General features: G+C 55.8%; 3 protein-coding genes across 3 annotated transcripts; 1 reads left to right on the top strand and 2 right to left on the bottom strand.

Annotated features, from left to right (window-relative positions):
* Nucleotides 1–812: 812 nt before the first annotated feature.
* Nucleotides 813–5,069, bottom strand: MYD88 (MYD88 innate immune signal transduction adaptor). Its single transcript, XM_056129533.1, has 5 exons — nucleotides 4,716–5,069; nucleotides 3,654–3,788; nucleotides 3,153–3,333; nucleotides 2,503–2,594; nucleotides 813–2,278 (listed from the first exon to the last, which is right to left on the bottom strand). Exons 1-5 carry the CDS (start codon nucleotides 5,029–5,031, stop codon nucleotides 2,124–2,126), a joined length of 879 nt encoding a protein of 292 aa, XP_055985508.1. The 5' UTR covers nucleotides 5,032–5,069; the 3' UTR covers nucleotides 813–2,123.
* A 1,586-nt stretch (nucleotides 5,070–6,655) lies between these two features.
* Nucleotides 6,656–17,510, top strand: ACAA1 (acetyl-CoA acyltransferase 1). Its single transcript, XM_056129240.1, has 12 exons — nucleotides 6,656–6,933; nucleotides 7,119–7,212; nucleotides 8,184–8,241; nucleotides 11,507–11,586; nucleotides 11,845–11,887; nucleotides 14,398–14,496; nucleotides 15,117–15,197; nucleotides 16,101–16,291; nucleotides 16,431–16,610; nucleotides 16,781–16,836; nucleotides 16,951–17,096; nucleotides 17,230–17,510. Exons 1-12 carry the CDS (start codon nucleotides 6,757–6,759, stop codon nucleotides 17,303–17,305), a joined length of 1,281 nt encoding a protein of 426 aa, XP_055985215.1. The 5' UTR covers nucleotides 6,656–6,756; the 3' UTR covers nucleotides 17,306–17,510.
* A 322-nt stretch (nucleotides 17,511–17,832) lies between these two features.
* On the bottom strand, nucleotides 17,833–58,707 carry DLEC1 (DLEC1 cilia and flagella associated protein). The gene is made up of 37 exons (XM_056129344.1): nucleotides 58,324–58,707; nucleotides 57,269–57,419; nucleotides 53,993–54,103; nucleotides 52,130–52,329; nucleotides 51,698–51,915; nucleotides 49,740–49,818; nucleotides 44,392–44,479; nucleotides 43,130–43,303; nucleotides 42,514–42,650; nucleotides 42,137–42,229; nucleotides 40,339–40,429; nucleotides 39,728–39,890; nucleotides 38,686–38,878; nucleotides 37,963–38,021; nucleotides 37,145–37,313; nucleotides 36,679–36,772; nucleotides 36,395–36,525; nucleotides 36,149–36,307; nucleotides 34,243–34,382; nucleotides 31,181–31,334; nucleotides 30,627–30,737; nucleotides 29,842–29,972; nucleotides 29,276–29,467; nucleotides 28,344–28,414; nucleotides 27,183–27,334; nucleotides 23,479–23,597; nucleotides 23,073–23,143; nucleotides 21,581–21,777; nucleotides 21,383–21,499; nucleotides 21,175–21,300; nucleotides 21,000–21,094; nucleotides 20,726–20,804; nucleotides 20,357–20,533; nucleotides 18,911–19,072; nucleotides 18,342–18,495; nucleotides 18,046–18,169; nucleotides 17,833–17,959 (listed from the first exon to the last, which is right to left on the bottom strand). Exons 1-37 carry the CDS (start codon nucleotides 58,705–58,707, stop codon nucleotides 17,833–17,835), a joined length of 5,193 nt encoding a protein of 1,730 aa, XP_055985319.1.
* Between the last annotated feature and the right edge of the window lie 989 nt (nucleotides 58,708–59,696).

The raw sequence follows: 59,696 nt of genomic DNA, 5'->3' as shown, positions 1-59,696 counted from the left end.
CCGTCTGTACTATCTCTGTAGATTCCATTTAAAGAGAGCACCACATGACAGTACAGCAATAAGATGCTTGCCTTAGACGTGGCCAAACTGGGTTTCTATCCCTGGCAACCCATATGGTCACAGAGCACCACCGGGAGTAATTACTCCATATAGAACCTGGAGTAACCCCTGAATATCACCAGGTGTGACCAAAAAGTCAAAAGAAAAAAAAAAGGATAGCTTTACAACCTTAGGATTAACACAATCCCCAAAGATCACTTTTCTTTCTTTCACTGTTGTGTGTGTGTGTGTGTGTGTGTGTGTGTGTGTGTGTGTGAAGCAAGAAAATTTAGATTGAATCTTATTTAGAAAGATGTGAGCGGAGGAGAAAGGGAGAAATATATGCTTGAGAGAGAAGACAGGCTTCTCCAGAGTGGACACAAGCAAGCAATGAAACATAGAGATGCCCATGCAAGATACATGTTCAAAGGAGTAAGTGGGTTGGAGGAGCTAGCCAAGATCACCATTCTTTAATGATAGCTGAGTTCTCCAGAGATCTGAAGGTTGGAATTGGGATTCTCTGGAATCCTAGAAAAGCAGTATCCACCCACTGGCTGTGGCAGGCCCCAGGACCAGGCCCCTAACCCAGAGAAGGCTAAGTGTTGAGGCTTGTGCACCCTGGTTCTGCCTGGGGTCCCAGTAAGGGGTAAAGCCATCATGCGGGCCCTGCCAAATGAGTTGAACCACGTCAAAAGCCAGTTTTCTTGCCTAGGAGAAATCTCATGTTACTATTTGCAGATTCTGTCCAGACAAATGAAACCTGATGCTCCCAAAGTAGATAATTCTTTATTTAAAAAAAAAAAAATCAGGACACAGAGGGAGGCATAACCAACCAGTGGTACTAGGAACCCAAATAAAACAGGTGTGAAAAACATTTTTGGACTTTCGGAAAAACACTTTCCAGCAGCACAGCAGGGCAGTCTCAGAGAACTAAGTACCTCAGAACCAAGCAGCAGCGAGGGTCCCTCCCAAGGCCCTGACAGGGGCAGTCCATGCCCATTCCAGCCTGACTGTCGGTGCACACACTTCCAGCGAGATTTAGGGTCCTGGGGTCTGCTCAGGAACACAGACCTCTGAAACTATGACATTTTCTCCCCCAAGGAGAACTTGCAGGTAATATCCAAATCCCCTTTGGAGAGAAAACAGCTCTGCCTGTGATTAACTTGCTCGAGTTCCAGCTCTCCCCCGCCTCCCTCTGCTTTCCTGGCTGCTTAAATACAGCACACTGGGGCCTCTCCAGAGTTTCAGTAAGTATAGGAGAAAGTAAAGAGAGGAAAGAGTGCCCCATCTTGCACCCTGGGCTAGTCCCTGCATCGGGGAGGCCTTTCCCAGACAGTCATTTCGTTTGTGTGTGCCCGCACTCCTGTCTCTCTGTGTGACTGTCTGTCAACCTTCTATGGGCAGCTTGAGGAGGTCAGCCAAATGTGCTGGCTGTGCCAGAGGCTGGAGTCCACCTTAGGTCCGGTACATATGGCCACAGACATCTCTGAAAGAGAAAGTGAAAAGCTCTGGCCAATCTCTTGGGAACTCGTTCCCTGAACAGTGGGCAGAGCCTGGGAGGAATCAGAAGCATGTGTGAGTGGGATCCACTGGAGAATCGCATTCCTAGTGGGCTCCCCCCTGACTGGGCCGGCAGACAGGGGGAAAAGGGAGATGAGGTGGGCAAAGGCATCCTAAGGTACCACTGTGGCAGCAGCTGTCCAGCAGTGCCCTGTGCCAGAGATGTCCAGCACTTGGTTTATGAGCCAGCTCACCCTTGGCCAAGACTGTTCACTCAGAACAGTCACAGGTTCACTTTCCACAGCGAGCTGAACGGAGTACTTGCAGTCTCTCTTCATCCTACTTAGTCCTCAGGCAGAGACACCGAGTCCCACTGTCCTCTTCTTCATCCCAGCTGGCGCTGTTTTCACTGTCCTGGGACCAGCAAGTGGACACGCTCTTCGTAGCCACGGGGCATGCAGGATGTAGGGCAGGGCACCCAGAGAGGGACAGCAGGTGCAGATCTCTGGAAGGTGAGAGGCAAGAGGAGCCCCTCCATCCCGCCAGGCAGATACACCCGCACTCCCAGGGCCCCAGGGCCAGCTTCAGGGAAGGGACAGGGCCTTGGCAAGGCGAGTCCAGAACCAGGACTTGGTACAGGGGTTGGTGTAGTCGCAGATGGTGATGAAGCGCAGGATGCTGGGGAACTCGTTCTTCATGGGCTTGTACTTGATGGGAATCAATCGCTTCTGATGGGCGCCTACAAGCCAAAGGATGCAGAGCTGACACCAGGTGCTGGCCCACAGAGAGAGTGGGGGCCACTCCTGGCCAAGCTCCCCTGGCATACATCTGCCTGCACCAAGGACACATGCGTGCATGTGCACTCGGTGTGAGAGACCGAGAGGCGATCCTCAAAGCAGCAGAAAGGAAGACCGGCTTCCTGAAGCTGGGGGGTGGAGGAGTTGAGAGCAGGGGTGAGTTTACCTGGAGAGAGGCTGAGTGCAAACTTGGTCTGGAAGTCACATTCCTTGCTTTGAAGGTAATCGTCTGAGACAACCACCACCATCCGGCGGCACCTAGGGGTAAGAGGGCAGGTTACAGGTACTGAAGTACCATTGCGACCTGCCTCATTCCCCCTTCCCCCACAAGTCTCTGGAAGACCCCTCTGTGCTCTGGGCAGAAGCATCATGCCTGAGAAGCCAGAATGAAAGTACAGTAGGTGGGGCTGGAGCAATAGTACAGCAGGGAGGACATGTGCTTTGCACGTGGCCAATCCAGGATCGATCCCTGGCATCCCATATGGTACCCTGAGCACCATCAGAAGTAATTCCTGAGTGCAGAACTAGGAGTAATCTCTGAGCATCACAGAGTGTGACCCAAAAAGCCCCGCCCCCCCCAAAAAAGAAAAAAAAATACATCAGGTAGGGTGCTTTCCTTGCACACAGTTGACCTGGTTTTAATCCCCAGCACCAGATATAGTCCCCCAAATACCATCAGGAGTGATTCCCGAGTACAAAGCCAGAAGTATACCCTGAGCACAGCCAAAGCAAAAAACATAAAAGAAGGGTCCAGGTAAGAGAATCCCCAGACAGCCAATGGTGCACACAGCCCAAGTCCCCTGCCACCCTGCCCACCTCTTCTCAATGAGCTCGCTGGTGATGGACCAAACACAGGTGCCAGGCAGGACATCGCGGTCGAACACGCACAGCTTCAGCCGATAGTTGGTCTGTTCCAGCTGCTGGATCATCTCATACACAAACTGGATGTCGTTGGGGCAGTAGCAGATGAAAGCATCGAAAAGCTCAGGCATTTGCCCTGGTTGGAGAGAACCAGGGTGAGGGTGCAGGAGTAGGTGAGGGCTGGAAAGGAAGCCTGGGGAGGAGGGAAGCAGAGAGAGCCGTGTCCTGGACCCCACCCCAGTCCAGAGATGACAGGGCTGAGAGAAAGTGCCCTTCCCAGGGGCAGAAGGATGAGCGCCTGCCCATCTCTGGACACACCAGCTCTGCGCCATCCCTAGAGGGGATTGTTACTCTGGGTCCTGGGTAAGGAGAGGGAGGCTTAGACATGAAATGACTGGCCCACAGGAGAGAACCTCTGTTCTCTAACCCCCACACCCCCAGGCCTCAGCCGCTTACCCAGGGGGTCGTCCAGGGTGGTGATGCCTGAACGCTCTGGTGTCCGAGGATTGCTGCTGCCCACCTTGGGCACCTGGAGGGGCTTCTCAGACTCCTCCTCCTGCTGCTTCTGAATATACCTTTTGCAATCCTCCTCTGGGAAGAGATTTGGGGTGAGGAAGCTAGCCCGGGGGTGCCCCTCTCCCACCTCCCTGGTTCTCACTGTGCTCCAGGACCCCTCCAACAGCCAAAAAGCTGGGTCAAGGGGGCCTCCCAACTGTATTGGAGCATCTCAAAGGAATGCAGTGGGGTTTGGGCCAGCAGGGAAGCCGGTAGGGTCAGGCTCTGGTTTCTGTCCCAGCTCCCCTTCCCAGAAGGGAGAGAGGTGGCTCCTGAGAATGGCACCTGCAATCAGGTTCTGGGATCTGTGAGTCTGGGGGCTGCATACTGGAAGGGCCTGAGACCCACAGGTGTGTGTGTGTGGGGGGGTGTCTGTCCAAGTGGAAGTATGCCCAGACAAGCAGGGTGTAGTGGTCTGAGCCTCTGAGCCCAAATGGATGCTGTGATGTGCACTGTATGGGGGAGCTGGGAGCGGACAGTATGGTAAATTCCTGCCAAGCAGGTTTCTTAAACCCTTACCTGCCCTGTGATTCTAAGCTGAAGCCCCCACCCCAACTCCTGGCCCTCACACAGGAAAGCTTCCGTCTAAGCAATCTCTCCCTCCTCAGCCTCTTCTTCAATCTCCCTATCTTTCCAGATATTGAAAACAGGAACTGGGCTCAGAGCAGTCCCCTCCTCCACCCCCTCATCTCAGGCCTGAGACTGGAAGGAAGCTGTGGCTGGCCTGCGGCATCCCCCTTGCAGGGTGTGTGTGTGTGTGTGTGTGTGTTGAGTGAGTGGGAGCGTGTGTGCGTGCGTGTGTGTGCGCTGGGAGGGTGTGTGTGTGTGTGTGTATGTGTGTGTATTGAGTGAGTGGGAGCGTGTGTGCGTGCGTGTGTGTGCGCTAGGAGGGTGTGTGTGTGTGTGTGTGTGTGTATGCGGGGAGGGTGTGCGTGTGTGTGTGTGTTGAGCGGGGGTCCTCACCGATGCTGGGCCCCAGCTCCTGCAGCACGTCGTCGCGGCCCAGCTTGGCGAGCAGCTCGAGCAGGCGGCCCACCGAGGCGCCCGGGCGGCCCTGCCAGGCCTCCAGCAGGTGGCCCGTGGGGTCGGTGCGCGTCTCCAGCAGCCGGATCTCCAGGTACTCGAAGCCCATCTCCTCGGCCAGCGCCGTCCAGTCGGCCGCCACGGGCGTGGGCACGTTGAGGAAGAGCGCCAAGCGGCGGCGCACCCGCATGTTGAGCGCCACCAGGGGCAGCGAGGCCAGGGAGCACGCGAGGAGCGCGGGGTGCCCCTCTGCCATGGCCGGCTCGACTAGCGCTTCCTCTTCCCCGACGCCGCCCCGCGCGCCCGGCCCGCCCGGACGCCGGCTTTCGCTTTCCGAGAAGGGCCGCCCAGACCCAAGATGGGCGGGCACGGGGACGCCGCGTGCCTGGGGCGGGGGGTGGGGTTACAGGGAACGCCCCCCCAGTCTCTAGGTACACCCCCGCGAATATCCTTCCTCCAGGCCTCTGATGGGGCTGTGAGGGACCAATCTCCCCCCTCCCCATCCCGGGTTCAGGTCGGCGGGAGCGGGTGGAGTTGGGAGGGATGGTTGATCCCGCCTCCGAGGATGGAGGAGGGTCCCAGGGGGCAGCGCTGACTATGCAGCCTCCCCCCCTTCCCACCCGCCACCCCCCACAACACGCAACCCCTAGCACCAAGTGCAAGGTGGAAGAGGCCTTCTGGAATCTTCTACAAGCTCTGCTTGGAAGGGGGCAGGGGTGGGTAGGTGGGGGGGGGGGGTGCAGCACGACCTTACCCACCCCACCCCCAGTGCAGAAAACCCCGGTTGAAAGGTACACTAGCCTTTGGGAACTGCAGGGAAGTTAGTATTGCTTCCCAAGGTGGAGGGGGACACATTGAAAGGCATCCAGAGACCAGAACCTTTGCTCTCCGGTGGGCATAGAAAGCATAGCCCTGGCTATTTGCTTAGCCGACAGGTGTTTAAGGAGCTGCTTACTAGGCACCAAACATTTGCGGGTACCCTGGGAGAGAAGGTGCGAGTCAAGTGGGGGTGTGGTGGGCACGGAACAAATAACCTCTCGGTGGGAATCACGCCACATCTCTGCACCTTGTACAAATCCGTTCTCTGACCACCCGAGAAATCAGATTCCCTTGGATTTTTTTTTTCCTGCACTTTCCAGAGTGTTCAGAATTACTTAGAAACCCCTGCTCAGACTTGAGGATCCTAGAAGCGGCTGGGAGGATGGGAAGGGGGAGTCGAAATAAAGCACTGGCACTTCCAGCCCCAGGCTCAGCAGCCCCGCCTTCTGCTTGCCTAGCCCGCCAGGGTGCCCAGGAAGAGAAAGGAATTCCGACCTGGTGCTGGGTGCTATTTTAAAGACGCAGCACGGTGGTGAGATCGGGTGCTGGTATGCCTGAAACTCAACTATGAATAACTTCGTAAGTCTAATGTTAAAAAGCTTTTTTAAATAAAGACGCCCACAAAGGGGGCGGGGAGAGTGCTCCAGGGGCATAGAGAGTGCTTTGCATCGGGGGGGGGTGGGTCTGATTCGCTACCCGCCACCACATGTCCCCTGTGCATTGCCGGGGGGGAGTCCCCGAGCGCCCCAGTTGTGTCCACCAAACTCGTCCCAAAAACGTAACAAGAGCTGTCAAAAGAATCTCCTCTAGGATTTGGTGGCTAGCCGAAGGTTTTCCAGGTTCCGTGTCTGGGCGGAGCTTCAGGAAAACCCGCCTTCTGATTGGTTGTGTGGCTGACGATAGGCGGGGCTTCAGGCGGAGACTTGTAGACTTGGCTTTCCGCAGTTTTGGGGGAGAAGGAGGGACTTCGGGCAGATGCACCTTGTGATTGGCTGAGGTGGGAGGTGGGGCGGGATTTCGGAGGATGCGTCTGTCCCGCAGGGCTGTGGGCGGTGCTGAGGCTACTAAGCCCAAGTTTCGGTTGCGCGCCTGCGCGGGGCGCGGCTTGTTGGTTCCTGCGGTCGGTTCTGGCCCAGTCGGGTCTAGCAGGCCGAGCTGCGCCATGCGAAGGTTGCAGGTGGTGCTGGGTCACCTGAAGGGCCGGCCCGATTCGGGCTCCGAACCGGCAGTGGAGGCCGAGCCATGCAGGGCCGGCGCTCCGCAGGCGTCCGCCGAGGACGTGGTGGTGGTGCACGGCCGGCGCACGGCCATAGGCCGAAGCGGCCGCGGTGGTTTCAAGGTGAGGCCGCTGGATCTGGCTTGGGGGTCGGGCTCTTCCCTGTTGCACGCACCCGAGCTGTGGCGCTCCTCGACTGTGTGTGAGGGGGGTAGGGGGGGGCGAGGAGCTGGGGTTCCGGGAGCCCCGTGCGCTGCAGACGGATCGGCGGGTTCAGGGGGTGACCGCTGCCGCGCCTCCTGCTGCAGGACACCACCCCCGATGAGCTGCTCTCGGCTGTCATGACCGCGGTTCTCCGGGATGTGAAGCTACGTCCAGAGCAGCTGGGCGATATCTGCGTGGGTGAGCGTCCTCCTCGGGCCGGGTGCGCCAGACCCCTCCTCTGCCTCCCGAGGCCGGCTCTCCCCGAGCGAAATGTCAGAGTCCACGCAGTTCTGATTCAGTGCCCCTGCAGGACTGGACTTCTCGCCTGTTTCAACTCACTTGTTTTCCTCCCCTTAGCTTCTTGTCCCTTCCCCTGCGTCCCCCTCTCCTCTGAGGCCCCCTCCACCCGGCTAGGTCCAACCCAGTGCCTCACCGTTGTAAGGCTGGTCGGAGTGATGGAATGGTGGGGACGTTCTAATGCAGAGGCTCTTAACATGGTCTTTCGAGAGTGCCCATAGGCTCTCGATGTACTCTCATCCCTGTGTGTACCAGGCCAGGATAAAGGGAGCACCAAACACCATCTTGTTCAGCCCCTCATTTGTGGGTGGAGAAACTGAGGCCTGTGGAATGGGCTGCAGAGTTAGACTCAATCTCTTATCCTTGCATGCAACCTTCGCCTCCTGCTCCAGGTCCTCTAACCTGGAAACTAATGGGGGTGATTGTGCATGCCACCACTGGTGAAAGTCACTGTTCTGCCTCCCCAGGGCCTCCCAGGTGTCTTTTCAGAGGCGAGTCCCTCCCACCACCCCACCCAACAGAAACAGTTCCTTAGCCCACAAGCTAAGGAACAAGCCCACAAGCCTGGCACCACATGCTTTCCTTTCCATGTCCCCTTTAAAGGCATACATCCACCCAGTGGCTGCTTGTTGGGCAGATCAGGGCAGTGGGGAGGGTAGCTGGGCCCCTCCACACAGACCAGGCTGAGTGACCCACCAGACCGTTGCTGTGTGACTGCCCCGCTAGCACCCCCACACCTGGACTCCAAACCCTGAAGTTCTAAACACTCAAGTGAGCCTGCGCAGGATTCAGTTTCCTGTAGAAAATCATAGCTGCCTTAGTGCCAGGCCCCTGCCGCTACCTGGCACTGAATCGATACTTGTCATCTGCAGGAAATGTGCTTCAGCCGGGGGCTGGGGCCATCATGGCCCGCATCGCCCAGTTTCTGTGGTATGTATGCGCTTTTGATTGGTGGTATTGGCTCTATGTGGGTGCTGGCCCCACTGGTCTCAGCCTATGGGCGTTGGGGGACTGGACACTGGTGTGCCCAGGATCCCCTGTGCTCTGCCCTGGTGCCTCTCACCTTTCCCCTACTTCTGGAGGGGGGTGTATTCACTGCCCAGAGCCAGAGAAAACAAGGCCTTTGGGACAGGAGCAACTGCACTGATTTTCAACAGAGCTGATTTTCAGCCAGAGACGCTCGCTGCTTTGCTCTAGTAGGTGCGGACTCTGCCCTTTGAACTTTCTGCTCTTTGAGCAAGCTGGTACCCTCCACCTTTTGCCCATTGGCAGAGACTTGAAACAGGGCAGAATCCTGGAGCAAGGGGTGGTGACTCCTGAGGGCCCCTGAGAGCCAGGGAAGTGTGTTAATGATCTTCACACAGCAATCTGAGAACTAGTTAGCTCTGCCCTCTGCCCATGTGAAGAAACCATCGGGACATTGAATAAGAACAAGCAGAACCTGTAGGGACGGGGCAGGTCAGGGCTGCTGGGGCTGGAGTCAGAGATCAAACTGGACTCCCACGGTTTGATCCCACCAGCCTTATCTCCCCACCTCTCCATTCCCCCTGCCACCACTGCCCTGCTGACTTCCTGGTCCTGCCCTTACCCTGGAGTGCTGGCTGGCTCCTTCACTCTGCCCTACTTACAAACCCTGACCAAACAGTTTCATCACCCTGGTCCTCTTCCCCGAGCGCCTGGGCCTCCTCTCCGCTGGCCGGCCATGTGCTTCCTGGCCAAATGGCTTCGCCTCTGCCATTCTGTCTCTGCTGGTAGATTGATCGTCTCTGTGAGGCTCAGGCATCTCTGGGTCAGTGTTTCTCAGCCTTTTTCTGATCATGACCTCCCTCTGATCTTGTTTCCTTCCTGTGGCCCTCAGTTTTACTAATTGGTCCCCCTCCCAACCCATTTACATAATTTTCACCCCTCGGAATTTTCTGGGGTCCCCAGGGGCTTGTATAGTTGCTCTGGAACATTCCTGAGAAGCCTGTCCACACCCCACAGTTGACCCAGACTCAATGTGCGCTGACTGCCTATGGGTCAGGTAGATGGGGATTGATGCAAGGTTGGGGTACCGGGAGGGGTTAAATGGGGCTGGCCTGAGAGGCTTTCAGCAGGATCTGGACTCAGGCTCAGGTTGCCTGGCTCTGACTACAGCAGCATCACTGGGGAGTTCCTGCCCCTCAGCCCTGAGTCCATGGGACTGGGGGGGTCACCCCAATGCCTTATGCCCTTGACCAGGAGGAGCAGATCCCTAGTTTCCAGGGAGGGGGTTTACATGAGGGGCACCTGCTAGAACAGGGGTGTTAGAGCCCACCAGCCTTCAGGGTTCTTTGTCTCATTGGAAAGAGGATTTCCAGGGATAGAGAGGACAGACAGCGTTAGCCAGACAGTTTCTAAGAGGGCTGAGGCGTGGGGATGTTTCTCTACTCAAACTGCAGCCGTTTCTTTCATGCTAGTGCTGGGACCCAGAGTAGATTCTCTTCTCTTATTGGTGTGTGTGTGTGTGTCTGTGTGTCTGTGTGTGTGTGAGTGTGTGAGTGTTGGAGCCATACCTAGTAACGCTCAGGGGAGTGTGCAGTGTTTGGGATCAAACCTGGGCTTCCTGGGGGCTGGAGTGAGAGTACATACACATTTGCCGTACACTTTGCCAACCTGGATTCGGTGTCTGGCACCACATACGATCCCTTGATACTCACTAGGAGTGACCCCGGAGCAAACTCAGGAGTAAGCCTGACCACTACCCTCTGCGACCCCCTCAAAACAGTGCCAAAACCCTGGGCCTTCTGCATGCAAAGCACATGCTCAGCCTTTGATCTCTCTCTCTCTCTCTCAGGGCTTTAAAAAATAAAATAAAACACAGACTTGTTCTTCAAGCCCATGTTCTCCCTTGGACATGTATATCGCTTTCTTGTCTCTGTGTTCCTTTGCTTGTGGAAACTGTGGAGAAACCTGTGTTTGTTCTCTCTTGAACACGTTTCCTCTCTCTCCTCTCATATCTTTCTAAGCACATTTTATTCAATAAAAACTTGCTTTGGTGCTGGAGCGATAGTACAGCGGGTAGGGCATTTGCTTTGCACGCAGCTGACCTGGGTTCGATCCCTGGCATCCCATATGGTCTTCTGAACCCCACCAGGAATAATTCCTGAATGCAGAGCCAGAAGTAAGCCTTGAGCAACACCAAGTATGGCCTCAAAACAAACATCTTGCTTCACTAACCCCCTACCCCCACCATTTAATTTTTTTTTTTTAGCTTACACAGTATTTATTTTACACTGAATTATGAGCTTCTAGAGAGCACAGTGTGTACCTGGCCCTGAATAGGTAGGATTCAAGAAGAAAAGATCAGGGCCAGCTGGAGAACAGACAAACTGCAGAGTGCAGAGAGGCAGGCATCCAGCTCGATGGAGGGGGTCTTGGAAGAAGTGCAAGTTTCTTTGCTTCACTTCTCCCATTTGAAATTTTTGTGGTGGGGCTGGAGTGAGAGCACAGCGGGTAGGGCATTTGCCTTGCGCGCGGCCGACCCAGATTCGATGCCCAGCATCCCATATGGTCCCCTGAGCACTGCCAGGAGTGATTCCTGAGTGCAAAGCCAGGAGTAACCCCTGAGCATCGCCAGGTGTGACCCGAAAAGCAAAAAAATAAATAAATAAAAATTTTGTGGTGCTGGGGATCCATACTAAGGCCTCACACATGGGAGATTTGAGCTAAAGCACTGGGCCTTCATGGGCTGCTCTATTCTTTGGCGGAAACAGATGCATAGTCTTGAGTTTTGAAACTCCATGAAGGATCCCTATGGCCCCAGCAACCTTCCAGTTCCTTTGGGCTCAGCTTGGCATTGGTTGAGTTGGTTGAGAATCAGAGCGGGTGTGTGTGTGTGTGTGTGTGTGTGTGTGTGTGTATGTGTGTGTGTGTATGTTTGTGTGTGTGTGTGTGTGTGTTTGGGCTCAGCTTGGCCTTGGTAGAGGGTGTGTGTGTGTGTGTGTGTGTGTGTGTGTGTGTGTGCACACGCGCGTGTGTGTAAGTGGGGCAGAGGTGTATGTGTGTCCCTGGGGTGCAAGTCCCTGCAGAAATAGGTTCTGCCCAGTACCAACCTGCCCTGTGGTGGGAGCTGTGCCTTGCTTTCCTCGGGGGCATGAGGGGGTTACATGGTCATGCTGGGCAGTAACTCTGACTGCCAGCCAAGCTAATCCTGCGGTCTCCCCTTCCGTTGCAGTGACATCCCTGAGACTGTGCCCTTGTCCACAGTCAACAGGCAGTGTTCCTCGGGGCTGCAAGCAGTGGCCAACATTGCGGGTAAGTTGGGACTGCACCTCTGCACCCACCCGTGGTCCTGGCTCCTGGATGGGCGTCTCTGGGCCTGCACTCAGGATTTCTAAGAGGACGTAGGCACAGAAAGCGTGGAAATGGCCTTTCTCTGGACACTCCCTGGACTTCTGTCTCTGAGGCTGTGGCTGTGGTTGAGCCCCACCCAGAGACAGGTGGGGAAGAGGCGCCTTGACCCCCCGAAGAGACGCTCTGGAGAAGGATATTTATGAAATGCTTTTGTTGCAGGTGGCATCAGAAATGGGTCTTATGACATTGGCATGGCCTGTGGGTAAGAATTTCTTTCTGCCAGAGCTTATTAACCAACTTGCAACAATGAAACTAATTTCATCCTCTGTGGTCCTCAGAGGCACTGATTTGGGGAGTGCTCCCTGAGCCCTTTTTAGCAGCAGGCTGACTGGGAGCGGTTCCCAAGAAAGCAGCAAGGAAGGTCCCCCTGATCTCTCTCTCTGTCTCTGTCTCTCTGTCTCTTGTCTCACCCTCTCACTCTCCTCTCTCTCCCTCCCTCTCCCTCCATCCCTCTTTCTCCATCTCTATCTCTCTCTCTCTCTCTCTCTCTCTCTCTCTCTCTCTCTCTCTCTCTCTTCCTCGCCTCTCCTCTCTCTCCTCTCTCTCTTGTAGTGTGGAAATCAAACTGGCCTCTTGAAGGCTTTTTTTCAGCCCAGGCAAACATTGGGTTTCCTTTGTGGCCCTTGGCTTCTCAAGTTCTTGAAAGAAACAGCTCCCCGAGAGCTGTGGGAGAACCTGGAGAACCGCTCCCTCTCGTTGACTTCTGCTCTCCTGCCCAGTCACATGCCCCGCTTTAGAGCAAAGAAGGGAATATTCATCTGCCTGCTGGGTTCCAAGGCACATGGCTGCATCTGTGATGGGTGGGTCACTGCAGCAGATGGCCACAGAAGCTGTGAGAACTTTGCGGGAGGATACAGGCTCGGGAGCATCCCCTGGTGGTGGGGAGTGCTGGCACAGGCATGCTCCTGGAGTTGGGGGGTGTAGGCCTAGGAAGGCCTTCTGGAAGTGGGGAATGCGGGCCCAGGAGCGCCCCCTGGAGGTGGGGGTATAGACTCAGGAACACCCCTGGAGGTGGGATAGTGCAAACACAGGAGCACCCACAAGTTGGGGAGTGCAGGCACAGGGACGCCCCCTGGAGGTGGGGGGGTGCAGGCTCAGGGGCGCCCCCTGGAGTTGGGAGGTGCAGGCACGGGGCAATTTCTGGAGGAGGGGAGTACAGGCTCAGGAGCACCCCCTGGAGGTGCAGGCACAGGGGCGTCCCTGGAGGTGGGATAGTGCAAACACAGGAGCACCCACAAGTTGGGGAGTGCAGACCCAGGGGCACCCCCTGGAGGTGTGAAGTGCAGCCACAGGGGCACTTCCTGGAGGTGGGGAGTACAGTCTCTGGAGCATCCCCTGGAGGTGGGGGTGCAGACTCAGGGGCACTCCCTGGAGGTGGGGATATAGACTCAGGAGCACCCCCTGGAGGTGGGGGTTGCAGGCCCAGGCAAGCTCCTGGAAGTGGGGGTGGGGGAGGGGAGGAGGGGAGAGCCAGAGCTATCACGCCCCCTCCTCTCAGGGTCCTCTGGGTTTGATGAGTGTTGTGGAGTCCCCAGCGCTCAGTCAAGCCACAGAGCAAAGTACAGGGGTTCTGGCAAGGCCCACAGCACCCCTTCTTACAGGGAGTGTGTGGGGGTGATGGGAGACAGGTGGGAGCCTTGGAGCGAGCTCCCAGAGGCCTCATGTGCCCAGGCTGGGTGGTGCTTGTCCCACAGGTGCAGAAGCTTCCTGTAAGGACCCACCTGTCACAGGCCAGTGGCCTATAGGGCTATTACGAAGAGTAGCCCAGGGCAGCCTAGCTGAGCAGGGGCCCTGGGACTGGCCCTTATTGACAATGGATAACTCCCTGGGCATTGCAGCCTGCAGCTCACTAGACTCAGGGACAGCAGGGGAGGGTGTGACACCCTCGGGACTGGTGGCAGTGGTGCAGCATTAACTGTGTGTCAGAAGCATAAATGTCAGTAGTCCTCAGAACCTGTGTTACCTCCATCATAACATTAAATTTAAGTTAAAAAAAAAAAGTGGGGCTAACTGCCTGAGCCTTCCAATTGAGGGCAAGGTGGACAAGTCTGTGTCCACTTTGGGACACAGCTCCTGTGACTGACCACTAATGCCTGAGAGCCCCACTAATATGGCACAGGAGACAGTCAGCCAGGGCACTCTCTCGTAGGTCTGCCCCTGCCACCGTCTCCTGCAGGCCCTTTTGACCCCATGGGGTTGAGATGGTACCTTCCTTCAGCTCTTTCTGTGTGTGCTGGGCTGATCTGATCGCTCTGGAGTGTTGTGTTCTGGTTCCCGGTGCTGGGGATGGAACCCAGGGCCCCTCACATGCGCAAGGCACATAGATGCTCTCCCGCAGGGCTTCTTCACCAGCCGCTGCTGATCACTCTGGGATCTAATCTCCCCCTCCACCCCTCTGAATCCATGGTCCCTGAAAGGTCACGCTTGTCCCCACGTGTAACCCCCCCCCCCCCAAATGTGGACCTTCTTGGGGAAGTTCCTGAGGCACCGATTCTGTAATTGGCGTGTGAGCAGCCGGTGCTTGGCCCCGGGCTCGGGGTGGAGGCAGAGCTGGGGCTCAGTGAACCTGTGCCCCCAGCCCTGCTGGCCAAGGCCCCACCTGGGGCTCCTAGGCAGCCCCCCGACTTCCCAGGAGTCCAGCTGTTTGCAGCTGTGCTCTCCTGGGGAGCGGTCCTGGTGATGGCCTCCTGGTCCATCCTTCCTCCCACGCAGGGTAGAGTCCATGTCTCTGGCAGACAGAGGGAACCCCGGGAACATCACTTCACGCTTGGTGGAAAAGGATAAGGCCAGAGACTGCCTGATTCCCATGGGGTGAGTGTGCCCAACGCCCCCGGTCAGCAGCCCACCCGGGGCCGCTCTCCCACCTTGTCCATCCTGCTGGGCTCCTTTGAAGACCCTGCTCTTCCCTTTTCCTTCTCCTCCTTCCGTGCCCCTCTCCCCCAGATATTTCCAAACAGGTTCCATCTCTCACCTAGGGGTGAGAGCCACCCCTCAGCCCTGGGGGCTAGCAGGTTGAGGAAGGGGGAACCTGTGCTTACCAGGTGGGCTAGTGGGAGAGCTGGGAGCCAGGCACCAGCCAGGCCAAAGGGCAGGCCTGCCGGCCTCTGGGCTCTGCGTCTCTGGCCAGGTGGGGGAAAGGCCCACCGCTGCGGGCCATGCAAGGTTTCAGGCAGCGGCGCTGGTGTCTGCACCTCCAGAGACCCATCTCCCCGAGGGGCCCAGCCTCTGCAGGTCAGCTCCAGCCCTGGGGTGTGGCCTTTCTAGCCCCCCAACCCCAACCATCATTGCCCTGGCTGGAAACCGCCAGGGAGAGGTAGTTTGTGCCTCGCCCCCCCACACCCTCCATCCCAGACCGCTGCCAGCCCCAGGATCTGTGACAGTGCAGGGGGTTGCGGGGACTCCACCCACATGGTTCGCTCTCTGCGTTCTAGGATCACATCGGAGAACGTCGCCGAGCGGTTTGGCATCTCACGGGAGAAGCAAGATTCCTTTGCGCTGGCTTCCCAGCAGAAGTGAGTGCAGCGGGGAGTGGAAAGTGAGGTCTGCGGGCTGCCCTCAGGGGTCTGGGCCAGAGCTGTTCTCATTCCACCGAGGGCCAGGGCAGGTGGCTGAGCCTCCTGCGCTCTAGGGGGTGCAAAGGAATGTGGAGGCCACGTCCCGCCCCTGTCTGCTCAGCGCCACTGTCCTCTATGGCATTGGGCCTGTTTCCCCAGCTGTGTGGGGCATATGGAGGGACCAGCACTAGGGGATGGGACCCAACGGCCACAAGCCTCTCTGGATAGCATGGACTGTGCGGCCGGCAGTGCTGGGGATCCTGGGCGCATCCTGAAGCAGGACTGGGGGTGACTCCAGGGGATGCCACTGCTCAGGCCTCAGGCAAGGGCTGGGCTGATGTGGAAAAGTCACAGGAAAGGGCGTGGACCCCGCTCCATGGGGGCAGGGAACCGCCAGGGAATCTGGCAAAAGCTGAGGTCTCCTCCCAGGCACTCACACTCTGCAGCATGGCAGGGGCGCCCTATAAAGTGTCTCGTGCGTCAAAGCGGTCAGACCCAAAGTCGGGGGAGAAGTTCAGTGAACGTCGCTGTAGCTCTTTGGAAGCAGACAGCCTAGCAGCAGGCCAAAGCCGGGTGCCGGGACTAGAAATAGGGGGCAGGCCCTGGGCTTGTTCACCCTCCCACCCCCCAACACACAGACATACACAGCAAACCAGCAGGCGGGTCTCTCTCGAGGACTCAAAAGGGGTCCCACCAGCCTTCTCCTTTGGGGTGGGATGGTGAGGAAGGCCCTGGAGGCTGAGCGGGGGGGGGGGGGGGGGGGGCAGAAGAGGTGGGAACCCATGCTCATCCCCTGGCAGCCTTGGTTGCCCAGCCCCTGCCCCCCAGGGCCTGAGCACAGCTCTCTCCATGGTGCGACAGGGCAGCCAGAGCCCAGAGCAAGGGCTGCTTCCGCGACGAGATCGTGCCTGTGACCACCACGGTGCGGGACGACAAGGGCACCGAGCAGAGCATCACTGTGGCCCAGGACGAGGGGATCCGCCCCGGCACCACCATGGAAGGCCTGGCCAAGCTGAAGCCGGCCTTCAAGAAAGGCGGCTCCACCACAGCGGGTGCGTTGGGGCAGAAGGGCGGGGCCAGCCCCTGTCGGCCCAGCCTGGGCAGGGGGGGGGGGGGGGGCACAGGAGGGGCTGACCCACCTGGGCCCTGCCCTGAAGCCTCGTCACCACCCTCTGTGTGCTTTGCCACTAGGAAACTCCAGCCAGGTGAGCGACGGGGCGGCCGCCATCCTGCTGGCCCGGAGGTCCAAGGCGCAAGAGCTGGGCCTCCCCATCCTCGGGGTCCTGAGGTCCTACGCAGTGGTTGGAGTCCCGCCCGATGTCATGGGCATCGGCCCCGCCTACGCCATCCCCGAGGCCTTGCGGAAAGCAGGTGGGGCGCCTGCTCTGTCTCCACCCACATCCCTGGCATGCTGTCGTGGGGCACGGGTAGAGGGGTGGTGGGTCAGGAGAGCGACCCTGTCCCTAACCCCACCAAGCCATGGACGGAGCCCTCCCTGCTTGGTGGCCCCGGCGTCAGTGCAGGTCTCTCCTTGTCTGCAGGACTGACAGTCAAGGACGTGGACATCTTTGAGATCAATGAAGCCTTTGCAAGTCAGGTGGGCCACTCCCCTCCCTGCAGCCAGCCGGACTCCGGGCAACCCCCAGAACCCCCGCCCCATCCCCACCACCCCGGGAGGCCGCAGCCCACACACCTCTCTGCCTCCCTCCAGGCCGTCTACTGCGTGGAGAAACTGGGGATCCCCATGGAGAAGGTGAACCCTCTGGGGGGCGCTGTAGCCTTGGGCCACCCGCTGGGCTGCACTGGGGCCCGGCAGGTCATCACGCTGCTGAATGAGCTGAAACGCCGCGGCCGGAGGTGAGTAACCCCTCTTGGGGATGGCGGGGGTGGGGGTGGGGGTGTATCTGGCCGGGGCAGGTGCAGGCATGTCCAGGTGGGGGCCTGGGTCCCCCGCCCCCCTCACCCGGTGCTGGCCATGTTTCCTCCGCAGGGCCTACGGCGTGGTGTCCATGTGCATTGGCACGGGCATGGGCGCAGCAGCCGTGTTCGAGTACCCCGGGAACTGAGCGCTGGCCGCGCAGCACCAGGGCAGCCGTGGCCGAGGAGAGGCCCCCAGGAGGCCAGCACGGCAGCCAGGACGCCTGGCACTCCAGCTCCGCGGGCCCAGGAGGGGACCGCACCCAGGGCCCCCAGGTTCTTCTGGGGTGGGGGAGGGGCTTTGTGGCTGAGAGGCAGAGCAAGCAAAGTAAACGCGCGTCACCCTCATCTCCAGCCATTTGTGTTGGTCTTTCTTCCATGCAATGTGGGTAACAATTTTGAGGGGGAGAGGGTGGCACACCTGGCAGAGCTCAGGGGACCGCTGTGGGGTGTGGGGGCCAGGACTCAAACTGGGTCGGCCTCGTGCAAAGCAGGCTCTACTGTCTCTTTCCAGCCAGGGGTGGGGGCGAGTTCCAACTGCCCGGGTCTCCCCGAATGGTGGCAAGGCCTTCAGAGCCTGGCCGGAAGCTGTGCCCACCCCAGGACCCCGGCTGAGGACTCCCATCAGTGCTGCCCGCAAACCTGGCCCCCAGCAGCAGGTATTGCCCAAGGCCCCTCAGGAGCCGGGCGACGGCAGGTCGTGTTTCTCGTCGTGAGAGCCTTGGCCCCGTACCCTCAGCACACACGTGTCCTCACCCAGCGCGCCTTTCACCAGCAGCGTGCACTTATATTCTTGCCGCATCCTGCAGGGAGGCAGGGCGGGTGAGCGGGCTCCGGGCACCCCCACACCCCCGGGGGACAGTGCTGGGCAGCTAGGGCCAAGCCGTACCTGGCAGTGAAGAAAACCTTCAGGACGACGGAGGCAGGGGGCCCGTTGACTGGTCGTGCCTCCAGCAACCCTCTTCCCGGGAAGACGCTGAAAGCCCCTGGGTCCGTGTCCATATTCTCCTGGGCTGCAGGAATGGGAAGGGCACCCCCGCAGGGGGACAGGCAGCTCACTGACGACCCCTCCCCCAACACACAGGCACACATAGGGCAGAGTGACCTGCGGGTCACTGGGGGCGGGGGGGCACAGAGGGCAGGGCCCAGCGGGATGGACCACACAGTCCCATCCACCCGGCGTACCCATGAGCACGACCCAGTAGCTCCTGCAGCTGCTCAGGTTCTCCAGGCAGAGCTCCCGGACCTGTTTCATCTTCACGAAGCAGGTCCCAAAGTCCACCCAGCTGGTGGAGAGCTGCAGCTGGGGCAGAATCACAGTGGCCTGCAGGGGCACCACCTTGGGGACAGAGACAGAAGCTGCCCAGGGGCACCCCCACGTTGCTGTGGCCCGTACCCCACTGCCGATCACCCTGACGTCTGAGCTCCCCCTGGACCCTGGGAGTCACTGGCCTATGCATCAAGTCCTCCCTCCCCGCTCTCCCTCCCTCTCCTCCCATGCCCCAAGCCCCTCTCCACAACCTCCTCCCCAGGGCCTTCACATAGGGCAGACTTTCAATCTAAGTTTTCCTTCCCCAGTTAAAGAGGAGGACAGGCTCGTGCCTCCTCCACAAAGCCTTCCCTGGTTTTCCAGCCTGGCCCTGGATCGGGGCCTCCTTGCAACACAGCCTGGACTCTGGGGCCAAGGGCGGGGGCTGGGTCCCAGGGGGCCCCTGGGGCATCTAGGCTGAGCCCCGCGCAACAGAGCCCCTCACCTGCGTGGCCTGGTTGGTGTACTCCAGCAGCAGGTCCTGAGTGAACACCAGCGCCTTCTCTCCGCTCTCACTGTGCCGGAGGGCCACCCCCGGCGGCATCTGCTCCGCCGGGAACTTCTGGTAGGATAGCAGTTCCAGGCTGAGGAGGAAGGACACGTCCACCTGCGCACACACGGGCAAGCCTGTCACCACCGGCCGCCGGGGGCACTGCCCTCCTCTCCCTCTCCCACGGGCCCAGCCCCGCCTGGCCAGCACCCAGCAGTTGCCTCTTGTGGGGTGCCCGGCCCCTCACACACAGACACACTGCCTCCCCCTCTCCGACCCCCGAGCTCATTCCGTGGACACAGGCCCTACTCGGCACCCAGCACCAGTGGGCGTGGGGTCCAGCTGGGCCTGCCCTCGGGAGCCGAGCCACAGGGAGGGACAAACGTTTGCCCCGCCTGTCATCCTCAGGTGGCCAGGCAGGGGCTAGTGCAGGGAAAGTGCTTTCCTTTGTGGTTGTTGTCTTCGGTGAGGGGGGCACTCCTGGAGATGGGACCTACAGGTTGGCTGCGTGCGAGGCAAACACCCTGCCTGCCATATCGCCTCTCTGCCCCCTAAAGCAGTGTTTCTATCCTGAGGACAGTGAGGAGCCTCTGGCAGATTTTAAACTGGTGGGGGCGAGGGGGCAACATGTAAGTCCAGGTCAGCTCTGCCTCCCTCGGGTCACTCCAGCTGCTGGGGGGAAACACAGCTGCCGAGAGCGGCGGAGACAAGGCTGTGGGCCCAGGGAGAGGGGCTTCTGGCAGGTCTGAGCCCTGGTGCCCTGTGGTTTCTGGGAGCCTTCTCACGGTTAGGCCCTGTGACTGACCCCACGTGCCTGGAGGGTGTGCCACAAGCATGTCGGGAACCCCTGGTCCCCTCTGAAAAGGGGAGTCAGGACTAGAGCCATAGCATGGCAGGGAGGGCGTGTGCCTGGCATACTGCCGACTCGGGTTCAATCCCCGTCATCACCTGTAGTCCCCTGAGCAAGGCCAGGAGTAATTCCTGAAGAGAGGAATAATAAGCCCCGACCATTTCCGGGTGTGGCCCAAAAACAAGTGAGAAAGGGAGCCAGTGCCGGGTGGGTGAGAGTATATCCCCCTCGCTCCCCACGGAGCTGCCGGCTACTCACAACACCAGTTTGGCCGCAACCACTCTGGATCAGAGAAGGAGACTGCTCCCTGACATGCTGGTTGCTGCAGGAGGTGGGGGGAAGTGAGGGAGAAAGGCCCATCTGGAAGGATGGCAGCCAGCCCCGGCTGCCACATGCCCGGCTCTGAGATGGGGAGAGGGACCAGACCTCATGTGTGCCCAGCGGGGTCCAAGGGTGGGGGGGGCAGCCTGAGTGGTTCTGGACGGGGTGTCTGCGCCCTGTTGGGACTCCCTCAGGGCACGGGAGTGGGCCCAACGGCCACAGACACTGACCAGCATATTCTCCCGAGGACCAAGCATTAGCCACTCCTGCCGCGAGGCTCTGCCGCGGCCCCTCCCCGCCTCGCGAGACAGAGCGAAGGGCTTGGAGACGGCGAGATGGAAGTAGTAGGGGATCTCCGAGGTGTTGACCAGTTTCAGGTGCTGCGTGGTCACCAGCTCGCTCAACATCTGGGGGGACTACAGGTTGAAAGGCTGGTGTGTATGTGCCCCCCTTCTCCAGCCCTGGGTTCTTGGAATCGGGGGGGGGGGGCAGGGGGGAGGAGGTGCTGGGGAGAGCACATGGATTTGTAAGACCCCCGGGACCCAGGGGACACTTGAGGTACAGGCAGGCCAGGCTGGCCAGGGGTCCAGGGCACTCACCTCCAAGTCGAGCCCCTGGGGCAGGAGGTCGCTGGCTGCCTGCCGGAACTCCAAACCCTGGGCCGGTTCGACTCTTAGCCTGGCAGAGAGGACAGTGCTGGTAGGCAGGGTCTCAGGGCCCCCAGCTGGCCCCCTCCTGCTTCAGGGGACCCTGGGCTCACGTGCCAGCTTCCCCTCCCTCCCGTCCCGGTCTTCTTGCCCCCAGACTCCTGTCTGGACCCCACCACTGTCCAGGCAGGGGGGCACCCATGGGGCGGCCAGCAGCTAGGCTCACTGTGCAAGTCTCACGAAGCTATGCAGGTCCAGCCTCAGGGGCCCCACGGCAAAGTCCTGGCCTCGCCGCCGGCGCCCGGGGAGCTCTCTTTCTACCTGCAGAGAACAAGCCAGGTGGCAGCTGCTGGGCCTGGGGCAGGGGTGGTGGGGCCCGGGATGGGCCCAAACAGCCTCACCTCCTTGTCCAAGCTCATGAAGCCCAGGGCGAAGCCAGCACACTCCACCTTCTGCGGGTGCCTGGGGTCTAGGACCATGGGCGTGAAGGAGATGTAGATGGTGCTCGAGCCGCCAGCAGGGACCACCTGGCACAGACAGGACAGCCTCAACACCAGCCCGGGCCCCCTGCAGGGCCCCCAGCCACTGCCCCCCCCCCCTCCGGCTCACCGTTTGCAAGGGCCTGATGCTGTAGGGGTAGTTGGAGGCCACCCCCTCGTGCTCCTGCAGGACCACCGAGACCACTTTCGCTGCAGCCCTGTCTCTGGACTTCCATCTGCCCTCATCCTGCCGTCACAGAGATGCTGAGGCTTCCCTGGGGGCTGCTGCTGCCTCTGTCCCTGCCCGCCCACCCACTGCCCAGCTCACAGTCTCGGCTTCCTGGCTGATGCTGGACACCATGGAGAGAGCTGGGGACAAGGATATGCTGCTCTCGGGGCTTTCCTGCAGAATCTCGTTCCCAGCCTGGTCCCGCAGAGGGAAAGGGGACCCATAGAATACCAGCAGCTCCAGAAGCTGGTCCTCCCGACTGTCGGGGATGAAGGTCTGCCAGTCCAGCCGGATGTCTGGGATGGTGGGTGGGGAGGGGCGGCGGGGTAAGGAAGTTGCTGCTGAGGGTCTCTGGACCCCACCTCCCCACATACCCCCAGTGGCTGTCTGTTCTCTGCCAATGCAGGGGCCCCAGCTTTCTTACTAAGAGCCCCATCCAACCAGCCCTTTTGATGGGCCGACACCACCGGATCCCCCTTACTTTGCGGACCATGAGACTAGATCTTATCACACATGAGCACGCGTCCATCCCGGCACCTGGGGTCTTTGCTCAGGGAGCTTCCCCTTCGGGCCTGCCTGCTGACCTTGAGACCTGCCACCAACCTTCTTCACTCCCTGCTCTCACTTCCTTGCCTGGCTGGGCCAGGCAGGCACTGCCCTGTGCATTTCTGTCTGACCAGGATTCCCGGGATCCTCATGCCCCATCCCTGCACCTGGAAGGCCCAGCCCAGGAGAAGTAGAACTGTCTCTCGAGGCCCTGCTGGGCACACAACCCTCCAAATTTCTGTGTGTGTGTGTTTGTGTGTGTGTGTGTGTGTGTGTGTGTGTGCAGTATTTTGTCGTTTTTGTTTAGGGGCCACACCTGATGATGCTCAGGGGTTACTCTGAGCTCTGCACTCAGGAATTGTGCCTGGCAGTAGTCAGAGTTCATATGTGATACCAGGGATCCAACCAGGCTGACTGCATGCCTGGCAAGTGCCCTACCTACTGTACTATAGCCCTAAGGTCCCCAACTGTCCACAACTTGAAAGGGGTCTCACTCTGCCCTCCTCACTGTTTCCTCCCCTCTCTCTCCCAGGCTCCACATGTCCCCCTAGGGTCAGGCTTGTCTGCTCTCCCTTGACCTTCTACCACCACTCTGACCTGGTGGTAGAGGCCTGGCAACTGCCTGCCCTCCCCCACCCACCTCCTCTGTCCACACTGTCAGGACAGATCCCACCTCCACCCGCAGGGGCCTGTCCAGCTGTGACCTCGATGCCTGCTTTCCCTAGAAATTCCCCCAGGCCCAAGGGCCCCTTGCAGGCAAGCCTGGGCCCTGGCATCTCTCCCCAGCATGCACAGCCAGTGCTCACCATGACGCTGGCAGCCTCAGCAGAAACCCCATTGCCCCACACCCCACTTTCTGCCCAGCACCTGGCAGGCAGCCCAGGTGCTGAGGAATGGCATCCCCCGCAGGTTCTGTCCCTCAGCAAAGGGACGCGGACACCCAGGACCAGACCAGCCCTGGGCCCCTGGGCTCCGGGTGCCAATGGACACCCCCTGCCCTGCCCAGCCCCACACGGCAGAGCCTGAGCTCCCGTGGGTGGCTCACCGCAGGGGCTGGAGTTGCTGAGCCGGAGCATCCGTGTCACCCTGTTTCCTCCAGACAGCTGGGTGCCAAACCTGGTGGGGGGTGGGGGGGGCGGCAGGCAAGGTTCAGGGGTCTGCAGCCACTGCCTCACAGACAGGGCCCCGGCAGAGAACGGGGTGTGGACGGAGGTATAGGCAGGGACGAAGCCCCAGAGGGGTCTGTCATCTCAGAGTCCCAAGGCCCAGGGTTAGGGGGTCCCATGATCCAGTGCTGGAGCTGCACTAACTCCTCCTGCCCCGCCCCAGCCCGCAGGACCCCCACTCCCCACCCCTACTTCTCCACCCCTGCAGGACAGCCCTGTACTCGAGAGGGTGAGCGGCTAGGCAAGCGGCTGAGCACGGAGAGCAGAGAAGGGCGCGGCCGAGACCTGATGATGGGCTCCTTCTGCAGCTGCCCGCCAGTGTAGCAGTTGATCCTCTGCGAGCTGATGGGGCAGCCCACCACGGCCAAGGACACCGGGATCACCATGGGCGCCAGCTCGCCCACCTGCCAACACGGTAGCCTTCGATCACTCTTCTCAGAGGCAGCTGCTGCATGCATGGGGTCCCAGGGTCCTCTGTGCACACCCCTCCCCCCACATTCCAGGTGACACAGGGGCTCCACAGGCTGCTCCCAACTGGACTCACGCCTGACACTCATCTATCACCTCAAAGGCCTGGTCCCAACTTCCCTGCCCTCCCGGCCCTCTCTGTTCTCCATCAGCCCCTGCACACATTGTCCAGCCTGACCGTCTTTGGCCTCTTATTGCCCCGCTGGCCAAATTTCTGACTCTCTATCTTTTTCAACAGGGGCCACTTCTGATGCTTCTCAGGTGACACGCAGCGATGGTGATGAAACTTAGGGTCTCAGACAGGCTAGGCATGTGCTCTACTACTTGGATGGTATCCGCCAAGCCTGTCTGTTTTTTTTTTTTTTTTAAAACTTCTTTTTGGAGAAAGGTAGAAAAGAAAAGAAATCGAGGGGGAAGAGACAGAGGGGGAGCGGGATCGGGGCCAAGGGGATCCAAGTATGTGGGTGGTATAGAGAGGTGAGAAAGCTAAAATATCCAGCGACAGTCAACAACACTGAAAACGAGAGGGAGGAAAATCTTTTTTAAAAGAAAAAAGAATGGGGCTGGAGCGATAGCACAGCAGGTAGGGCGCTTGCCTTGCATGTGGCCAACTCGGGTTCAATTCCCAGCATCCCATGTGGTCCCCCCAAACGCTGCCAGGAGTAATTCCTTAGTGCAGAGCCAGGAGTAACCCCTGAGCATTGCCGGGTGTGACCCAAAAAGCAAAATAAATAAATTAAAAAAAATAATTAAAAAATAAAAGAAAGAAGAATGAAAACAAGAGATCCACATGTCAACAACCAGACTTAAAAATGTTCTGGTCCCAGGGCACCCTAGAGGGGGTGGGTGAGAGCCCTCCCCGCCCCAAGGAACCCAGTTCTGGCAGCCAAAAACCTCCACAACCCAACTGCCGCCACGCTCAAGGATGCTCCCCACACGCTCGGGCCAAGCCTCACATATGAGTAAACATGACAAATCATAAAACACTCCCTAACCATTCTCCATAATTGCCACACCACATTTGATGGGGTTCAGATAGTAGGCAACAAATCATAGAGGGAAATATATATATATGCATATATACATATTTTCAGATAAATATACCAAAGCTCACATCACCCAAACTTTAACAACATGTTAGTGATATTCTATAGAATGTCTTAATGTCTCCTGCCAAAACAGAACAATCTTCACACTGTTTCCTATATGAACACTTTTTTGTAAGCATGGTCAGCAGTTCTTCATAACAGACAATATGAAATATATTATTTCAGTTGTGTTTTGGGACAGGGATTGGGGTTTGGGATGGGAACATCCCAAATTTGGTGGTGGGAAAGTATAATAGTGGTGGGATCGGTGTTTGAATATTGAATGTAATTGAACATTGTGAACTAACTTATAAAATTAAATTTTTTTTTAAAAAGCAATGTAGAGTTCATGCCCAATTCAATCAGCTTAATCAATGACTGAATAAATAGCAGTATCATTTGTGGAATATAAAGTTACCGAATGGGAGACTAACACCCAAGAACAGTAGAGATAAGTACCAGAAGGATCACTCCACAGCTTAGAAGCTGGCCTCACATGCTGGGGGAAAAGGCAGCTCAGATAGAGAGGGACCACCAAGTAAAGGGTTCCAGGAGCACCCACTCGGGATGGGAGATGCAGGCTGAAAGTAGACTATAGACCAAACATGATGGCCACTTAATTCCTCTATTGCAAACCACAACACCCAAAAAAGAGGGAGAGCAAGAGGGAATTCCCTGCCACAGAGGCAGGGTAGGATGGAGGGTACAGGATAGGGGTGGTGGGAGGGATACTGGGGTCACTGGTGGTAGAGAATGGGCACTGATGGAGGGATGAGTACTCGATCATTGTATGACTGAAATGCAAGCATGAAAGTTTGTAAGCCTGTAACTGTACCTCACGGTGATTCACTAGTAAAAAAATTTTTTAAACAAATAAAATAAATAGCAGTGCTCCTACATTAAAAAAAAAGTGCCGGTCCATCTATACAATGGAATATTACACAGCCACCAGGAAAAATAAAGTCATAAAATTCACTTATAAATGGATGAATATGGAGAATATCATGCTGAGTGAAATGAGTCATAAGGAGAGGGACAGACATAAAATGATTACACTCATTTGTGGGATATAAAAAAAACATAGTACGAGACTAATACCCAAGGACAGTAGAAACTGGAGCCAGGAAGACCTGTCCATGGTTGGAAGCCTGACACAGTTGGGAGTGAGGGGTGGATGGCAGTTAGGACAGAGAAGTGCCCATTATGACAATGACAGCTGGAAATTATCACTCTAGACAAGAACTGAGTGCTGAAACAAGGTAAAGGGATGTGGATACCCCTTCAGTAACAGTATTGCAAACCATCATGCCCAAAATAAAGGAGAGAGAGAGAGAGAGAGATTGAGAGAGAGAGAGGGACAGACAGACAAAGAGGCAAAGAATATGAAAAGACATTGTGCAAGATCACCTGAGTATTACTGGGTGTGGTGCAAAAACAAAGGAAAGTTTCCCTTTGTTGATTGCTGTGAATGCTATGCTAGCTTCACACTCAGTGGAAACAATATGTTTGTATGTGTTCACTGGCCATCAGATGCATATTCTGATCCTTTGTACACTTGAGGGGCTGGAGCGATGGGTAGGGCGTTTGCCTTGCATGTAGCCAACACGGCTGACCCGAGTTCGATTCCTCCGCCCCTCTTGGAGAGCCCGGCAAGCTACCGAGAGTATCTCGGTTGCACAGCAAAGCCTGGCAAGCTCCCCGTGATGTATTCGATATGCCAAACACAGTAACAATTGTCACAATGGAGACGTTACTGGGCCCGCTCGAGAAAATCGATGAACAACGGGAGGACAGTGACAGTGACAGTGTACACTTGGGATGTCTTTCCTATGCCATTATTGTCAGCAAAGTGCTCCTGTATTTTAAAGTGAACATCCCTTTGTCATGTGTGTGTGTCAGAGAGAGAGAGAGTCTTATCCCTTAGCATATAAAAATTATCTGCAGCAAATCACCTACACAGCTAACCTTCCAGGTGGAACAGATCGTCCATGAACTTCAATGTAATAATTAAACAGCAGTGGGTTGTGCACCCACATCTCAAGTCTCCACACTCACCCAGAAGCTCCTGGCTGTGAACTGGTCCCTGCAGCCTGCATGCCCGCAGGGTGGACACAAGGGCGCCCATTCACACTGATGAATGAGCCAACAAGGGGAGTGATGAGGAAGTGAGCCACTCCAGGTCTGGGGGAGGACATGGCCCCGAGCCCTGACTGTCTCCTGATGCGGGCACACGGCCCCTCTGGGCCCCTCTGATCTCTCGGCCCTGCCCACAGTGGTCCCAGGACTGCACCTCAGGGGAAAAGGTGTGGAAGGTTCTTTCAAGCATGAGGAACCCTCTGCCTGTGCCCACCTCAGGGGGCTCTGCAGAAGCTGTGACTGTCCCTCACCCTCTGAGGGTAGGCTCAGGGCAGCCACCCGCCTGCCCGTCCTCACCTCACAGGTGAGGCTGTCCCAGTACTCGCCCCACATGTTCGCACAGGCCGTGAGGTGGATGCGGAGCTGCTGGTGGGCTCCCAGCATGCCGCACGACAGGTGGGGGAAGAAGGCGGCTCCCTTCCCGTGAGACAGCATGGCCTCCATGAAGTCTGGGTGAGGGAGAAAACAGGACCGAAAAATCCGGAGTGACAACGTCCCCTGGCACCCCTGGGGTGGGAGTCAGGCTCAGTAGGCGTCTTATCTTCTGGGCCACCCCCAGCCCCCTGCCAGACCCAGGCCCCGAACACAAAACCACGCCTGGGGAGGACACGGCCACACTCAGAGGAGGCGGTGTGGTCAGGAGAACCTTGTTAGACAAGACACTGAGGGGGTCTTGGGTCCTGTCTCTCTCTGGTGGCTGCAGGTCTGTATCAATCATGTCAAATCCTGCTTTGGCTGTGACCCGGGTGCAGTAAGCACTACCAACATCCCCTGCCCCCCTCGGTCCTCAGGAGCACTCACTCACAGACTCTCACAGAGACTCTCACACAGACGCTCACCAAGAGACTCTCACAGAGACTCTGACCCAGAGACTCTCACTCAGACTCTTACCCAGAGACTCTCACACATACTCTTACCCACAGACTCTCACAGACTCTCACCCAGACTCATACCCAGAGACTCACCCAGAGACTCTCACCAGAGACTCTTAGCCAGAATCTTACCCACAGACTCACCCGGAGAATCTCACCCAGAGACTCTCACCCAGACTCATACCCAGAGACTCACTCAGAGACTCTTGCCCGGAGACTCTCGCCCAGAGACTCACCCAGACTCATACCCAGAGACTCACCCGAAGACTCTCACCCAGAGACTCTTACCCAGAATCTTACCCAGAGACTCACCCGGAGACTCTCACCCAGAGACTCACCCAGATTCATACCCAGAGACTCACCCAGAGACTCTCACCCAGAGTCATACCCAGAGACTCACCCAGAGACTCTCACCCAGAGACTCTTACCCAGACTCTTACCCAGAGACTCATCCAGAGACTCTCACCCAGAGACTCACCCAGAGACTCTCACCCAGAGACTCTTACCCAGACTCTTACCTAGAGACTCATCCAGAGACTCTCACCCAGAGACTCTCAACCATAATCTCTCACCCAGAGAATCTCACCCATAGACTCTCGCTTGTCCAGGAACGTGCGGATCCGAGGCATCTTCAGCAAGGTAGGGGGCAAGTCAGGGCTTTATAAAACAGGGCAGAGAAATGGCACTGAGTACCCAGAATCCTTCAGTGGCCTGGCCACCTCCCCGAGGAGCCAGCAGCCCCCAGGCACACAGCGGAAGGAGGCGGCCCAGGGTTTTCTCTGCCACTGTCTATGGTCCTTGTTCCCTCTGCACCCTTGCCTCCCCTGCCCCCAAAGTGTCCTCGCAGTGGGTGCCCAGGGATGGTCTCCCAAAGCCCACAGGCTCTGTGTCACGCTGAGCCCTGGATGCAAAGCCAGCCTGGGATCCCTGTCACCTGGGCAGTTTCTGCGACAGACAGGCCCCAGCATCTAGCCAGTGGGCAGAAAGCCTGAGCTTTTGTGCAGAGGGACCACAGACAGCCCATGGCTCCCACTGACCGGGTGGAGGCTTTTGTCAGCCTCTCTGCCCAATTGGCAGCGGCATTCTGGGAAAATGCGGGTGGCTCCAGGGAAGACACCCTCACTGGGTCGCTTTCAGCATCGAACAGTGAAACACCCTTACCAGTGTCTCTCTGAGTGGGGTAAGGCTGCCTCCAGCACACAGGGTTCTGCCCACAGCCAAGGATGCAGAGGCCTCCACGGGGGAGCTTGACCCTCCTCTCCTCCCCTGTGTCCAACACCCTGGGCTCACCCCCGCCCCAGCAGGCATGGCCAGCCGCACTCCGCAGCTCTCTCAGACACCCCCTCCACCTCATGGGTCTGTGGGGCGGGGGCGGGGGGTGAGGGAGGCAGGAGCCGCTTCCCTCTGTGTTCCCTGCCCACCCCCCTGTCCTCACAGCAATCAGCTGCTGCCCCCCGGAGGCACCCAGCACAGGACACTGGACACAGCCCGCCCGTCCATCCAAGGCTCCAGGCTTACGGGCCGCGTTTTTGGCTCAGGATGTCTGGGGGGCTCTCAAAGTACTTGAAGTGGAGGGTGAACGTGGTCTCGATGGGCGAGAGATTGGTCAGGACGAGCTGGCGGCTCACGCAGGTTCTCAGTGGCACAGCCGAGCCGAAGTCCAGATGCAGCACCTCCAGGGGGCCCGGCCATGACTCTGTGATGGACACACTGGCCCAGGCCCAGGACTCAGGGTCAGTTAGCCCTGCTGGGCCCTGCCCAGTGAGTCCCCTGGGACAGTGCTGCCCAAACTGCTTGGGAACTGGTTTCCTCCTCCTCAGACTCCCTCCACGCTGAGAGGCTACCCTATCCTTTCTGTCCATCCCCCCGCCCCCCGCCCCACACCAGAAGGGCCTTGAACGCCCCACCACATCCCCTGCCAAAGGCAGGTGGGCCTGGCTGGAAGGGGGGCCTCCCTAGCAGCAGCGTCCAGCTTGGGGTGCTGCAGTGTCCACAAGAGCCCTTGCTGTAGGGGAGTGATGGCAGCTCAGCTGACCCGCGCCAACTGGGGGCCACAGGTGGGAATGACCTGTTCTGCAACTCACCTGCTCTCACAGCCCTCCGTGCAGATGCCGATGGTCACCCGCAGCCCCTGGGGCCTCCCCGAAAGGCCCAGGACCAGCGGCTTCTCCATGCCAGATATGTAACAAGGCAGGGCAAGGTCTGTCAGCTCTTCCTACAAGAGAGCAGGGGTGTGCGGTGGGGGGAGGCTGGAGGGCTGTGGACACAGGCGGGTCCCAGCGGGAGGCCGCCTCTGACTCTGAGCAGTGTGGGAGGGCCACCCTGTTCCTCCAGGGGACCACCGTCCCGGGGACAGCCTGTCTGCAGGGAGCCTGGCCCTTCCCTCAGGAGCACATGGCTGGAGGCCTCCAGGTGGGCCTCTGGAGAAGCACCATGGAAAGCCCCCTCCGGAGGCAGGGGCCCACCTGCTGGCCTCTCTAGAGCAGGCCCAGCTAGGGGAGGAAGCCTGTTCCCGCGTCTATGTGGAGAGTGCTTCTTCCTCTTCCCCAGGCAGCCCAGGGCCAGCACCAGGCCAGCACCAGCAGGAGCCTGCTCTGGCCTGGAGGGAGAAGCAGGCAGCCGTGCTGTCCCTTGGAGGTTCTGCATAGGCAGACTCTCTGGGAAACCCACCCAGGCGGCCCCACTGCCGTGGACATCAGTCCAGGGAGGGCTAAGATGCCATGGCTCTCGGGGTTCTGGGGATGCATGTGGGTCTCTTCCCCAGGCCCCCAAGGGCAGACCCGAGCCCAGCGGCAGGAACCCGCTCCCTACCCAGGGCCAGGAGCTGGTCTCCTCTAGGCCTTCAGCCTGCCGTGCCTCACCCACCCACCTGCGTGAGAGCGGTCAGCTCCAGCTGCAGCTGGCACACCTCGTTGGGGCTCAGAATGCCCTGGCTGGGGGATATTCTGGCTCTGCAGAAGCTGGCCTGGTTCCCCAGGAGCTGACAGAGAAGAAGTGAGCCCGTGGACAGATGCCTGGGAGCTAGCAAGCCTGGGGCCCAGACTGCACCCAGCACTGCCAGTGCTCTGCTTCATGTGGGCAGACAGATGGGGTGGGCGGGCAGGGCTGGCACCACTGCCTGGAGGAGTCACAGCTGCCCACCTCTCCCCCTCCCCCCACAACCTCCCCAGATGACCCTCAGCCCAGAGCGGGCTGTCTTGGACTAAACCAGCTGCCCTGGGAGTGTGTGGTCAGGGGCAGAGGGCAGCTGCCTTGGACGCATGGGACGTGGCCATCTCCCACCCCTAAGAGTGAAGGTCTCGGCCAGCCACGGGAGAGGGCCCCATCTGTCCCCAGAAACTCCTAGGCAGGAACTGGAATCCCCTGAAGAAGGGGGCAAGGCAAAGGCAGGCCGGGCACTGCCCTCCCTCCGGGCCCCCTCACCACGTCCCAGTGGAACTGGGTGGGCAGGAGCGTGCCGTTGACCAGGGTCACGGTGGCCTCTGTGGGCACACCCACGTACAGGTCACACATCTCCACGTGGCTGCTCTGCAGGTACACGAAGGGCTCCTGGACCTCGGCGTACACGGGCAGGTAGCTGGCGGTCAGGGAGGAAGCGGCAATTGAGCATCCGAGAGGAAGGAAGACCGTCCCTCTCTGCAGGAGGCCGGTCAATACAGCCGGTTCCAAGAACCTGAAATTTTAGAACCCACTAGAACGGAGGATAGTTTAGTGATTTTTTTTTTACTGGCCACAACACTAACATAAAAAAAAAATCACAGGGGGCTGGAGCTAAAGTAAAGTGGGTAGGGCGTTTGCCTGGCGGCTGACCCAGGTTTGATCCCCAGCATCCCATATGGTCCCCCAAGCACCGCCAGGAGTAATTTCTGAGTGCAGAGCCAGGAATAACCCCTGAGCATTGCCAGGTATAACCCAAAAGGCAAAAAAAAAAAAAGTGTTGAAAACAATAAAATCACAGGGAGCCTGAGACACAGAACAGGGATTCAGGCACATGTCCTGTAGGTGGCTGACCCAAATCTGGCCCGACACCACTCAGTCCCCCACCCTGCACTGCCAGCTGCAGTCCCAGAGGCCTCTAAGCACCAAAGGGTCTGGGGGGAGCTGGGGAAGGAGCAGCATCATGGCCTCAGGCCCTCGCATTGCACCTCCATCCCAGAGGGCCCATAATCACCAGGAGTGGTCCCTGGGCTCCCTGAGCACTGCTTGGGGAACCCTCCCCCAACAAAAACCAGTCACAGATGAAGGAGATGACACAGAAAGGTTAAGAAAAAAAGAGCATCCAGTGCTTATTTTTTTCTGTTTTTTTTTTTTCTTTTTACTTTTGAGTCCCTCCCAGCAGTGCTCAGGAGTTACTCCTGGCTCTGCACTCAGGAATGACTCCTGGCAGTGCTTGGGAGACCATATGGGATGCCAGGGATCAAACCTGGGTCAGTCACATGCAAGGCAAATGCCCTCCCCACTGAGCTATCGCTCCGGCCCAGCATCAAATGCTTTTTATTTTTATTTATTTATTTATGTATTTTTGTTTTTTTTAGGGGGGGTCAAACCCAGCAATGCTCAGGGGTTACTCCTGGCTTTGCACTCAGGAATGACTCCTGGCAGTGCTTGGGGGACCATATGGGATGCCAGGGATTGAACCTGGGTCAGCCGCGTGCAAGGCAAACGCCTTACCTGCTGTGCTATCACTCCGGCTCCTCAAATGCTTTTTAAAAAGGAAATAGAAACACAAGTAGAATGACTATAAAACATATGTCCAAATGTATATTCGGTGCATGGCTGTGTACCTCCTCACATACCCCCTAAGTTTAAGAAATAAAATATTATCCCCAGACAACATAAGAATAGGACATTGGGCTAGGAGAGGAGCCAAAGAGGTGGAACATATTCTCCTGCAGGCTTGAGGCCCTGAGTTCGATTCTTGTCACTGCATAAAGTAGCATCCCCCACCTCTTAGCACTACCAGGATGGTGCTAGTGCCCCCCAATAGTACTGAGCCTGAACCCTCAACATCAGGCCCATAATTCCTGACCAAGTATCTCTCCGGGGATGATAGCTTGACCCCCAAGCCCTGTCCAGAGAGCCCCCTTCCCCACCCCCAAAAGGAAAAGGACACGATGCTTCAAACCCTTTGGGGAAAGAACAGGGAGAGGTGGCTGAAACCATGTCTGCGGTGATTCGAGAATCATCAACAGGAAGTGATGAGGCTCCTGATACTCTTGCAGTTTTGTATGTACGTGACATTTCATGCCGTGTAAGGAGGAGAAGGAAGGAAGGGAGGGAGGAAGAGTGGGAGGAAATACCACAAACAGCCTGACACACTCCCGGGGGCTCCCCAATGACCAAGGCAAGGCTCGGTTAAATGCACCACATGGAGGACGGAGGATTTGGTGGTGATGTAATCCAGAACCACAGGCTTTGAAGAGACCCGAGACCGTACCCCTAAAACACACTGTGTGCAAACAAATGCATCCCAATAACACAAGGGAGGAGACCCACTGTGACATTTCTGTGTCTGTGCCCCAGCCATTGTCTGTGACAACCGTCCAGTGATGAGTGTCCCTCCTGACCCAGTTCTGAGTCTTTCAGGGGTCTCAGGTGACCAGGAAACCTGCTGAGTGCTTGCCCGTTGCCCTTTTCTGCCCACTGGCAACACTCCTAGCCAAAGGCCTGCAAGAAGCCATCTGATTTCTTTCTTTTTTCATTTTTTTATAATTTTATTTATTGAATCACCATGAGAGCAGTTACAAAGCTTTCGGGTTTAAGCCTCGGTCACACAATGAAACACCCATCCCTTCACCAGTGCCCATTTTCCACCACCAAAAACCCCAGTATACCCCCATCCCACGCCCTCCCCCTACCTGTGAGGCAGATGATTTCCACATTATTCTCTCTCTACTTTGATTACATTCAATATTTTGACACCAGACCCACCATTATTATTTGGGATTTTATCCCAACACTCAGATCTGCTGAACAGGCAACAGTAGACAATTTGTTTTCTATTGCTGGTTATGAATAACACATGATGTCGCGTGGGCTGCAGTAGTGGCTGCGCAATTTTGAAATTCCAAAATTTTAACACTTAAATCTGGAGGGATTTCTTCCAAAACCTGCTGGGTTCTGAGATTTGTTCCTGAGTCTCTTGGATCATGGCTGTTAAGCAGCTTGATCAGGAGCCAGAAAGGCTGTTCATGGGTGGCGACTCGGGGTCTCGTTGGGACGGGGAGGAAAGGGCCGGCTCTAGCCCTATCCCATGAGACTCTACATGTCTCGTCACTGAGGGCCCAAACCTGACTGTCCAGTGGCCTCTGGCGTATGGCAGCCACTGAGCCGCCAAGAGGGAGCAGATGGAGGGACAGCACCCTTTCCCCCCTGGGCCACCTGACTTCTATGTTGTCTCCGAATGACCAGGCATGACTCTGTGGGTCGATGATGGTCACACCACAGGGGTGCGTATCACCTAAGGGTGTCCCCTGGGCCCTCACCTCCAGACTCCGTTGTCCACCTCCAGCTCCAGGACTGTCTGTAGCCGCTGGCAGCTCAGTGCCTCCAAGGTGATCTGCACACTGCAGTCACCCAGAGGTGGCACCAGGCCGCTGCAGGGCTCAATGGAGAAGGGGGACACCTGCTGGAGAGGACACTCAGAAAAGGACACAACCAGGTAACTGTCCCTTCCCCCCACACCCCAAAGCTGGCTCTGCCCCCCCAACTTTCAAAGAGCCACGCAGGAGGTAGAAGGAGATAGTCATGTGGGATTAAGTCTTGGGGTTAACAGAACCAAAGCCAGGGAATGGGGCAATTTCCTGGGGGAAAGGTGACAGCACTCCCCAAGTGGTCTGCATGCCCTTCTCAGAGGCCATGGAACAGGCACTGGTGGCATTAAAGGAAGTAGCCAGGGCCATGGCAAAAAGGTCATGCATGGCATAGGTTTTGCATGCAGGAAGCCTGGATAAATTCAATCCTTAGAACTGCCTGGTCCCTTGAAAAAAAAAAAAAACAATAAAGCGAGCTTCCAAGTGAAGCACACTCCACCAGAAAACGGAAGGACAAAGTTTTCTATGTGTTATAGATTTAACCCCTCACCCACCCATCTCCTCTGCAGTCCGCCCTGTCAAGATGGGCTCCTAGGGGCTACAAGATGGGGTCCTGGGCTGGGGCTGGGGCTGTGCTCTAGGGCTGAGTTCCTGCACCTAACAAACCCCGAACTGCAACAATTTTCCCCCCTAAGAACTCAAAAGAACACAGTCCAGATAGCTGGAGAGAGCGGCAGAATGGCCGGGACACCAGTAAGGAAAGGGTGCTCCTCTGCTCAGGGAGAAACACATAGAGGGAGACTCTGGGGAGTCTCTGATCACCAGGGAGTGATCTGAGCTCACTGTCCATGGGCTGAGGGACTCCAGGGGACACCCTGGCCCTTCTGGCTCCACCCATGCACTCATCTAGGGTCCAGAGTAGCCACCCCTTGCCCTGTAGGAGCTGCCCAGAGCCGGGCCGGACCTGGGTTATGGGGAGAAGCAGGGTAGGTGTGGGGGTGGTCTGCGGGGACAGCAGTGACCCTTTAGCCCTTGGTTTCAGAGGTGCCAGCAAGATTCTACTGAGGCTTTGGCACCCCACTGCCAACTCCCTAGTGGGTATGCCTGAGAGTGCCCAACTAGGGCACAGAGTATGGCTTCGGGGTGGAGGTGTGAGGGACAAGGACGAACCCAGGAACCTTGGTTTACTTGGTGTAAACCAAGTACCTGGGAATCCGGGTGAGATTTTGAGAGCCTTTTCTCTGCTTCCGCCCCGGAGCAGGGAAAGGCAGTGGCTGGTTAAGCAGGATGCCCCCCACCCCACCCCACAAAGCAGTGGGAGGGCGGGGCAGGTCCCCAGACCCACCAAGGCTGAGTTCCACACCGGGGCAGCTCCCTCCTAGGGAGCTACAGTCAAGCCCGTGCTTGAGGAAGGAGGTGCCCTTCCTGCCAATGCTGATGCAGCTAACGGGCCGCTTCGGGGGATGCGATTAGGGCTGGAGAAAAGCTTGGGTCCCGCACCGGCCTCCAGCGCCCTCTGGTGGCAGGGACGCGGATCGCGGGCGGGGTTGGGGACCAACCCTGCCCTTCTCTGGGTAGGTTAGCGGCTTCCTCCAGGCTCCCGCTTTCTGCTGCACTTCCTGTGCCGGCTGCTCCAACCGTGGGAGAGCCAGCCCCGTGTCCCAATTCTGCCTCCCATGGCAGAGAAAGGGGCATGGAAGTCGAGGACCCGCTCCCCCATCCCCACCCCCCAGCTGCCTCCAGTGGGGAGTGCCGGGAAACCAAAGGTACCAGTGGGTTTTTCCTCCACCTGAGAGCACCAGCAAAAGTTTCAGGGTCCCAGGGACCCAGCCAGGGGGCAAGGGTGGGTGCAACTCACGGCCTTGCCCCTCTCCTCCAGGCAGAGGGGGCTCTCGCGCAGCCGCCACACGGCAGGGAGCTGGCTGATGTTCTGCAGGCAGATGGTGCTGCTGACCCTCTGTCCCAGCCGCAGGAGGCCCAGCTGCAGGGACGCGGTGTTGATGACCAGCGCAGGCCCCTGAGGCGCAGAGCCGTCTGTCACCCAGCCGCCCTGGGAGCCGGCTCGGGCCTTCCCCATGACCACCCGGCCCTATCCCAGCGGCACCTTGAAGGCCGCCTCGATGTGTAACATCACGGGCCAGGGGGAGTTTCTGATCTCACACGGCAGGTCCTCGCTCATGGGCCCAGGGACACCCCCGGTGACGTTCAGCTCGAAACACTCCACCTCACTGGGCTCTGGGGAAAGGGGGGAATCAGGTGGACCTCCCCCGGGGCAGCTCCTTGGCTGGCCTGGGAGGTGGGAAGCTCCACCCCTGGCCACGGATGCCTCCTCCCCCAGCCCAGACCCCTTGCAGGAACCCCACCCCCCAGGAAGGGGTGGGGGAGCACCTATGGTCCCTGTGCAGGGCTCCACTTCCACGATGTGGCAATCAGAGATCTTGCCCCAGACGTAGCTGATGGGCGACTTGCTGTTGTTCCACATCTGAAAGACACCCACAGCCGGGCTCCTGGGGTCCTGCCTGGCCTGTCAGTGGCACCCGCAAGAGCCTGGGCTGATGGCGGTTCAACCAAGGCAGGCCCCAAGCCCGCCCGACAGACCACCCCACTCCATAGGCTTTGGGGTTTCTGTTCTGCCACAGACCCACGAACATCAGAAACGGCTGCTGGCCATTGTCCATCTTCAGAGGTGCCAGGAGGCTGCCCAGATGGGACCCTTGCTGGCACCCTCAAATCAGGCTCTGGACCCCTGGGGCAGCTGGCCTTCTCCGCTGGAACTGCCCCCCGACCACACCTAACTCCCCCTGCCACACCCCCCCCCCCCCCCCGCACGCCTCAAGCTGAGGACTGAGCTTACCTTAAAGTCTCTCTTCACCGTGGTGCCAATGTAGTTTTCCCCAGGGAGGAGGATGGCGTAGGGGTCCAGGAGCGCCTGGAAGGGCTCCACAGTGCCCTTCACCTCCACCTCCAGGATGATCCTGTCCTCCAGCGAGTATGAGATGTCCTTTGCCATTTCTGTTTCCAAGCTAAACAGGTGCCCGTGTGAGCGAGAAGCTGGCAGAGCCTGGGAGACTGGCCCTGGCCTTGGCTCTTTTTGTTTTGTTTTGCTTCGGGGTCACATCCAGTGACGCTCAGTGATTACTCCTGGCAGTGCTCAGAGGACCGTATGGGATGCCAAGGATCGAACCCAGGGCGGCCAGGTGCAAAGCAAGCACCCTACCCACTGTACTAAGCGCTCCAACCTAGATCTTGGTTCTTGTGGAAAGTGTTGCCCATCCAGTCCCAGGGCCCCTTTCAGGGCAGAGGCCAGTGTCTGGACACAGATGTGAATGCCCATGGCTATGACAACAGTGTAAGCCCAGGCCTGGGGAAGGGGCAACCCCCCTCCTGGCCCCCAGGAACCATACAGCCCGAGGTCCCCCATCCTGGGGTGTCACTGAGGCTGACCAGTCCCTGCTCCATACCCAGCACTGCTGGTGCACTCAGGGGAGGGTCTGGAAATGCCTGGGCCGAAGGGGAAAGGACACCTTCCTTTGCCACCCACCACCACACAGGGGGCCCCACGTGGGCTGATGTGTGGTCACCACAGTCCTCAGGGCCGAGTCCACTTTTGCCCTGGGCACCAGGTCTAAGGTCCCCCTCGTCCTGTCCTCCTGGGGGCCTGTCCCCGCTCACCTCACGGGCTCGGGGATCTCCTCAAGCACCAGATGCACCACGCTGTGGAATGGCCTCAGCTGCAGTGCAGACAGTGCCTGTGTGAGCTGGAGGGCAGGCAGCCACCAAAGCCCCCCGCCACACTCCGCCCAGAGGAAGGACAGCAGCGCCCACCAGGATGGGGGGAGCAGCGGGGGGGCTCCAATAGCTGGGCCAGGGACTCTAGGCTCCAACAACTGCCCACCATAGTGGCCACTGTCCAAAGCTCCACACTCCCAGGACGGGTGGGAGGTGCAGGCCAGGAGGGGTCAGGCGAGTCGTGCCGAGACCCCCGAACAGTGTCACATCTGCCCACGACAGGGGCCACTGCAGGGGGAGTTGAACTGACCTCGCCTCCCCTTGGAACTCGCCCCCACACACTTTTAGGGTGCTGCCCGTAGGCTGGGCTGGGCATGGGGGCACTTCTCGCAGCAGCACTAGGGGAGACACCCCTCTAGCTGAGAAAACAAGTCACAGACAACGTGTGTGGGGGATCAGGACTAGGCAAAGGGGGCGGCTTGGTCCCGCATACCGTGCATCATTCAATCCAAGCCGTGTGTGTGTGTGTGTGTGTGTGTGTGTGTGTGTGTGTGTGTGTGTGTGTGTGTTTGTGTGGAGGGTTGATGGGGGGGTAAGGAGGGGGGTCACCAGAGCATGTGGCAGGAGGGAGAGCCACCCCACCCCCCATTGACGGGGCCCTTTGACCTCATGAGGAGCAAAGGTCAGGATGAACTCGTGGTCCTCCTGCGCCCTGAAGACGCCCCTGTGGGGCGTGATGGAGAAGGCCGTGTCCTTGTCAGGGATGAACTTGATGGCGGCCGGGCTATAGGCCTCGCCGGGCAGCAGTGCCTGCAGGTTGGGCTTCAGGACCTGCCAGCGGAAGGGCAGCTCCACATGCCTGTGGGCGAGCCGGGTGGTCAGGCCTGGCTGGGCTCGGGCACGGGAAAATGACTGGCTGGGCCGTTCCCCATGGGAACCTGGGAGTCAGGGTACAGAGGAGCAGCAGTGGCAGCTCAGGAGTCCTGGCTGGAGATGACCGAGAGGCTGGATGCTAGAGGGTCAGTGGCTAGGGGGACCTGTGCTCCATCACGCAAATGTGGGTGCCCCTCAGTCCCCTCACCCTGCTGAGAGAGGCCAGGTCAGCTGCCTGCAGAGTCTCCCAGCAGAGGGCTGCCACACTGACCACCCTGCCCTCCACTCCCCCCACAGGTCCCCTGTATGGCCCTGTCCAAGAGGATGTGGGGTCCCTGGTGATCCAGGGCAGTAGTGACAAGTGCTCATTGGGGGAGGGCAGCTGATGCCCGCCACTGCCCAGGCGGCAGGAGTCTGGGAGGGCCTGCGGTTATTGGCTGAGGTTCCCTGAAGACTGTCGGGGGCGAGGTGGGGTGCTCGGAGGACGTCGGGACAGAAAGAGCCCGTGTGCTAAAGCCCAGGCCAAGGCCCATGTTCTGGGAAACTGCTCCTGGGACAGGCAGGGTGGGACAGCTTGTGTCCAGTACCACAGTCCGTGGGATGGGGGCCTTGTGTTCAGGACCTGGGTGGCTACGCAGACGGAGAGAGCCTGATGCTGAGGTCAACAGCACTCACTGACTTCAGGCTCAATAGCTACATTACTGGGGGCAGATGATGTAAGTCCGGAACCTTCCATGTTGGTCCCCTCTCCCCTGCCTACCCCCACCCCCCAGTGTGCCGGTTCCAGTAAGAAAGGAGAACGGGAGCACCTGAGGGCCAGTCAGGGGTGACTCACGTAGCATTCCTGATAATCAGCTGCTTTTTGGACACGGAGCCAAGGTTCATGGGCTCAAAGCGAATGAAATGCTGGGCCGTTAGGTCCGTGAGCTCGCCGGCTTCTGGCTGGCTCCTCTCCCCAGAGACAGAGATGAGCTCCAAAGCCACCAGCTGCCCAACTCCTGCCCATGGAGGTCAGGGAGGTCAGTCCCAGCGGCTGGAATCAGGACTGGGCGACTCCAAGTGCCCTGCCGCCCTCCGGCCCATCCCCCTTGAGCTCCCAGAAGATGGGGGTGGGGGGTGGGGGGTGAGGGGTGACAGAGATTGCTTGTCCCCACGTCCTCAAAGCAAGTACAGAGTGTCACTCCGGAGCTGGCGGGGAAGAGGGTGCTGGGTGGGGAGGGGGCCAGGCACAGGACACTGAGCAAGGGCTGCCTCTGAGCCCACAGGCTCCCTGGGCCCTGTCCCATATCCCAGGGCTGCTCAGAGCCAGGGCAGCTGCGTCCCCCCCAACACCGCTTCTGTCCTAAGTGGGGGACCCTCCCGTGTCCGTCCCCGACCGCCCTGATGCGGCAGGGCCTGCAGCCCACTCACCCTGCCCGTCCCTCCCCGCTGCACACACCCGCCCACCTGAGATCACCAGGTCCTTGACCTGACAGTTGTCACACACCACGAGGAAGGTCTTCTCCACCTGCCCTGGGCTTGTGGGAAGGAAGATGACCTGGGGGAGGAAAGGGCAGCTTCAGCCCCACCGTCCCCCCTCCCCAGGACAGGACCCCTCGCTGCCATCTCCACCCCCCTGATACCTAAGGCAAGAAGGGTAGCAAATAGGTCTGAAAGAGAAAGTTCATAGAGAACCAAAATCTTAATGACTCTGAAATGAGCAAGTGTTTAATCTCCTTGGGAATCAGAGAGGTAAGCGAGAGACTGCTCAGAAGAGTTTCTCCCTCTTCATGCTGGCCAGCAACAGGAAGCCAGCTGGTCTGCAGGCACTGGCTCCCACCCTGAGTTCCTTCCTCCATTATCTCCAGGCTGGCGCCTGGCTGGAAGGGGCAGAGGGATGGCAATGCCATGAGGACGGTGAGAGTTGATGCTGGCTGCAGCGGGGTAAGAGTACCTGGGTGGGGGCCAGAGGGATAGTACAGTGGGTAGGGCTCTTGCCTTGCACGCGGCCATCCAGGGTTCAATCCCCAGCATCCCAGGTGGTCCCCCAAACAACATGCCAGGAATAATTCCTGAGTGTAGAGCCAGCAGTAACCCCTGAGCATTGCCGGGTGTGACCCAAAAAGAAAGAAAGAAAGAAAAAAAAAGGAGTACCTGGGTGACAGTCAAACTATTCTGGCTCTTGTGCATGCTAAAGAATGTTCATGGTGGGGCTGGAGCGATAGCACAGTGGGCAGGGCATTTGCCTTGCACATGACCGACCCGGGTTCAATTCCCAGCATCCCATATGGTCCCCTGAGCACCGCCAGGGGTAATTCCTGAGCGCAGAGCCAGGAGTAACCCCTGTGCATCACCAGGTATGACCCAAAAATGGAAAAAAAAAAAGGATGCTCATGGTAATAAGATTTTAAGACTGATAATAAAAACACACTATTGGCAAGGGTGTAAGGAGACAGGCACTTTACATGTGGCCACGGGAACTATGAGGGAACAATCCACAGAGCAGGGCTAGTGTGCCACGACAGGCCCCAGATGACGGAATGCAGTCCGCAAACCCACATCGAGGCCTGACCCTGCAGCTAGATCAGGCCTGAGCACAAGCACGCCGGGGAGTGATTTTCTGAAATGGCCAGAGACTGGAAATACACTGGTGTCCAACAGGAGGTGCCCACATTCTGGTTCCTCACACCTCCCCCGCCCCCACCCATGGAACAGTACGCAGCTCTGAAAACAGGAGCTGGCCCAGAGAGGAGGGAAGCACAGAGCCGGGGGGAGACCAGTCTTGCAAAGGGAAATGGAAATATGTGGAAGAAGGATCAGGCATCTCACCCCTGGAGGACACACAGGACAGCAGCCTGGAAGCCAGGATAGCCGGGGGGGGGGGGGGGGGGAGCACTGCACTGCTGATCTGCTTGTGTGTCTCCCAACATTTCATCCTGTGAATTCCCTGACTTCCCCCTCTCACTCCTCCCCCCCCCCCGTCTCCTCTTCGTGTGTTTGCATGTGCGTGTGCACGTGTGCGGCCCCGGCTCAGGGGTTAGGGCGGAAGTGCAAGGACTTTATTTGGTGGCCATGGGGAAGAGAACCGAATGACACCCCTGACAGAAAGCAAGACCAGCCTCCACCCAGCAGCCACAAGGGCTGGGACCAGGGACGGGAGAGGAGTGCAGGGTCACGAGATGACAGAGATGAGTGACATTGGGGTCGGGGCGGGGGCAAGCAGGGGATTTCTGAGGGCAGTTGTGACTGGGGTCCCATGTCCTACCTCCAACAAGATGGTCTGCCCCGGCGCCAGCTCGAACACCATAGGCCAGATCCCAAAGGGAGGCTGCTCCACAAAGCCTGCGGTGACAATGGCCTGGGAGAGAAGCAGAGGTGTGCCCGGGGTGAGCGAGAAAGTGGGGCATGCAGGGCTCCCTTCCAACCGCCACCGTGCAAGAGCTGCCCAAGAGCCAGAATTCTGGTTCCTCAGGGAGCCTTCCCTGCATGCTTCCCTGGCCCCACTCAGCAGTGAGAGATACCAGGAAGACACCAGGCTGCAGGGGAGGGGGGGTCTCCCATAGGCTCCCCACCTCTCCGTCTCCCCTCCCCCTGCCAGCACCCTGCATTCCTCCCCTGGGGCGTGCTAGGCTCACAGCTCACCCTGAAGCTGGGTGGTGGCCAGCTCCCCTTGGGCATGATGCAGAACTTGCCGCCGCTGAGGCCCACGTTCTTGCACAGGAATCGGTTCAGCTTGATGCCCCCGATGAGGCAGAAGCCGCAGTCCAGCTCGGGCGACACTGCAGCCAGGAGATGGAAGATGTCGTGCCTGGTGGCCCTGCTGCCGCCACCCCCCTCCCCCCCTCCCCCGGGGCCAGCTCAGCACCCCAGAACCTTCCTGGAGAGGACCGAGTAGCAGGCAGCTGTGCCACTGTGTCCTGTGGGACTGGACCCAGCTGAAGTGTCCTTGGGCGGGGGGCGGGGGTCAAGACCTGGGCAGCGCTTTCCCAGAGAGCCACAGAGGCCAAGGGGCTGTGCAGGTTGAACTTGGGTGGGGGCAGGCTGGGGGAAAGCCAGGAGGGTCGCCGCTCCACGCTGCCTGTGATCCGAGTTAGCCCCCAGCACAAGCAGGCAGGACAAGGGGGCGCTCACTATTGTGGGGGGCAGGGGTCCCCCCATCAGCCTCTCTGGCCTGAGAGGACCAAGCCGGGTACTCTGCAGAGGGGCCCCAAGAGGGGCAGCCTCTGGAGGGTTATGTCACCCTGGACGCGTCACTCACGGGTCAGCACTGGAGGGGGCCTCCGGGCCTGCAGGGGGATGAGGAGCGTGTGGCTGGACTGCGTCTCCACTAAAATGAAATCATCGAAATCCCCAAGGCAGTCGGGGATAAACTGCACCACGAACTGGCACATAAGCCCGGGAGCCACCAAGCCGCCGTTTCCTGGGAACATCCCTGTGTATGATCAAAAGCAACGACGACACGTGGGTCAGGACCTGGGCCAGCCGGGCAGACCCCCAGGGGTGCAGGCAGACCCAAGGGTGCATACAGACCTCCCCCAAGAAATGCAGATAGACCCCCCCAAGGATGCAGGTAGCCCCCTAGGGATGCAGGTAGACACAGAGGAGTATACAGACCCCCCACAAGAGATGCAGATAGACCCCCAGGGATGTAAGTAAACCCTCCCCAGGGATGCTCTTAGACCCAGGGGTGCATACAGATCCCCCCAGAAGCACAGGTAGACCCCCAGGGATGCAGGTACACCCAAGGGTGCATAGACACCCCCAGAGGCATAAGCACACCCCCCCAGGAGGGCAGGTAGATCTCCAGAGGTGTAGGTATATCGACCCCCCCACCCAAGCTGGCACCCACTGAGTAGCCCTCTCAGGGCAGAGAGTATGTGAGAGTAGAACCAGCAGGGGGTGCCAGGGGAGCAGGACTCCTGTGGAAAGACGGGTTGGACAAGGGCGCACAGGGCTGGATAGGGCCGGGCCAGGCCTAGCTGGAGATTAGAGTTGCTCAGAGAAAATCACTGTGGCTGGGCTAGGGGCTATAGCAGCAGATGGGGAGGGGATTATGCGTGGGGCAGGGGGAGCCTGGAGAAGCAGAGGGAGGTTGGAGGGAGGTGAGAGCCATCGGGATCTGGGGGCAGAAGGAACAGCTCAGTGGCTGGAATGCCGCCTTCAGGTTAAGGGGAATCAAGGGACGGTCCATCCTGGCACTGCCCCGCGGGGTCCAGTGCCTGTGATCCCAGCACCACTGGGAGCACCAAAGACAGGTAGAGCCCCTGGACCAGGAAGTGAGGCCCAGGTGAGCGCCTGGCCAATGGTGCCATCCCACCCCACCACCCTGCATGTACCAGGACCCAGTTTTACAACACCCTGAAGGAATCACTGGGGGCAAGCAGAGCCGGGAGAGACCCCTGCCCAGGGGCTGCCCAGAGGCTGCCAAGGAGGTTGCAGGGTAGGGGTAGGGGCTGGGGTCCATCTGCAGTCCGCTGGGCTGGGGTCTGCTGTGAGGTGGGGGGGGAGTGCTGAGCTCACCCAGACTCAGGGAGAAGTAGGGCGTGGAGGGCGGGAGCACCCGCAGGTAGCGGCTGGTGGAGGTGGTGTTCTGCAGCGAGATCACCATCTGTGCCATGGGAGAGGGCAGTGTGTTAGACAGCCAGCCGCGGGGGCCAGCGGGAGGTGTTCCCCATTCCCTTTAAATAACGTGGGGGCACTGGGGCTTGACTGGCAACAGCAACTTGGCAAACCCTCAGATGAGGACTTAATGGTCCCATGGTGAGACACAACAATTTTCATAAATTTTCTTCCATGAAAATATTCTCTAATCACTGTTATTCAGTGGTAATTGTCACTGTCACTGTCCTCCCGTTGTTCATCGATTTGCTGAAGCGGGCCCAGCAATGTCTCCATTGTGACAATTGTTACGTGTTTGGCATATAGAATACATCACGGGGAGCTTGCCAGGCATTGCCATGCAGGCGAGATACTCTCGGTTGCTTGCCGGGCTCTCCGAGAGGGGCGGAGGAATCAAACTCGGGTCAGCCATGTTGGCCACTTGCAAGGCAAATGCCCTACCCGCTGTGCTATTGCTCCAGCCCTCAGTGATAACAAGCAATAGAAAATAAACTAGGGGCTGGAGCGAAAGTACAACGGGTAGGGCATCTGCCTTGCACGTGGCTTACCCGGGTTTGATTCCCAGCATCCCATATAATCTCCCAAGCACTGCCAGAAGTAATTCCTGAGTGCAGAGCCAGGAGTAACCCCTGTGCATCACCGGGTGTGACCCAAAAAGCAATAAATAAATAAATAAATAAATAATTTTTTTAAAAAAGAAAATAAACTAGGATGAGCCTGCTACGGGGGCGGCTTGAGGGGTGGTTGGGGAAATGGAGACAATGGTGGAGGGAAGGTGACAGCAGTAGCGGGCTTGGTGTTGGAACACTGAATGCCCAAAACAAATCTTTGTAAGCCACGGTGTTAAAATTAAGTGTGTGTGTGTGTGAGTGTGCGCGCAGCGGGGGAAGGAATGAATAATATAGAGGTTATGGGGGAGCAACAGTACCGTGGGTAGGGCATTTAACTTGCATGCGGGTGGCCCAGGTTCTTGGCACCCCTTGTGGTCCCCCCAAGCCCACCAGGAATGATCCCTGAGCACAAAGCCAGTAGCAAGCCCTAAGCACCACCAGGTGTGCTCCCAAAACCAAATAAATAAATAACATGAGCCTGAGACGTAGCACAGGGAGTAGGGCATTCTCCTGGCACATGAGTCAGGAGTGATTCCTGAGCATAGTCAGGAGTGGTAAGCCCTCAGCATAGCTGGGTGTGGAGTGGAAGGACAGGAGGTATAAATAAGCTTGCCTGGGTGCTGGCAACTGTTGAACTGGGTTTCAGAAATTTATTTGACTTCAAAAAAATTTTTTTTTTGTTTTTGTTTCTGGGTCACACTCGGTCATGCCCAAGCCTTGCTCTGTACTCAGGGAACACACCTGGTAGACTTGGGGGACCAGACGGGGTATCAGGGATCGGATCTAAGCCAGCTGCGTGCAAGGCAAGAGCCCTATCTGCTGCATGATCACTCTGACCCTCTTGTGCTATTTTACCTACTTTAGTTTCATTTGGGAAGTTTTCCCTAGCGAGAAGTTAAATACCAGGGGAACAGGAATGTAGAGAAGAGATCAGAAGAGAAGAGGAGCTCCATGCACGTCCTGATCTTTTCTATCTGGCGGGTGGGGGTGTGTGAAGTCTGCTTAGGAGGCCTGGGGAACCCTCCCAGTAAGTCTCAGCCTCCCAGGTGGCCAGTTCAGTGCGGGCCCAAAGATGCAATGCTGACCGGGTCCTGCAGTGCCAGGGCCACCCGGGCCACTGACCTTGGCAGTGCTCTGTGGCCTCCAGGGATTCCCCTGGTGATGCCTGGAGTACCTGTGTGCTACCAGGCATCAAACCAGGGCTGGCTACATACAAGGTGTGTATCCTCACCCCTCACCCTCAGACCTCCATGCCCTGAGCTTTTAATTGTTTTATGAAATATCACATTGGACAGAAGTGTACAAATATAACACAATAAAAGCATGTCTCTATCATCCAGCGTAAGATATAAAGCACTGGAAATGCAAAACAGAAGCCAAGATTAAGAAATAGGACTACATCAAACAACAAAGCTTCTTTACCACAAAAGAAATAAAGACCAGAACAAAAAAGAAACCCCACAAACTGGGAGAGAATATTTTTTCACCACTTATCTGATAAAGGGTTGATATCCAAGAAATATAAAGTACTGGTTGGGAAAATAACATCAACAACAACAACAACAACAACCAAGCAACACCTTCAAAATGTGGGGAGGAGAGATGAACAAAAACTTCCTGAAAATAGACAGATGACTAGGTATGGAGGGAGGGGGGAATCTCTACATCACTTACCAGGGAAATGCAAATCAAAGCAACAATGAGGTTCTCATCTCACATCAGTGAGACTGGTGCACATCAGGTCAGGTTACGGTCCTCCCGTTGTTCATCGATTTGCTCGAGCGGGCCCAGTAACGTCTCCATCATGAGACTTGTTGTTACTGTGTTTGGCATATCGAATACATCACGGGTAGCTTGCCAGGCTTTGCCGTGCAGGTGAGATACTCTCGGTAGCTTGCTGGGCTCTCTGAGAGGGGCGGAGGAATCGAACCCGGCTCGGCCGGGCTGGCTGCATGCAAGGCAAACTCCCTACCACTGTGCTATCTCTCCAGCCCTGGCGCACATCGAAAAGAACAGAAGTTACCTGTGGGCCGAGAGATAGTATAGTGGGTAGGACATTTTCCTTGTACACGGCTGACTCCGGTTCAATGTCCACCATCCCATATGTTCCCCCAAGCACTGCCAGAAATAATTCCTGAGTGCAGAGCCAGGAGTATTCCTTGAACATCTTGGTTGTATCCAAAATAAAAAAATTAAATACCCATATGAGAGTAGATATGGGGGAAAGGGACATTCATTCACTGCTAGTGGGAATATTGATTTTGGAAATCTTGGAATCTTGATTTTGGAAATCAAGATGAACCCTTCTCAAAAAATAAGGAATTAGGTCTCCATATGACCCAACAACTCCACTTTGTGGTATCAACCTCAAGGGCCCAAAAACTATTCAGAAGAAACATCTGCACGCCTATGTTCATTGTTACAGCACTATTCACCATAGCCAAAAATCTGAAAACAACCCAAGTGTCCTAGAGAAGATGAATGGATAGGGCTGGAGTGATAGCACAGCAGGTGGGGCATTTGCCTTGCACGCGGCCAACCTGGGTTCGATTCCCAGCATCCCATATGATCCCCCAGCACTGCCAGGAGTAATTCCCGATTTCAGAGCCAGGAGTAACCCCTGTGCATTGCTGGGCATGACCCAAAAAGCAAAAAAAAAAAAAAAAGTGAATGAATAAAGAAACTGTGGTATATATGTACAGTGGAATACTACTCGGCAGTAAGAAAAGATGAAATCAAGATGAAATCAGGCACTTTGCTGCTACGGGGATGGAACTGGAGAGTATCACACTGAGTGAAGTTAGTCAGGAGGAGAGGGCCTGACACAGAACAGTTTCTCACAAAAGCCCACAGGCAACAGGAACTGAGAACCATCTTCAGTAGAAGGCTTATCAGAAAGGGTTGGGTTGGGGTGGGGGTGGGATTAGGATAACTAGTTACTGGGACAATGACGAGGGAAGCTGACATGCAGGTGGAGGGTGTGGTGCTGGAATGTTATGAGCATGAAACCCTAACATTACCAGTTCTACAAACCACACGATACCTAAAAATAAAGTTAAAACACACACACACACACACATTAAAAATGCATATGAAGTCCTACACACAGCAGGAAACAGTTACATAAATGGATAGCTCCACTCTTTATTCATAGGTGAATATGAACATTAAATATTGACATTTAAGTTGCAAAAGACCACACTGGGTTCTGACTAGGTGAGCCGTTTTCAATGTTCATTTCTATTAATGAATGATCATTAGATCTAGTCATATATTTTCTATTTGGGTTTCCTCTTGTATGAGCTCGTATCTTTTTATTTTTGGCTTGTTTGCGGGCCACACCTGGATGTGTTCAGGGCTTACTCCTGGCTCTGTGCATCAATATCACTCCAGACAGGGCTTTGGGGGGGGGGGAGTGGTGGTCATATGAATTCTGATTCAAACACTGAGTACATGTAATGCTGAATACCTGCAATGCAGAAGACCCAGGTTTGATCCCTGACACAACATGGTCCCCTGAGTACTATCAGCAGCAATTCCTGAGCACAGAGGCAGAAGGAAGGAAGGAAGGAAGGAAGGAAGGAAGGAAGGAAGGAAGGAAGGAAGGAAGGGAGGGAGGGAGGGAGGGGGGGAGGGAGGGAGGGAAGGAGGGAGGAAACCTGGGTTGGCCACATGCAAAGCAAGCTCCCTACCTGCTGTACTACCTCTCCAGCCCCCCAAATTCAACCTTTAAGAACAGTAAATAACTGGAAGGAAATCAGACCTGGATAAATATTAATTGATAGTACTAGTTGAAAACATTACTTGGGATCATAGTATTACTGTGATGATCATCCCCTGCCCCCCACCAAAGACCTTTTCTGTTGGGGATACCTATGACAGTCTTAATAGAAGAATGACAGAATGGCTGGCCTTTCCTTGAAACCCCCTGTATACAGACATACATAGACACAGAGAAAGAAGTTGAGGCAAGGGAGTGAGAATGGGCAGCACCAAATTGGTATAACAAAAATAGCTGGTGAAGAACTGATGGGCATTAGTCTTTTCCATAGCTTTGTGTATGGTTTTTCCATAGAAGGGACCTGGGATATAGTTCAGTGGCAGAGCACATGGCTTGCCATATGTAAGGCACTGGGTTCCATCCCTGGTACCACAAAATAAATAAATAAACTAAATACAAATTCATAATTCTTTTATTATTATTATTATTTTTTGTAGCAGGAGCACACTTGGCTGTGCTCAGGGCTTACTAGTGACAGTGCTTAGGGATCATATGGAGGTGCTAGGGATCAAACCCAGGTTGGCTGTGTGCAAGTCAAGAGCCTTACCTGCTGTATTCTTTCTCTGGGCCCCGAGATCTTTGCTTTATTCCTTCTTTCCCTCCCTCTCTCCTTCCCTCCCTCCTTTCCACTCTTCCTTTATTTTGAGTCATGCTTGGCAATGCTCAGGGGTTACTCCTGGCTCTGCACTTAGGAATTACTCCTGGTGGTGCTTGGGGGACCATATGGGATGCTGGAGATCAAACCCTGGCCTGCACCCTACCCTCTGTACTATCGCTCCAGCCCCATCTGGACCCAAGATTTTTTAAAAAGTCAGAAAGCAGATGCAGCAGGACCTGTAAATAAACCAAAATCCTACCTCATAGACGGGTCCAATTTCATAGTCTGTGAAAAATCCAATTGAAGGCTTAGCTAGAAATACCGGGGTATCAGCACAGCTGCGGGAGGCAGAGGAGAGAGCAAGGTTGGATATCAATTCCCCTCATGCCAGGAAACAGTACCCAGGGACCGCCTCATACAAAAAAAGGTCATCAGTCAAAGATATTCACAAGATGCTGTGAAGACCATGGCATCGCAAAAGCAGAGCACAGGCTAATTCTACAGCAGGAATAAATACTTTGAAGACACACAGAGCTATGAATTTCACAGAAAAGACACCCCCCCCCAGCTTAAACAGCAACACGTTAAATAGACATTTAATATAAGTGCGTTTTTGTTTTGCAAATGTTAGTCTTTTCTCATGTCTACTAGTAACGAAGGTCTTTTTTCATTTTGTTTTGGGGCCATACCCAGGTAGTACTCAGGACTTGCTCCTCACTCTGAGCTCAGGGATCACTCCTGGCAAACTCAGAGTACCATAGGAAATCCCTGGAATTGAATCCAGTAGGGTCACATGCAAGGCAAACACCCTACCTGCTGTGCTGTTTCTCAGGCCCCAACAAGGTCATTTGTTTGATAAAGAAATGTTACCAGGGGTGGGTCTGGAGCGATAACACAGCAAGTAGGGCATTTGCCTTGCACGTGGCCAACCCAGGTTCGATTCCCAGCATCCCATATGGTCCCCCGAGCACTGCCAGGAGTGATTCCTGAGTGCAGAGCCAGGAGTAACCCCTGAGCATCACCAGGTGTGACCCAAAAACCAAAAAAAGAAAAAAAAGTTACCAGGGGTTGGAGAGAAAGTACAAGGGATTAAGGTGCTTGCCTGGCACATGGTCCAACCTGGTTCTCTACCCAAAACTACAGCTGGATCCCCAAGCACCATCAGGTCCAGTCCTGGAGGTCCCCAAATAACACTGAGTATGACCCTAGAGGCTCCCAAGCACTATCGAGGTGACCTGGTACCACCAGCACCACAGGGCCAGAGCAGAACCACATTCTCAAATCTTTGCAGGGAATAAAGCAGCACCAGCAGGGCCCCTACGCCTATAAGGGTAAAAGTATTACCACATTAAAATGATGAAACCATGAAAATAATAAACCTTTCATAGGAACAAATACTTAAATAGAGCCAAAGGCATCTCTTAGGAAAAGTTACAGTTAGGGGGCCAGAGGGAGAGTGCAATGGGTAAGGCATTTGCTTGCATGCAGCCGACCTGAGTTTAATTCCTGGCACTCCATATGGTCTCTTGAGGCCCGCCAAGAGTGATTCCTGAGCTTACGGCCAGGAGTAAGCCCTAGGCATGCCAAGGTGTGACTCTCCCCCAACAAAAAAAAAATCACAGTTTATACTAATTATTTATAGGTGACCAAGAACAGTTGGGGAAAAAAAATTGATGGCATCAGGTCGGAAAGACAGTACAGTGGATAGGGCATTTATCTTGTACATGGCAGACCCAGGTTTAATCCCTGACGTTCCCTGAGCCCACCGGTAATGTTTCCCAAGTGCAGAGCCAGGAGCAAGCCAGGAGCAACAACCAAGTGCGGCTCCAAACCAAAAAACAAACAAAATTTTTGAGTGGTGTCAGAAATCAAACCCAGGGCCTCACACATGCAAGGCAAGTACTCTGCCACTGAGCCCCGTGATCAAGTCCCAAATCATTTTATTATCCAAGAACCATGAAGTGGATGGAAGGACCACATAGCTAGAGTGATTTGGTGCAATTTGACCCCCAATTCTTCCAGCACTGGCAGGCAGAAAAGCATCAACTCAGAACTATGGGGGACTTTGAAAGGAATGTCTCTAGGAAGCCCGAAGCCCTGCTCTGTTCAGACACTGACAGACGGGCCCCTGACTCTAGAATCCTTCTCAAGCCAGACAGAGCCTGCCCAATCCCGGCCACACCCCAAGGAGCCAGAATGGGTCAGGGAAAGACAAACCTTGGTCCCAGATCTATGTTCTGGGATTCTCTCCGGGCCGACTCCTTGAGAGGAAAGAGGAGAGATGTGCCTCCGTACGGAGTGTTAGGAGGGAAAAACCGAGGGTTTTTCAGAAAGTCATTCCGACTCTCCATTCTGGCGAGCAGAAGCCGCTCCAGTTTCCTCTGTGGCATACACAGGTGGTTCATCCAGTTCTTATTCCTCAGTAGACCTCCTTTCTTTGGAAGACAAGGAAGCAGAGAATCAGTGACAGGTAGAGGGGCCACCTGACCCCACAACTTGGCTCAGTGTGTGTTCCGTAGATGGCCAACGCCAGCTCTCCCCTACCCTTGCTGTGGACACATCACGAGCGCTTGTGTCCTCTGGAACTCCTCCCCCCTATCACGTCCTGTGCCCACCACCTGCACACACTGACCAGGCTTCAACACTAACCAAGGCGTTTCCTTTGGGCTTGACTTTGGCCTTGATGGCTGAGACCCCCGTCTCACTGCTCACGGTATGATCTGACTCCTCTTCGCTCTCCGAGAGCTTCTTGAGGGAAACTTCAGTCCTCTTGGCCAGTTCTTTCTTTGTGAGGGAACACTTCTTTTCAAAACTAAATGTCATTTTTGTGTAGCCAGGAGTGGTGCTCCCTGTGGTACCAAAGAACCAAACTGGAGTTACCATACCAAGGTGAGGAGATGTTTCTGAGGTGACCAAACAAAACCACCAAAGCCACAGTTAGATTGATTGTTTTTCCAAATACTTCAAATTTACTACATTAGGTGTAGCTGCCCTTTGGGATATAAATTATTACTGGAAATTATTCGACGTACTTGAGACCTAGAACTAGGGGGTCAGGAGGCGACTCAGCTGCAGAGCACAGCTTCTCACAGTTGAGGCTTGGGATTCAATCCCCAGTGAGGAAGAAAGACTTGCAACTCAGTCGTTTAACACAAAATAGGTTTCTCCCTCCCTCCCTCTCCCTCCCTCCCTCCCTCCCTCTTCCTCCCTCCCTTCCTCCCTCCCTCCCTCCATCCCTCCCTCCCTCCTTCCTCTCTTTCTTTCTCTCTCTCTCTCTCTCCCCCCTCCACCCCCTTCTTTCTCCCTCACACCTCACTCTCTCTCTCTCTCTTTCTCTCTCTCTCTCTCTCTAAGTAAACATGCTTTTTACAAAGTTCACAGGGATTTGGGCTCAAGTAGTAAAGCACATGTCTTCTATATTTGAGGGTTCCATCCCTCACCAGATTTGGCCTTAGTAATCCCCAGAATCACTACATGTAGACCTAACAACAATAATAAATTGACCTGAAAATTTGAAGTTTGTATGAGCTTTTTTCCACCTAGAAGATCATCCCAAAAAGATTAAATGAGAACCTTCAATGTTAAGAGAAATTCAATGAAACTAGTCCTAGCAGACATTCCTTGGCAATTATCAGGTTCCTCCTGTTCCTGCTTTGCTGCAGGTTGAGTCCATCCTTAGTCTCTGCACAGAACAGTGAGTTCAAACATGGGAGCAGCAAATTGCCCAGAATGCTATTCTGCTCCCTTTTGCTGGTCTTCCTTACCTATGTGCTTCCAGTTGTCCTGGCAACTCTTTCCTCACCAGCATCCTCAATTTTGTAGATCCCAAACCTTCCTCCCTCTGAAATACCTTCTAACCTCACCACCCCAGATCCCAACTGGAGTTGAGCCCATCCTCAGAGCCTGGCATTATTATGTGATCTTGATGCCTTAGAATATGCCTTAGAATTCACACAGTGACTCTTCCAAAAACCTCCCTCCCTGATTTTAGCCTCCCCTACCAACACACACACACACACACACACACACTCATTCATTCTCAGAAGTTCTTGCTTTGAAGCTGGCCCAACATCACAAATGCATACATAGCTTTCTCAGGCACCCTACCTAGCATTCCTTCCACGCCTAAAAAATAAAATATTGCATTTTTTCCGGTATGTGGTAGGAGACAGCCCTACGTCCATGTTCTGACTCCATTAGGAACTTCCTCCCTTATTCATATGGTCATAAAATTCCTCTCTTGGTTCATTCAACATCTCTTACCATTATTTTTTTTATTCCGTGCTCTTGGGCATGACAAGAGTATCATGCCCCGTGGAGGAGTTAAGACTTCAGTCTGGAGTATGTTAGTAATCTGCTTAGCTTTGATCCTTCCCACAGCCACTATCATAAGAAAGGAGAGGGGAAACAATCTACAAGGTAGGGAATGACAGCAAACGGGAATAGAGGCCAATGTAGTCCTGCTCCTAAGTCACTTCCCAACAGGCTCAGAGGCTCGGAGAAAAGCATCACCTTTGGGTGCAGAGCAGAATGGCATGGGGTCACTGTGGTAGTCCTGTGGGCAGATGAGATGATGCTTCTGTAGCAGATCACTGTCCACGTACCATGGGAAGATCTTTTTCACTAGAGAGAAGGACAAAGTATGTCATATCAGATGGATGCTTAGGCTTCTGCATCCAAAATTTCTTCTTCCTTTTAGTCAAAACCATCTAGCACAATTCTCAGAATTCTTTTGAAGCATCTAGTTATCAAGTATTTACCAGACCCTTAAAAGAGGTTCGCTGTTGGGCAACACTATGTGATGGGATTATTCAAGCTAAAATAATGTTAATCATTGAGCGGTCTATAACAAATTAGAACTAAGGGGGTCATGGTGGATCAGGTTCCTTCACCTTTCTCTGCATTCACCTCCTGTTCCTGCTTTTTAAGATAGGGTTTGTGTGTGTGTGTGTGTGTGTGTGTGTGTGTGTGTGTGTGTGTTCAATCCTGAATTTGGTTATGGTATGTACTTTGGCAAAGAGATGTTGGCAGGGGTTTGACATGTGCTCTAACAGCTGAGTCTTCCCTCTTCAGTCTTTGTCATCATCATAGGAACACTTCCTGCCCAGAGAAGAGCCCTTGCACTTTCATCTTGGACCCTAGCAGGAATCCATATGAAGCAAATCTTAGTCCAAGCTGCACCAAGGAGTCAAATCCAGTTGGACTACAGTTTGAAGTCAGTCTAACCAGGCAAGTCCAGACAGCTGAGCCAACCCTTCCCCCCACCAACCCACTGCCAATGGAGGAAAACCTCTCTTCATTGAGGAAATGATCATTAATCTCTATGGTTGATCAGCCACAAAGCAGTAGCCAAGACATACTATTTAGAGGTATCAATAATTAAAGCGGGACCTGAACGATAGCATGCAGACAACCCAGGTTCAATCCCTAGCATCCCACTAATCTCCCAAGCACTTCCAGGAGTAATTCCTGAGTGCAGCACCAGGAGTAACACCTGAGCATTTCTGGGCAAGATCCAAAATGTAAAAAATAATAATCAAAGCTATAAAAGGTCAATTTTCGTGAGAACACATTGGGAGAGGTAGAGGATTTTTTTCAACCGACTCTTTTTTGGGGATTAGGGGATACTCTCAGAGGTGCTAAGGGCTCAGTCCTGGCTCTGCTAAGGGATCACTCTCTACAGGGCTCAGGGGACCATATCAGGTGTTGGGAATCAAATCCGGGTCAGCTGCATGGGAGGCAAGTACCCTACCCACTGTACTATCTCTCCAGCTCCTATTTGATGTTTTTAAACCATGCACATTAATACTTTGATTTAAACCATGCATATTAATACTTTGGTATTAACATATTAATAGACATCTAAATAGCCAAGACAGTGCCTCAAATGGCCTTTGCCTCTGGAAATTCCCTAGAATCAATGGTACAGGGCAGTCAGAAAAAGAATGCATATTTCTCCACCACATATTTTAATTTAAGAATATTGAGTCTTGGTCTACTCTAATAGTTATGGTTCAGTCAGGCGAACAGAAATTACTCTCTACACCAAACATGAGGGTTTGAGTATAAGAGATGACGGACTGGGAGAGGGATCAGAGAAATCAGTGGTAGCAACATCAGCCAGTAGCACCGGGTAGGGGCTTCTTAGAAGTTTCATGGGAGCTACTGTGAAACTCTCAGCTGCTCAGATGTCTGCAGAGAACTATGGCCTCCCTACCCAAACTCCCCACATGCCTCTCAAGAGTGACCAGTCCTGGGACCATGGGGGAAGGATGTGTTCTAGAAAACATCCCTGGCCACTCCTTTCAATAGGAAGACCTTGGGCCACATGCAGTGGTGCTTAGGGCTATTCCTTAAGGTGCTCAGATGATAAAGCAATGTCTGGATTAAACCCCATATGTCCCACTGTCTCCCCAGTCTGAAAATGACAGTTTTCAGGGATTGGGGATAACGAAAGGAAAAAGGGCTTCTTAGAGAAATGGCTGATTCTAAGCAATAATATACAAAAAATGTGCAAGATAGCCCTGCTTTGGGCTTTGGGTAGGGTGGGTATAGCAGGTAGGGCATTTGCCTTACACGCAGCCAACCCAGGTTCAATCCCCAGCATCCCATATGGTTCCCCTGAGCACTACCAGGAGTAATTCCTGAGTGTAGAGCCAGGAGTAACCCCTGAGCATTGCTGGGTATGACCCAGAAAGAAAAAAAAAAGATAGTCCAGTATCTCTTACCATTCCAAAAATGAAAGTTTTAAAAAGTGGAGTGATGTTGTGTTCAAAGACTTATCAGTGGTGAATCAATGCACCTGTGTCTCCTGACCAGAAGAGCCTAGTATAACTTAGTCAGTGCCATGGAATGTGCATCTGATCATGAGGAAACATTAGCTCCCATCTTTCAGAATGAGGGCCTTGTTGAGAAATGCTTAAGAGAAAGATTATGGGAAGATGCAGGGTGAAAGGCACCTGGAATCTGCCTCTATGTGGATTACAACTGCACTAGTCAAATCAATCTAATGTTATTATCTGGGGACTCTGAAAGCTACTGGAGGTGTATCACTCCCAGGGGAAGACTTAACTGTGAACAGTATCAGCTCTCAGCACAGTGATAGTGACCCATCCCGGGTCCTTTGCGTCAGGGTGGGCGTCTCGGGAGCAACCTTCACTGGACCCAGATAGCTGACCAAGATCAACTCAGAATGAGCTGGGAAAAATGTCAAGAACATGAAAGATAGGGAAATAAATTATGCTAAGCAAGAGAGTCTAACAGAGTCAGGGGACTGACGAGAGACTTTAGTGGGGAGGCACATGGATTCGCACGTGGCTCACCTGGGTTCAATCCCAGGACTGGATATGGTCCTTTGAGCATCACTAGGAATGATTTCTGAGCACAGAACCTGAAGTAAGCCCTGAACACAGCTGAGTGTAGCCCCAAAACAATAAATAGATAAATAACAGGCTTGCCAATGGTCTGCAACAGGAATTCCTGGCCAGGATCCTGGCCAATAAGGGCACAGGGCAAGAGTGGGATGGAAGACCAGTTTGATAGCAGTCTAGGGGCAGAGGGAAGCACTGTGCCATTGCCCACCTTCTGGTCTGAGGACCATCTGCTGGTTATGTGGGAGCATGTTTTGTTCCCGTTCATAGAAACATGCGCACCCGAGTGTTTTTGTGGAGATGGAATCTCATGTCTGAACCTCTGTCACTCTCCAAAAAGATTCAAGGGGGCAAAAAAGTAAATCCAAGCATATGGCTAGAGGTGGGGAAGGAGGAGGAAGGCACTCAAGAGACACACCTGGTGGCAACTCCATGACGGACCCAAGGTTCTCTGGACTGGGCTGCTGCATGCACCGCTCCTTCTCTGCAAGGGTCCGAGCCCGGGCCTGAATGATATGTTTCTCCAACATGTCAACTTCATCCAGGCGCCGCTTATAGAGCTCGCGAACCTGGCAGGTAGAAGATCCCAAGGCCCAGAAACAGTGAGATCCTAGAGCTCTACTCAACCTAATTCAGAATCAGGGCTTCTCCTGAAGTCCACAAACACAATAAAAGAACACAAGCCAACACAGGTGAAAACAGACTCATCGAGGGAAATGGCAAACTCAGTAACAGAGCCCGGGTTGTCATAACCGCTCTTGGCATCAGAGCAAAGAAAGCGGCCACGCAGAGACTATGAAATAAATACCAGGCATAAGTCAGCATGTTTCCTTGGTAGATGGGGGAAGCTGTGCTACCCCAGCCCATAAAGGGCTGCTCAGGAGCGCTGGGCGTGTCCCGGAAGTCCAGTCTGCCCCTTCTGAATTCATCTCCGCTGCTATAAAGCGCTCCCCTGAGACTCCCTTTCCGGAGTGTGCGTGGTCAGCACAAAACAGGACGCGCTCAGTTCCAGAGACGGTGCATTCTCCTGGAGGCAGGGCCGGAATGCCTTAAGGCTGCAGCCGTGATATCAACGAGCACACCCCAAAGGGAGTGACTTCTCTGAATTATCATCCCCAAGGAAAAATTGTTGCAGTACCTGCCCCCTCCTCTTCCACTCCGGTGTTTTACTTCTGCATGCAGCACGTGGACTGTGCAGAGAAATGAAGGTGGGCAGTTGCTATCAGATTCAGGCTTTGTCCAAGTGTGGCTGGGGCGCACTGTTCACCCCAGCAAGCACTGGTTGCTCCGCGGCATGGTCTTGCTCTTGCTAGAGTTGCATTGTCCCAACTCCAGCAAACCGTGCGCCTGGCACCCGACAGGTGCGGTCACTTGACTGAATCACGAGGGGGACCCGGTTTCCCCTGGGCGCGCCCGGGGTCCCCCAGCCAGAGGCGTGGCCACCGCGCCCCTCCTCCGTTGGCGCCGCCTTACCTCCTGCAGTTCGTCCACGAACTTCTCGTGACTCGCATCCTCGCTGCCACGGGCCTTGATCAAGTTGGTGCTCAGCTCTTCGCCAATGACCTCGGCGGTGTACAAGTTGCGGAAAACGCCGGTGAGCAGGTGCGAGATGTCCTGAGAGAGCAGCGAGGTGGGGCGCAGGCGCAGCATCTGGGGCTCCAGGAGCGGCTTGAGGAAGCGGGGCCGCACGGCGAAGTGTTGGTGGGCCGTGTCTGAGTAGGCGAGGGCGGACAGCCGGGCGGCCTGGATGGGGCTGTGCATGCTCCCGGCGTGCTGGGAGCGCCTCCTTGTTACACTCCGGGACATGTAGGACCCGGACTCGGACTTCAGGTGCTTGTGGCGCTGTCCTGTCTCCATGGCAACTGAGACGCCGCCGCTCGCTCCCAGTAGGCACTTCCTCTTCAGGCCCCGCCTCTTCCGCTTTTACACCGTCGTGGGAAGCAGGTGTGGACGGCGTCATCGTCAGAGTCACACGAGCAACATTGCTGTCATTAAAGTGCGCTGAGTGTTGAGTGGAGAAAGGGTTAATTTGCAAACAGCCAATCTGATTGCAAAACTTTGCTCCTAATGACCTCTTTGCACTCTCTAGTGTATTCAGCAATCATAAAGTCGTTTAATTAATTAGTTTATTTGTGGAGTTCCAACCAGATCTCATGCATGCAAAGCTTGCCCTTTACCACTGAGCCACATCCTCAGTCCTTTATTTAATATTTGTTGCACAATTTATGTCTCAGGTCTGCCATGAGAGTTGGTGATACCAAAGAAAAATACTACTTCTGAAAAAATAAAAATAAAATATTAAAGCACTCAGTACATATAGTTTTTAGTTATTTGGACCACCCCTGACAATGTTTAGAGATGACTCCTGGCTCTGCATTCAGATCACTTCTGGAGAGGCTCAGAATTAAATCCTGGTCAGCCATGGGCAATGCAAGCACGTTCCTTACTGTACTGTCTCTCCAGTTCCCTACATATACATATTTTAAAGATGCTGCCTCTGTGTGTGTGTGTGTGTGTGTGTATGTGTGTGTGTGTAGGGGAAGGGGAGTGTGTGTGAGAGAAACCAGAGACACGAGCTTGGAGGGTACAAAAACAATTGCAACTTCATGGGTTAAGGCGGGGGAATGTTGTTTGTTGGAGAATCACAAAAGACAGGAATTTAATTTGTTTCTAGGGTGAGCATGAGGAGGGATTTTTTTTGGTTGAAGTTAAGACAAAGCAGAGTTTGGGGGTGGGGACACACCCAGCAGTGGTCAAGGCTTACTCCTGGCTCTGTACTCAGGGATCACTCCTGGTAGTACCCCAGTGCACCATATAGGGTGCCAGAGATTGAATCCAGGCTGGCG

Source organism: Sorex fumeus, unplaced genomic scaffold, assembly GCF_029834395.1.
Source record: "Sorex fumeus unplaced genomic scaffold, SorFum_2.1 ptg000072l, whole genome shotgun sequence".
In the NCBI taxonomy this organism is placed as follows: domain Eukaryota; kingdom Metazoa; phylum Chordata; class Mammalia; order Eulipotyphla; family Soricidae; genus Sorex; species Sorex fumeus.
This window is presented reverse-complemented; position numbering and strand designations above follow the sequence as displayed.

Coding starts and splice junctions, on each gene's coding strand:
- MYD88 (XM_056129533.1), bottom strand. CDS start 5,031: ATGGCAGAGGGGCACCCCGCGCTCCTCGCGTGCTCCCTGGCCTCGCTG. Junction 2,595..3,152: donor AGCGAGCTCATTGAGAAGAG/GTGGGCAGGGTG, acceptor TCTTACCCCTAG/GTGCCGCCGGATGGTGGTGG. Junction 2,279..2,502: donor TGCACTCAGCCTCTCTCCAG/GTAAACTCACCC, acceptor TTTGGCTTGTAG/GCGCCCATCAGAAGCGATTG.
- ACAA1 (XM_056129240.1), top strand. CDS start 6,757: ATGCGAAGGTTGCAGGTGGTGCTGGGTCACCTGAAGGGCCGGCCCGAT. Junction 16,292..16,430: donor AGGCGGCTCCACCACAGCGG/GTGCGTTGGGGC, acceptor CTTTGCCACTAG/GAAACTCCAGCCAGGTGAGC. Junction 17,097..17,229: donor CTGAAACGCCGCGGCCGGAG/GTGAGTAACCCC, acceptor TTTCCTCCGCAG/GGCCTACGGCGTGGTGTCCA.
- DLEC1 (XM_056129344.1), bottom strand. CDS start 58,707: ATGGAGACAGGACAGCGCCACAAGCACCTGAAGTCCGAGTCCGGGTCC. Junction 28,415..29,275: donor CTGAGCCAAAAACGCGGCCC/GTAAGCCTGGAG, acceptor TGTTTTATAAAG/CCCTGACTTGCCCCCTACCT. Junction 18,170..18,341: donor CTACTGGGTCGTGCTCATGG/GTACGCCGGGTG, acceptor CCATTCCTGCAG/CCCAGGAGAATATGGACACG.